Source organism: Ruditapes philippinarum, unplaced genomic scaffold, assembly GCF_026571515.1.
Source record: "Ruditapes philippinarum isolate M1 unplaced genomic scaffold, ASM2657151v2 ctg265_1_1_1_1, whole genome shotgun sequence".
Lineage (NCBI taxonomy): Eukaryota > Metazoa > Mollusca > Bivalvia > Venerida > Veneridae > Ruditapes > Ruditapes philippinarum.
This window is the reverse complement of record NW_026855197.1, coordinates 589,664-641,412: the sequence shown is the minus strand read 5'-3', so window position 1 is coordinate 641,412 and position 51,749 is coordinate 589,664. Positions and strand designations below refer to the sequence as shown.

The window sequence follows — 51,749 nt, the reverse complement described above, 5'->3', positions numbered from 1 at the left end:
GATTCGTTTTAATTGATCTTTTTCTGTTGTTGATTTTTGTGTCATCCTGCTACAGATTAGCGGTGACATACAGGGGTCACTTCTCCGTCTGTCTGTCTGTCCGTCCGTTTGTCACCAAACGTGTCCGGACTACTTCTCAGAAACTTCTAGTGCAATTTATCCAAACATCACAGGAATAATCAGTACCAAGACTAGTTGTGCATATAACGTTAGCATTTTCCGGTTCAATGATTTGTGTCAGAGTTATGGACCTTTTTATGATTTTGATTTTTAAAAAAATCGGACTACTTTTCATGTATTACTAAGGCAATTTAAATGAAACTTTACAGGACTGATCGGTATCTCAAGTATTTGCGCATATTGCACGGGGATTCCTGGTTACTGATCAATACCTCAAAAACTGCTGGTGTAATTTCATTCAAACTTTACAGGAATGATAAGAACCAAGTCTAGTTGTGCATATTGTCGGTATTTTCCGGTTCAATGATTTGTGTTAGAGTTATGAACCTTTTATGATTTTTATTTTATTTACAGACTACTTCTCATATACCACTAATGCAATTTAACCTCAAGCACTTGCACATATTGAACGGGGTTTTCTATTTAATGATCAAGACCCTTAAATAAAATAAAAATAAATGCGTTTTGGCCTGTAAATCCTGCTACACAATAGCTGCAACATGCAACTGGCTATCATCAGGGGACACGCGATCACTGATGTCTTCTAGATCACGAGCATTTAGTGCACAGTGTATTTTACTGTCACTTCCAAAGTTGATTGTCAAATTCTTCAAAATGATCTCATGAAACTTGAATCGTGGGTAAAACAGTCGGAAATGGATATCATGAAGTCAAAATAACTTAAGATGTTAGTATAGACATAATAACTAGAAAAACTTGTTTAATCAAAGTTTCTAGAAAATATCTAGATTATTTAATGAAAGTATGCTACTCAATTAAAATATTTCAACGTTTCAGCTCGTTCAATCAGATAAATTGAGGAAATGAGCCGTGCCATGACAAAACCAACATAATGGGTTTGCGTCATGACGCATCCGCACAGTCTGATCAGTATCCATGCTGTTCGCTTACAAACCCTATTACAAGTAGAGAAACTCATAGCGAACAGCATGGATCCTGATCAGACTGCTTGGAGGCTTAGGCTGGTCTGGATCCATGCTGGTCGCAAATCCACTATGTTTGTTTTGTCATGACGCGGCTCAAATGTTGTTTACGTGAGGAACGGCAAAATAATTCCATAAAGCTCACGGTTTTTGTCCACTTTAGAAAGATAACATTTATTGAAAACTATTTATTCACGTTATCGTGTACTGTACACAATAATAGTTTTTTTAAATAAACATCTGGTAGAATAGATACCTTTTTCTTATTGTTCAATATGTTGTAATTAATTATTTATGTATTCAATTTTATCGCTTATATATAGATATATATTACAATGTATGTGAAGAAGTGCGAAAACAAGGGTGTTTTAATATTTTTCCTCTCAAACATTTAAATTCTCATCCTTAACCGCTGACAGCGTACTACAGAGCGAGGCCAGTCTATACAAACTGACCAGGCTCTATACTATCCATACTATTGGTAGCTCTTTTTTGCGTTTATTTTTGCTATTGAAATCCAATTAAAATTCAAAGAAGGCCAAATTACTTTCAAATATTTAGCAGTTAAAGGGTTAGATATCCGGGCACTAGCCGTAAAACCAAACATGTGTCTGTGCTTTATCGGGACGCAGTTAGCGAGGCGGGATGTTTTAACAAGGCGGGGTGTATCAAATTGACGGAGGAGATAAGAAGACGAAATTTGCATTACTCGAGTTGATGTCCTATAAAGAGACAAAATAAACACACACTGTGTTAACAGTTGTAGCATTTATGAAGCAAAAATACGTGTTGTTTTTTAGTGTGATACATTATTCAGGAAGTAAATATATACTTTTTTATTGTCTGCGGGGTTTAAAGATCAAGTGATCAGCAATAAATTAAATGATATAAACATTTGTAGCGAGTTAAAAAAAGTTCCGTTGGTTGGTCACGTGATGGCTACGACATCGGTTCCGAGGGACGGGGATAAACAAGAAGAGGCAGGGTTGAACCATTGGGGAGACATTACTGTGGTCGTGGTCTATTTCATTCTCGTACTGGCTGTAGGGTTCTGGGTAAGTAATATTCGCTATACGTTTGTCTTAAATTCGTATTTTGTTTTATATATGCCTTTTATCGCTTAAGTGCATGCAAAACTTTAAAACAGTTACAATTAAGACATATCATCATATACAATATAAACATCGAAGGTACTTTATCTTATAAAATGTGTTTGCATATTAATGCAAATGATACAATAAACACTCGAAGCAGTGGTTTATACAGTTACTTTTATTGTCTGTAATGTATACATTTATACGTTCCAATTACTTCTTAATTAATTTTATCTTTAAACTCGAAATAACCCATTTGTTCAAAGTTCACGTGATAACGCCATATCTGGTTAATACTTCATCGCCATGGTAACCATCCATTTTCTTGTATTGTATGTTCATGTTACATTGTTTTATCAAATTTTTATCTGGCCCTGAACGTTCCTATTGTTTCATTGCAGTCGTTATGTCGGCCAAACAGAGGCAGTGTACGAAGTTACTTTTTGGCGGGAAGAAGCATGGCATGGTGGCCCGTATGTATCTCTTATCCGCAATAATTACTTTGTTTTAATTTGTTTGGGTCGTCAGACCAAACAAATAATGGTAGCGAAATTTCAGAGTCTGATGCTGTTAATTGCAAATGCCGAAAGTAGCCCGCTTTTTTGAAGCGGTTACTTCCCTTTATATGTACACTAACGCCGAAAAATTCAGGGGAGATCACTGCGTAAAGATGGTCAAATGACAGGTGCATTAATTTTTAAGCAAAATAGTTCCCGAATGGTCGAAGATTTCTAATATTGTTTTATTCTTTATAGATATACATGCTTATAGTAAGCTCCCTGATTATTTTCATCTGTGTTAAACAACAGTTAGCGTCGAAATAATCAGGATTACAAACCCTAATTTAGAATAATATGGTTTTCTTCAAACCGTGAACATATAACTTCACCGTGGCCGAGGGGTTAGCGCGCTCGCTTAGGAAGCGAGAGGTCTGGAGTTCAAATCCCTGTTAAGGCATTTCATTTTGTTTTTCCACATTGTTTAAGTCAAATAAACATTGAATTGAATATCAGTGTTGCAATTAGTCTTATAGCCGATTTACTACAATTAAAACGCTTGAAAGCATTGGTGGCACTATACAAAAACAAGTTGGTTTATAATCTCACAACCTTCACCTTTCTGACATTCTGAGACCCAAACAAATTCAGCGCCTTCTGTGCTTTGATCTAAGAATGTAACTATATATTATAATTTGCTTAGATATCAATTACGGTGGCACGAAAGTGACATGTGTGTGTGTTTTTATTTATATCGTACGCACGAGATACTATGTCGTGGCCACGAGTTACAAAGTCGTGACCACGAGATAGTTAAGTCGTGGCCACGAGATAGTTAAGTCGTGGGAACGAGATACTTTGTCGTGGCCACGAGTTGCTAGGTCGTGGCCACAAGATAATTAAGTCGTGGGCACGAGATAGTTAAGTCATGGGCATGAGATACTATGTCGTGGTCACGAGATACTATGTCGTGACCACGAGATACTATGTCGTGACCACGAGATAATATGCCGTGGCCACGAGTTACTAAGTCGTTGGCACGAGGACGTTAAGTCGTGGGAGCGAGATACTTTGTCATGGGAACGAGATACTATGTCGTGGCCACAAGTTACTAAGTCGTGCGCACGAGATAGTTAAGTCGTGGGCATGAGATACTATGTCGCGGCCACGAGTTACTAAGTCGTGGGAACGAGATACATAACCAATCAGATTACATTATAATGAATATGTGCATTTTTACATATAACTACATGTAAATCTGTCAGTCGTTCACTGATTTACATGTACCGATTTAATATCTTTAAATTGACAGAACATTGAAATGATTTCAATATGAAAAACTGCTGCACTTTTATCTTACACAAACATCTTGTCGGAGGAAAAGTGCAGACTTCGCAGGAAATGTCGCGTGAAATTGATCACCACCGCTGATTGCATATCTACAAGGTTTTTGTTAGTGTGACTAACGTGCGGTATAAACTGAAATTAACTTTTCCTATATATTACTGAGAACTTAGAATAAATAATGGGTATGGTTGGCCTTCGCACTTGTCACTGACAAACTGTGGACCTCTGCATTGCATACATGTAGACCCCAGGTACTGCGAATACCTTGACACATGACCAAGTGACGGCAGCAGGCATAAAGAATACAGCATCTGTTCTACGGACGGAATGCGGCCATGAAAACGTTGGCACGTGCCCTACAGACCGGACTGCCGACCGTGTACTAACTACGTCACTGTGATAAAGACATCGATACTGCGGACATAAACACCGCGACACTGCGGTCATACCGTCATCAGCACATTTCCCATTGAAAGACTGTTAATATAGAGCCCATAGCTTTTGTCCGTGCGTGCGTGCATGCGTGTGTGTGCGCGCGCGCGCGCGTGTGTGTGTTTATTCTCGGCGCCGGAATAACCGAGATTATAGCATCCTTACCAGTCCACTATTGTAGTCGCATCGGGGGGGGGGGGGGGGGCGTCTTTTTCATGCCGAATCTTTCTAGATCCTGTTCTTCGTTCGATGATGGTAAAGGAGACGACAATAAAATAATGCCAAGGCATCAGCTTTCCGACAAAGGATAACTACGGAAGCTTGTATGTACCCCCGCTATGAAGACATGAAGTCGTCTCCCTCGACTTGTAGAACACAACAAGTCGTCAAAATTACGACGACAAGTTTATATATACCATGTCATTTTGACAAAATATATGTAATGATGTCGAGATACGGCATCCCGACTTTCTTACATAAATATATGTGTCGACTACAAGTAACATATATGTCGACATCCATGTTATTTCTAGTCGACAAATATATTAACGCATGAAAGTCGGGATACCGTATCTCGATATAATGACATATATGTTGTCAAAATGACATGGTATATATAAACTTGTCGTCGTAATTTTGACAACGTGTTGTGTTCTATAAGTCGAGGGAGACGACTTCATGTCTTCATAGCGGGGGTACATACAAGCTTCCGTAGATAACAAAAACGACCCGTTTACACCACCCTCCAGAGTCACGACAGGTCAACCAATTATCTCTGGTACTTGAGATGACTTGACCTTGACCTGCCGTGTGCTTTCTCAGCGACGTGCACGCCTCTGGAGGGATGACTTTTGTCCGACTGTCGGACTGAGGTCATATAGACATTGGCTCTTATAAAGTCTTGTCACACTGGCGGACTGTGAACATAAAGAAATGGCACGCGACCCATTGTAGTTCGTAGATATGGACATCGAAGCGTGTCCCATTGGCTAACTACGGATATATAGAACTCCGCACGTATCCCTCGGACGGACTACGGACATAAAGACCTAGGTATGTATCTTACTTACAGACTACATGCACTACTAGCATATCTACATCGACGCGTTTTATACAGACGGACTGCTGACATAGATATCGGCCTTTTGACCGAGATACAGGCACGTGTTCCAGTGACAGATAATTGATATATATATATATATACCTCGGCACGTGTACAACTGATGACCGCGGACATAATTATGAACTCTAGTAAAGTTTACCACTGACGAACTGCAGATATAAAGACTTTTGGCACAAATTCCTTTGGCAAATTGAAAACATATAGATCTCTGCACGTGGCCCTTTGACTGACTTCGGGTATATAGATTCACTTACGGACTGCGGATACACATACCTTGGCATGTGTCCCGCTGACAGACTGCGGACATATAGACGGACGTTCTCACAGGACAGTAATTATGTGGCTACTCTATTGTTCTCTCTATTGTTCCTTTTAGCCACACAAAAGAAAATAGCCACATAAAAGCATTACGGAATGAATGACATCAAAGAGAAATACTTCGCGACGTGTCCCACAGACGGACTGCAGAAAGAAATCGATACGTGTTCAATTGATAGACTTGCGGTTATATATAGAACTAAAAGGCTGCAGATATATAGACATCGAGTTCGAACATATGTAGGTCAAGGTTACTCAGGGAAATCGAATTTTCATTCCGCCATATATCACATAGACCAGTCACAGCTGTCAACTGTCTACGAGTCCAATAAAATCAGTATTGTAGTCAACAATTAAAAATGACTTTTTTATTTCACACCACTATTTTTAATTCGAGTACAATATATTTTTTACACTGAACAGTAAACAAAGCTTGATTGAGTACAATACAGTGATTTGATATGGATGCTTTAGACTCTGAAAACGAGGTTACATAAATAAGATTGTATCCTATAATTATTTATATTGAGAGTTCACATGGAAGTTCGTTGTTGACAATTTATTCCAAAACTAAACTGCGCCGGACGAAAAACTTGAAAAACAATTTTGATGGAAAATATGCACCTACAAATATTTGACACACCTCCTGATATAAACAACAATAATCTCTTTGCGCCATTAAAAATTCTTTTGCATTCACAAAAATTCTTTTGCACCCACAAGAAGCCGTGTTGATTGTTTTACAGCCGTACAAATGCTTGTTTATCATGAGAATATTCTTTATAACCTGTCCCTTGATATGATTTTGTTTATCAAATTGTGACATGAAAATGTAAGACAAGAAAAAGTATACTGCGTACAAATTCTACAAGAATTGTGTGTAAAAATAGCTTGTTATGCTTAAAGACACTTCACTTAGGTTTTTGGACATGACGGGACTGGAAATATTTCTCCGAGATTTGTGTACCATTTAATGTGGCTCTAAACCAATAGCTTGTGCGCCAATTTTCTAATCATTCCCACATTCCGTTTTTCTAGAATAACCATTATATTGTGCAAAATGACAAAGTAATAAAAAGAAAAAGAAAAGCTTCAGTCAATCGCGCTAAGAATTGCACTATAAATGTCGATATTCAATTTAATTCAGAGTATATCTTTTATTATCCTTTACAGATTTTTTCATTTTTCGGGGTTACTTTATCTAAGAAAAAAGTTCAAATTTTATATTTTAGGCTTTCTGACCTCAGTGGAGCTCCTTTAAAATGGGAGTTAAAAGTACAAAACTTACATTATTCAACATCAAATGAAATATAGTCTAATTTAAAATTGTATATCTATTTTACTTGTCATGCTCTAGTAAACACTATCAAAACAACTCGTTACCATTTTCTATATAAAAACGTTAATTTTTTGTTATACAAATGTAGATTCACTAATACATTACAAGAACTATGGTAATTTTCCGCATGGCCATCATCATGTTTACGAACGTTATAGAGACTAAATAGTTAAAATACATTGTTAGAAAATTAGTATAAAAAAGAACCATATGTTAGTAGTTGTAATCATGCGGCAACATATATCACGTACGCGACACAACCTCACAACCTTGTGATTGTAGGTTTGAGTCCCAGCTACTTAAATCGCGAACATTAGCTTATAGAACATTAGCTTGTAATATGACGAACATTAAGTTACATGACGTACATTAGGTTATATGACGAACAATAGCTTATATTAATACGAAAATTAACTTGTAAAATGAACAATAGCTTATATGGCTAACATTTGCTTATGATATGACGAACATCAGTTTATATGTAAAACATAAGCTTATATGCCGCACAGTAGCTTAAATGACGAGCATCAACTTATATGGCGAACATTAGCTTATATGCCGAACATCAATTTATATGACAAACATTAGCTTATATGCCGAAGATTAGCTTAAATGACGAACATCAACTTATATGACAAACATTACCTTATATGACGAACATTAGTTTATATGCCGAACGTAACCTTATATGACGAACAACAACTTATATGACGAATATTAGCTTATATGACGAACTCATGTGCTCGTTCGTGACTAAAATAATGCACGGAGAGCACCTGAGGTATTCCTCCACCAGTAAAGCTGAAAGTTCGCCATATGGCCTATACTGTGTCAGTGTGACGTAAAACCCAATTAAACAAACAAACAAAACATGACAACATTAGCTTATATGACGAACGTTAGCTGGTATAACAAACATAAGCTTATATGACACCAGTACTTTGTTACAAGGAGTGTACGTGAGAATGATAGCTTTTTAGTTAGTGTTATTTATAATATAGCTTAAGAAATATGTTCCACGAACTTTAAACCTCTGTTTGTGAACGTTTGTTTGTGAACGTATATTTTCAGGTTGGCGCATCTCTGTTTTCAAGTAATATTGGAAGTGAACATTTCGTTGGATTGGCTGGAACGGGCGCTGCGAGCGGTATAGCAATCGTGCTGTATGAATGGATGGTCAGTAAACACTTTCATTATAAAATTATTACATGTACGTTGTCTTATTTTGATCTTAATCATTGACCTTAAAGTCATATTATGCCTAAAAAAATTTTTTATTTCTTTAGAAATGGCAAACATGAATTTTATAATGCTTAAGTTATGGTTTTAAACAGAGAAAAGTTAAATGCTTGTTGCCCGAAAAAAGTAGCAATAAAATTAATGTGAAATAATTTGTTATATAAGTAGCAAAAGTAAACAGTACATGTTTAGTATTTTGTCTTCCACACAATGTACTAATTTATTACAATCGTATTTATTGCCAAAAAGCAAAAAATGAATATTATAAGATGGTTCCGATAATTTGCAATTGAGTATTTTTTTCAACGTTGATACTATAATTCACAAGAAAATTAAAAAGCTTTTATGAAATAAGAATAAAAGCATATCTGAGGCACAATGGGCTTTAACATTTTACTTTATTAATAAACAGAAATAAAATACACAAACTTATGGATTTTTAAACTTCAAGAATTATTTTTTTTCTGCGATAAAATCTAATTTTAGAATGTACTAAACGACGCAAGCATAAATGTCACATATTTTCTTAGACCTACTGAACTTTAAGAACATCTACATATATATTTGTTCAAGATGCAGTTATTATTCAATAGTTGTTGAAGCAGTATGCTTATTGTCTAGGCACTTTGTATAGTTCAAATGGTAGATAGAGAATGTTGCAAGAGGAAATGAACATTGTCATCAATTTTATACATTTAAGATACAATTGTTTAATATCAAAAGTTTACCATATTTAAGAATTTAAATAAATGAGCCGCGTCACGACAAAACCAACATAGTGGGTTTGCGACCAGCATGGATCCAGACCAGCCTGCGCATCCGCGCAGTCTGATCAGGATCCATGATGTTCGCTTTCAGTTTCTCTACTTGTTATAGGGTTTGTAAGCGAACAGCATGGATCCTGATCAGACTGCGCGGATGCGCAGGCTGGTCTGGATCCATGCTGGTCGCAAACGCACTATGTTGGTTTTGTCGTGACGTGGCTCAAATGTGAATGACAATAATTCCCATATCGTGACATGTACACATATCCCGAGAAAAACCACGAAAGTTACGTCACTGAATTTAATCTACATATTTTGTTCTAAGTATAATTATGATCATTAATATTTCATTTAAAACTGAACTGCACACAAACACAGATCTGTCTGAAAATGTGGTGAAGAAATAACCACATCTATATATATAATATTATATACTAGAGTATATTCTATTATCATGGGAGAATTGATGTGACACATTAGCACGTGACACTCATGACGAAACCTTGCAAATAGTTTCTATATGCTAATTCCAACTTTCTTTAATGGATCTCAGCCACTCCCCGTACAGCAGCAACCGTATATAGTGGAGAAATAAGTTAGCTTCACTCATAATTGATGTTTAAACTAGATCAGTGCAGATATAAGTTTTTTATTTTCTTTTAAAAAAAATTCATCTTGTGTAATTTTTTAAGTTTGTGATGGAAATACTGTTACTGATTTACTATTTTATGCATGGAATTTATGCTGTAACTTATGATACTTCAAATGGACTCCCCGACGATAATTCTGAAAACTTTAATAGTGTAGCTATTGACACGGGATATGGTTCACGTGTACGCACTGGTCATAGTCTCGCTCAAGGAACAATACTCCAACGGGTAGTATACGGAGCCGACGGACCCGGCCGCCGCCGCCGCCGTCGTCGTCAAAGTGGTAATTCTCTGACAGAATTGACCGACATTAAAGAGTTTTCTAAATCCGACAATCACAAGCCGTTAAAGAATGTTCTAAAAATAGACGAAAAACAATCGGGTGTGAATGAACCAAAGTTACAAGAAGTTCTTTGTTGCGCGACAGTATCTAAGAAAACTAACATTTCGAACGGATCGAATCTTGATCAAAAACAAACTCTGAACTTATTAAGAAAAATTGTTAACGCCTACAAAACCAAACCTTATCCTCCTGAAAATATTAAGTTGTATATGATGGAATTAGCGCCAACGAACGGAGGTGATTCGGGGCAATATAAAGATCTAAATCAGGAAATTGTACACCGAAAAACGAACGTTTCTCCCTTGTCAAAACGCATTTCAGACAGTGGATATGGTACCAGAGTAAATCTGTATTCTAACATAGCAAACCACACCACATCATTACATAATGCTGAAGAAATCTACGGGATTCACGGACCGGGAAAACGGTGAAATAAAAAGGACAAACGTATTATTAGAAATAACAGCCGTCATATCATAATACGTTACGTTATTACTTTAAAACGTCATAGATTACGTATATATAGGCAAGTTGTGATATTATTAGTCTTCTTCGTGATTCAATGCCGCACTATCATTGTAGCGGCAAATATTGGTTGTACTATTTTGTGTATAGAGATTTCACATGTTTTATTTATCAGTCATGTATATAATATATGCTTATAAACAATTTGTTGTTATAAAAAAAATCTGAAAATGTTGAACATTCTGATGAATAAATGTTTTTCTTGTTATCGTTGTTTCTTTTATCTGTTGTTTGCGATATTCGCTCTACTCTAATATACAATGCAATTATGTAAAAGCTAAATCGCAAAATGCTATTATTTTAACTTCTTTAAAACTTATTCCTTTTTGGTATTCTATCACAGCCCCCCCCCCCCTTAAAAACCCACAAAAAACCCACACAACAACAACAACAACAACAACAAAAAGCAAAAAAAAAAATAAAAAAAATAAGTTAGTATTTTATATGGAAGTCATTTACGTTATTTACGTTATTCTCCTTAAATGACAAATTGTTTCATTCTGAGCGCTATACTTGTTCCGGTTGATGATTATCTAAAATGCTTTAAATATTTTATGGAATTATTATTTAACATATGCTTGCCCTTTTAAAGAAAAAGAATATATATTTCAGGATGATAAGCTCTCCAATACATGTGTATTGTTTTTTCATGTAATAAAACTTCTCTCAAAGTTTACTGGTGAAGGAAAATCCTAGGCTCCTATCCGTGTTTTGTTTCTATACCAGTGCAATCCGTGTATGGGAAGAAGTGCATGTTTTACCATTGAAGAAGATACCGGTTTAATAGCACCGACTTCCTTCTCCCTAGCCTGAGCACTAGTACCTCCGTCATATAAATCCATGGCTAGATTATAAAGTTTGAGCCGCGTCACGACAAAACCAACATTGTGGGTTTGCGACCAGCATGGATCCTGATCAGACTGCGCGGACGGAAACCAATTATGTTGGTTTTGTCATGGCAGTAGGAACGTTAATGAAAGAGGGATAAGAGTGACCCGTTACAATTTCTGAAAAAGTACTCATTGACCAAATAGCGGAACCATCTTTTTCATCTTTACGACACATGTGTGCCCCTCCTATCGAAGAAAAAAAAAGATCTTGTATCAAACTATTTATCATAGGCAACAAGAGAATGAATTTTGTTGTATTAAATAGACTATCATTTAGTATTGTATGTTTACAGTCGATGCCGTTGGTTTTGTTACTTGCTTGGCTTTTCCTACCAGTGTACATATCAGCTGGTGTAAGTATTATCAATTTAACATATTACGTTCCTGATTTTTTTTTACTGAATAAGTGTTCCTTTGCGAGGATCATTCCTGTATCTTTGACGAAAGATGGGATAAAATAATTTTGTCTGAAATTGAATATAAAAAAGCACCACAAGACATGCACTTACATAGTTCGAATGCTAAGTTACGATAATTCATAAAAGAAAGAAACCCAATAAGTGATATAATAGTCCAAAAGATCCTCCTAAATTGAATGCCAGGGGAGATAACTAGTGTAATATTTTAAGACTTAATTATTATGTGCTTTTTTCGCCATAAAAATGCAATGCACCGGAGTATTATTCTTTTTTTCCGAATATTATCGATATCTTAATACAAGTCTCGTTTTATTGCAACAAATATATTTTTACCCAAACGTTATTTGCCATTTCCATTCTATTATAAAATATATAAGAGAACGTCAAGGGAGGTAATTGATGAGAATATGTCCTATTTTGTTGTTAAAGCAATAAACTTATTAAATAATGATGTAAATCTAATTATTTAACAGGTTTTTACATTACCGGAATATCTTCAGAAGAGGTTTGGTGGACAAAGGTTAAGAATCTATCTAAGTGTGTTGGCAATCATTCTTTATGTCATTACTAAACTCGCGGTAAGTTTTGTAATTTGTATATACATTTATACAATAGAAAAAAATGGTTTATTACTTTTCTTTCAATGTCGCTGTAAATGTTTTGCCATATTTTATCAGTGCATTTTAGAGTTTAGGCGGACACTGAGGTAGAACCATGGCATTTTATAAGTCAGTTGATAGCTGCTTTTTGTAATAATTATAAGTGATTCCTCGGGTTCGAGCACAATAGTGGCGTGCAACAAGAGATGTCAGGCAGCAGCCAGACAGTGACTTAACCTTGGGTCTATTTGAATATTTCACGATCAACAATTTATATCGTTAAATAGTTAGACTGTATATTTAATATCGATTTAAGACTAAAATTTAAATACCCGATTTAGACTAAATTTAAATACCCGATTTTAGACTAAATTTAAATACCCGATTTTAGACTAAATTTAAATACCCGATTTTAGACTAGATTTAAATACCCGATTTTAGTCTAAATTTAAATACCCGATTTTAGTCTAAATTTAAATACCCGATTTTAGACTAAATTTAAATACCCGATTTTAGTTTAAATTTAAATACCCGATTTTAGACTAAATTTGAATACCTGCTCTACCAACAACAATATAGTCTACGGGAAAAAAGTAATTACTGGATGAATACCATATACATTGAAGATATTTTACTAGTTTTATTTTTGGAATAATAGAAATATAAATACATGTACATAATATGACATCTCTTCATAAACATAGGGAAAACGTGTTTATTTACACATGATATACTACTACAAAGGAAGTCGAATAATTTCCCCTAAAATATCTTTTTGAACAATAATCGCGTAAAATTACAACATACAGAAAAGATAAAGAAAATAGCGAGAATATTCCGGCTTTCGTTATAAACTGCTGTCTTCAACTGAAATCCAGGGAGATTTTTTTTTAAATTTTGCAATATTATTCATTGATACTTTGTAGTCTTCACTCGAAGAACAATTTCCTAAAGAGAAAGTAAAAAAGTAATGTGCAAGAACAACAACATCAACAACAACAACAAAAATCTACACTGGCTTACTTTCCGACCCAGTCTACATTCCCCCGCCCCTTCCCTCAGTAGGAAGATGTCAGGTTATACTACCATGCCCATTGGTGAAATTAATTGAAATGTGCATTTAAAACAAATATAACGATTTTTGCCATGTAGATCAAGAAGAAACGGCAATATATGGAGGCGATTAGTCGCCTTCCAAAAATATATAAATATTCTTTCAGGTGACCATATTTGCTGGGGCTTTATTCATCCAGTTATCTCTTGGATGGGACATGTATGTTTCTATAGTGGCTTTGCTTGTTGTCACGGGCTTGTACACAGTTCTAGGTAGGTAAATTTCTATTACGTATCAATCTGTATGAGACGTCACTTTGATGGTCATGTCCTGTCAAGAGTGTACATTCACTAAGTACTCTGCTCAGACAGAAACTACCAACATCTCCAACATAGAAACATTAGAAACAGCACAGAAGAATTGCCACGAGAAAAACACGTGTTTCAAGTCCAGGATTGGAACTTTTTATTTAAAATGCGCAGATCTTTTCCTGCTGACCTTGATTTACATCTAGTCTATTTCAACATGCCATTTAGTGAAGACGAAGATGTTCTATTATAATCCTAATACCACAAGATTTTGATGTTTGACTCTACTGAGCTCTTAAAAGCTTTTATTTTTGTTTATAGAAATCTCATTTATTTAGCAAGATAACAAATGATAAGGGCGAGACAAATCATGGGCTTAATAGCTCAAACATGTTATTTAAGTACATGTAAATCTAAATATATTTTAGAAAGATCGAGATGACATTCTGCCCATTACACCAATACGGTTTTAGTTAATTAGCCTGTGGCTTCATATAACAGAAGAATCCATGAAAATAATTATGTTTTATAAATAAGATGAGCCGCGCCACGACAAAACCAACATAATGGGTTTGCGACCAGCATGGATCCAGACCAGCCTGCGCATTAGCGCAGTCTGATCAGGATCCATGCTGTTCGCTATCAGTTTCTCTACTTGTAATAGAGTTGGTAAGCGAACAGCATGGATCCTGATCAGACTGCGCGGATGCGCAGGCTGGTCTGGATCCATGCTGGTCGCAAACCCATTATGTTGGTTTTGTCGTGACGCGGCTCATTTATTGTTATTATTGTAGGTGGGTTAGCGGCTGTTATATACACAGACACGCTACAGACTGCAATTATGACCATAGGGGCCTTTTCTCTTGTTGGAATAAGTAAGTAGATATAAATACTTTATTATGTATTAAGCAACAATAACAAACATTAATATCAAATTTTAAAGAAGCACGTCTCCAGATTCCTATTTATTTTCACAAAATTTTTGAAAATGTATTAATAAAGTATTAATAAAATAAAATATTTTGAAGGGAACAAAGAAAATAATTTCCAAATTGCAAACGGCACTGGCAATAACTACCATGTTATAACTATAAAGAGGTCAAAATATGCAAAAATAGCCCTAGTAACGCAGTAGATGAAAAAATACCGCAAAATCTGTCATAAATCGCGCATCACATATTATTATTATTTTAAACATTTTTACTTTTCGTAAAGTCTGAGAACATTTTACTCAAGTTTGATTTTCTTAAAATATTTTGCCTCATCTGGAGGCATGCAGCTTTGACACTAGGCAAAAAAAACACCGTCATTCTAGTTCTTGCTTCTATTGGTTATACCCCCTCCCCCTGTTTGTGGAAGCAGGAGTGGTGCCACATTGTCACGTCGGTATTCATGTCTGAATGTCTTATAAATAGGCCGCAACACATCATCAGTCTAACTTTGATTCAAACGTCAAAGAAAATATAAAGTGTTCTTAAATGACAATTAATGTATGTTCTTAGAGTTTTCTGTCTGTGATCTTAAGGTATGAATGAAGTAGGAGGGTACAACAGACTCGAAGTGTTGTACATGGAGGCAACTCCCTCAATACGCGAAGAGAACAGCACGTGCGGTGCCCCGCCCAGTGATGCGTTCCATCTACTACGTGATCCGGTAACGTCAGATCAACCTTGGCCCGGATTGTTTCTACAGGCTTCACTCGGATGCCTTTGGTACTGGTGCTGTGATCAAGTAAGCAGTCAGTGTTTTATTTTTCATGTTCAGTAGGTGGACAGCGCCTTTAACATCATGTGACATGATATGTCTAGAGGTCATCATATTATATAAAAACCATCCTTAATAGTATGGGGCCAACATTTTAGGACTTCATGTCGGAAGCACTGGAGAAATGATGTAATTTTTTTGACTTAACTTTCGTTCCGAAATTTTTTTGACATTTCACATTTGCAAAAAGAAGATACATTAGAGAATCATTAAAGGCATGAACTTGTTTCATCTTTTGTTTTCTAAGAGAAATGACAAAAAAGAACGCTTTATTTAACATGACGGCCATGATATATCTGATGGTTTCCTGAAAGTATTGAAAGCTTTATCAAGACTATGTTATAAATAACAGATAATTACCATAGACAAACGCAATTTTGTCATCATGAACGATGTAAGACAGACACAAATAACAACTTATTGTTTTTTTTTGTTTTAGGTAATAGTTCAACGAACACTGGCGGCCAAAAACCTTGCACATGCAAAAGGCGGATCAATTTTGGCTGGTTATTTAAAAATAGTTCCATTATTTATCATGATTTGGCCTGGAATGATCAGTAGAGCCTTGTTCCCAGGTGAGGTTATAAAATGTTTGTACAAACTCTTGATATTGAAAAGGAAGCCTCTTATGTTATGAAGAAATTATTTTATCATTATTTGCAATGCAGATTAACTTTAGTAACTTGTGATTCAGACATGTAAATAAAAAAACAAACTTTTTTTGTTCATTAAAATTTATGCTTTGAAAAAGACAGGTCGTAATAATGTTCAAATGTTTTTTAAAAGACATCAGTAATTCTGCTTTAAATTTCCCTCGTTAGATTAAAGGAACGTTCGAAACTTAGACTTGCAACGAAATTTTGGTTACCCTTTCTGTCAAGGTCGCTCTAGGGCTGTATCACACATAACGCAGTTTTATCCATAAAGTTAATGATTAAAGGAAACCAAATGAGCATTTATAATTTAAAAGCATTGATAGCGAGTTTCATCTTATTATGAGAACTACTTTTATATGATTTTTCGTTGATGCTAAAAGGTAAATATGTTTTTATCATATCTCTCATTTGGTACAGAATAAACTAGAATCATTCTATATATGATACCTTCAGGTGACACGAAACCTCACATTTATCTTTATACATAACAATATCGCTAAGATATACTCTACAATGTCACCTGGTTCATATATGCTTTGTACTTTATACTAAGTGCATTGTTTTTTCTATATTTGCAGACGACGTAGGATGTGTTGATCCAAAGGAATGTGAGAGAGCTTGTGGAAACCCCGTCGGATGTTCAAATATTGCCTATCCAAAACTTGTCCTGTCCCTCATGCCAACAGGTGAATTATTTTATTTTTTAGACATACATGTTATCTTCATCTGTCATATTAAAAGAAAGCAATTCAAGCAAGCAGTAAATTAAATGCTACTGTACTTATCTCCCTTGATGTATAATAGACGTTTTTGGAATGATGAAAGATCATGAGTGACATAATGTTCAGTTCTGACATGAAAGAAATGGTTCAATTATGGCGAGAGCAGGTTAAGATGACCTTGTTTACGTACTTTACGATAATGTTGTCCCTTTCAGAAACATATTGTTAACATTTTTTCAGGAGTAAAATAGGTTATTAATCACTGGCATAAAAGAATTATTACAAAAATTACTTACCCTGTTATTCACGTTTGCAAAAAGTTCAATCTAAAAAGAAAACATCTTTATTTCTGATTTTGTTAAAGCTTTTTTAACAAAAGAATGTAACAATATTAGTTCAAACAATATTAGTTCAGGTGTTTATCTTATTTTATAAATAGAAGTTTAATAGAGGGTTTCTGTATTTGATACTATTGAAAATTTAAGTGGCGGCAAAATTTTATTTATGACACTTTTTATGTTGAATAATAAAATTATTAAGTTTTGCTGAATAGAAATAACAAGAAACGTTGACGTACTCACGCATTGATAACGTCATAAAAGATACTTTTCATTTTAACTTTTTCATTTTTATGATGAAGAGAAAAAGTTGTGTTAAGAACGGTAGTTACTAGTTATATAATTAAATATATTTAATACTAAAGTGTGCTAAAAGCATAGTGCCATTAACTTTAGTCCCTTCATCATTTAAAAGTCCGGATTAGGAAATGAGGGCGTATCTGTCCATTTACCGTCTGCTCATATTTGTTCGGTTACTGTGTTCGTAAGCTTCAAAACACCATAAATGCTACTATGTTCCACGTTAACACATAATTATTTTTTTTCACTATTTACATGTGTAATATTTTGACGGTATTACAGGTTTACGTGGTTTGTTAATGGCGGTGATGTTATCGGCCATTATGAGTTCACTTACGTCCATTCTCAACTCGTCAAGTACTCTCTTCACCATGGATCTGTGGAGGCGAATCCGGAAACACGCAACTGAAAGAGAACTTCTCATAGTCGGCCGGTAAGTTTAATCAACTTCAAGGACAACCAAAACTAAATAATCAGACGATAAACAAGTTTTAGCTCGTCCTCTCTTGGAAAGCCTTTAAACTACAAACTCCAAGAACTATCGTTGGACGGTAAATGATTAGTTTCTAAAGGACTGCCAAGGCGCTTATTTAGTCTGGTCTCGTCTCCTTTTTGGAGAACTGCTATATGTATAAACTCCTCTAAAGGTAAGTTCGAGTCCTGGACGAGACACAGCTCTTTATTGATTTCTTTGTCCATTTGGTCCATTACCATTCGTCCTCTACTGCTGATGTAGAGAATGGGGCAGACAGTCATATGTAGTCCACGGTCGTTTATCTTACTGAACCAAAAATGAAACATATGTACGATAATGACTATGAAAAACATGTAAACAGATACGTTTCCCGTTCAGTATTATAACTTACATTTTTTAATTTCTTTATTTTATGAATATTAACTATATATATATATATATATATATATATATATATATATATATATATATATATATATATATATATATATATATTTTTTTTTTTTTTTTTTTTTGATGCGTTTATTTAAGGTCGCCGCCGGAAAGCCCATATGGGCGACCGTACACTCAAGTCGGGTCATCCTAGAGCGTCCCGCCGAGATTTTTCGTCGATTTTTTTCCAGCTTTATTGGTGGAGGAAGACCCCAGGTGCCCCTCCGGGCATTATTTCAGGCACGAGCGGGCACCTGGGTAGAACCACCGGCGATCTCAATTCAACGACTTTAACCACTCGGCCACGGAGGCCCCATTAACTATATTATATATTACAGGGTATTTATAGCTGTTATGTGCGGACTAAGTATACTATGGATCCCACTGGTAAAGTCGTCACAGAGTGGTCAGTTGTTTGTCTATATACAGGCCGTACAGGGGTATCTTGGCACGCCCATTGGTGCTCTATTCCTGTTTTCAATCCTCTGGAAACGTATGAACGAACATGTGAGTTAATTATTGACCTTTGAACAAATTAAATCAACCTGTAAAACTTTGCAATATGATAATGCTGATTTGACAAACTTATCATTGTAACTTCACAATAAACCAAATGGTGCGCGTATAAATATTTAAATTGTGACATTTTATTTCAGGGAGCATTTTGGGGCATTCTGATTGGTCACGTATGCGGAATAATACGAATGGTGTTAGATTTTGTATATCCGGCGCCTGACTGCGGCGAAGCGGAAACACGTCCGCCTGTTGTGTACAATGTTCATTATACATACTTTTGTCAAATGAACTTGGTTATCACGTCATTATCAATTGTGATAATAAGTCTGTTGACCAAACCCCTTCCCAAGGAAAAGGTTAGTAAATCGGTAAAATTATCAAGAAATGTTTTTTCCCGTCACATTTATTAAGGAAATTTAAGCATATGTATATTTCTCATTGAAATCCCTTTGCCATCTGTGTTACGTGACATTGCATTTTTTATGCTGGGTAGATGTATAATTTAATGTGTTAAATATCTAATATATATTTTATACCTTCGAGTTTTATGTGGTGAACTTTCATCAATTTTAATACCGGCCACATGGAAATAGGCCATTGCCACGAGATCAGTAATGGCACAAAATTAGTGATGTTTACTATATTCCATTAATCAATTTGTTTTAAATAATATCTGAAATAATCTCTTAACAATTATAGCTGATTCTAAAATATCGAGAAAATCAAACTTGAAAAAAAAGTACTACGATTTTAAGAACATGAAAAAGATTCAAAATCCAAGTATTAACTGGCATGTTATGTGTATTTGATTTGCAGTATTTATCACCTTACTTTCGCAGTAAGGGCTATTTTGGCATATTTTCTGGCCATTTTTGGTAATTTACGTGATTAATAGTGTCGTTTGCAATGTGTAAACGACTTTCTTCGTCCACTTAACAATATTTTACTATTTTCAAAATCTTCATGAAAATTAGCATGAATCTGAATGCATGCTGCTTTGAATCATTCCAAGTTTCTTTCATCTTTTACTGTTTAACCAGTAAGTTTGTGTTAATTATATATTTGTAATAAATAAAACATAAATTTTACCTTTCTATAATGTTTTATTGTCTAATATAGCTCAACGTAATTTGAACAACTACTTTTCATTTGTAATGTTTATTCAGTATATATCAAAATATATTGTATATGTTTGTGAGTAAATAGTTTGTAGTTAATGTTATTATTTTTTTTTAAGTTTTTTTTGTTATATATTAACCGACGTTATTTAAAGTTTCTTGTATTTTGATCAGCTTTCAAACGTTCAAATTCAATTTTATAGGAATATATTTCTTTCATAAATAACACATGAAACATGTGACTTGTTGAAACCATGGAAATAAGACTTGGAAAATATGTTTTTATGATGACCATAATAAATAACCTCAGTCAAACTTAATGGACGATTTCAAGCGTGATTTTTGCAGATAAGTTAATGTATCAGGAGTGTACCTGATATTTAAAGACAATGTTACTTGAAGCTTGACCTATTTATTTATTGATAATGAGTGTTTTTAGCATATTTATATTTGACACTGGACATGATGAAAATTATGTGTATATTCATTCAAATATGAATTAATTAATTAGAAGTGTTTTAAATCTTAATGAATATGATAGTATGTTATTAAAATTAAGTAAAACCGTGGCTTGACGCACGGGTAATAAATGATTAAAATATGACACTTGGCGTAACTCAGACTGACATATATTTTGCATGAGTGTCTACCATAGATAATTCCATTATCGAACATTCCCGGACATGTCTTTAAATAGCTTAATTAGTGTTGACAAGTTACAGGGTAGTTCCATCAAATATAAGAAGTTTTTCACCTTTGAATTATAGCTCACCGGAATGACATGGTGGACACGTGCTCGAGCAGACGACATTGATGTAGAAGAAATAACGTTGAAACCGAGAATAAATGGTAATATATCCTGACTGTGCTGAACATGACAAAACTTCCAAGATTAGTGACTAAACATCAAACATTTCAAAATTTCTTGAAATGTGCAAACAAAGCAACCCCTTATATAACATGAAAATAAAATTCAATGTTGACTTCTAGTTTCATTAACTATAAGGTTGTTTTGTTTTACATATACATGTACATGTCTTTGTATTTGTCTATTCATTCGTATTTGTTCATAAATTTGAAATAAATAAAACATGAAAAATATATTACACACGGGGACATACTGGCCTTTTGTCAGCAAATGATACTGTTCTTTAAATGTTGAATTTAAGACGATTGTTAGGTCGAAACAAAGGTACATGTATTTTTATAATCAAACGATGATTTGTTTTAGAAGGGGACTAATTTTTTTTTGTTTACTTTTACCGTACTTTAAGGGGCAATGGAACAATCCGCAGCAGACGAGGAGGACACGGAAAGTGTCGGAACTTGCCGAAAATGGACGGACTTTGTGTGCGGAATTCCGAAAAAGGCCGAAGAGCATAGTCTTGAAGAAGAAGCTGCACAGAAAAAAGTGTTTCTAAAAGAGAACAGATTCTGGTCAAATATTTTAAATATAAATGCCGGAATTGGACTTGTTATTGTTGCGTTCCTCATCGGATTTTTCAGATAGGAAAATTACAAATGATGACTAAATGTATATAGTGCATGTGAAAACTATAAATAGATTTAAAGCTACAGACATATTTCCACATATACATGTAAGCTTTCCAACGGACCAATGCGTAAAGTGATTGAAACGTTTCTTCCTCAGACAGCATGGTTATAAAATTGGCAAACTTGTATATTACTAGTTATAAAGATTTTATTGGTTATATATGACCCTATATAAACGGTTGTTTCCAACATATAACCATAGCTGCTGCAGTTTGTAACGTCGATTTTCATTGAATATTATGAACATGTATATGTATCGTATTAAGCTTATATGCTTTTAGAAATCCAAACTGATGCAACATCTCCCTAAACTAAACACATACACTAGTAAGCTAGGTACAAAAAGATTATAATGTAGAATCTACTACTCGACCAACTAAGTATCAGTTTTCGGTTCTGGTTCTTTTTTCTTGCATTCAATGTGTTGTAAAGTTTTAAATTGTAAATGTGTATACTTGCTTGAAATAAACTGTTTACTATAGACTGCATTCGACCAAAATAACTTTGTGTGTAAAGAACCTAAAGAACATTAAAGTTACATTAAATAAATATGTAAAAATATTTTGCCGTCGGCCTAAAAATCAAACATTCTACAGTTTCATTAACCTGTTTAAAAGTTTTGTTGTAAATCTCATCAAATATTGTTCATAAATTAGGATTTTAACCGGGAAACCCCACGGTAACACTAAAGTTCGTATACGAATTTTAACATGCAAATGAAGACTATAATGAGCTCGTGTATGCGCTACGTCACAGTTTTATAGTTGCTATCCGGAACACAGCAAATGTGATATTTTCTTGTGCAAACACACTTTAACCGTTTAAGCTTCACGGTGCACTAAACCTGGGGTTCAGTAAAAGTAATCATCTCGTAAAAAGATTAAATTTGTATGAAAACATCCGTTACAATGCGGAAATATACCGTTAAATTAGGACTGCCACTTATAGTCATGTTTGTTGATTTAATATTGATGTACGGATGATCCGAAGGCGGAGTTTCTCATGCAAACAGAAATTGTACTTCCCATTTCGCCACAATGAGGTTACCTATTTTTATGCTAATAAAACTCATTTTGGTTGTCTGGACACCAAAATAAGACCTGGAGTCGATATAAAACCCAATTTATTAATGAAATGTCGCTATTTAGTTTTTTATGAAATTTATTAAATGTAACTTTAAAAGAAAATGTAACTGTTCATTTACCAGAAGTTTCAAGTCCTGTAAGAATATACCAGTAAAGGCACCAAGGTTTTGACATGTAGTGAGAAAAGCATTTTGGAAAGAAGTGATTATGTTGTTGTAGAATCTATAAATTCTTCAAATTATATAAACATTATATAAACATTTTTATCGATGATATAAGGACAATAAACTATATATAATATTGAAAAGATGTGTTACAATTATTTGTTTTGTAAAACGTTCAACTCTGCAAGTAACTTCATGGGGTAAAAAGTCAAAAAAAATTTTTAATTTAAATTATTTTTTTAAATTTTTCTTTTGTTTTTTTTCCCGGGAAATGCTTTCCCTTTTAGGGAGAACTGTTCCCCTCCAGGACTGTGTTACCATACTGATGCAGGTGAATAAAGTTTCTATTCTGGCCTGGCTAGACAAGGTGTTGTTGCACGTTGGTAACAAATCTGTATCTTTTATGAAAAACCAATTTAAAATTGCTTTGTAAATTTTATTGTAAGTTTTTGTTATAGAACTGAACTACATTGTTACGCGTATGAATATAGTTGATTTGGTTGTATGCCGGAGGAAACAACGACATATCGACATCTTCAAAAGGATCAGCTCAGAGTTGTCCTTCCTTATATCCTACTGTCGCAAGTAAATGAACCCTACTGAGGTCCATAACGCTAAATAATAAAATTTCAATTTCTTACATAGATCAGCTAAGGCTCACAAAGTAGAAAGAAAACAAAAGAAAAATGTTCAGAAATTAATTGAAATTTGTATTTTTGTGCTATTCTTAGTATGTTTGAAGGAAAATCATTGCAACGCTTTTCAATTTTGGGTCATTTTTTCACAATTGAAAATCATTTTGGTAAAACAAAGTGAGCAAATGATCTGAAAGTTTGCACACAAGCTATTGGTACAAAAACTCAGTTGAGTCCCTTTAAGTGACTTCATGTTGAAATTGGATATAATGTTAATAGCAAATTAGGGACAAAAGAAGAATAATTGCCTTGAAAATAATGCATGTCTCTTTGGAATAGAAATACTGCCATGTCATTCTTCTTTTTGATCTACGCTCTTGGAGATTTACAGTTTTCAGAACAACCTATGTCACTTTTATCAATTGGTAAACCTTTAATGTTGCCATGGAGACTAACCGTTTTATCCAGGTAATAATGAAATATCTGACGCTCAATAAATTCTAGTGTTGTTTTTTCACTGAAAAGGGGTTAATAATAAAAACCCGCTTTTAAAGGGGAAAAGAAAATTTTGTACTAAATTGGCGCGCGAATCGCTACGGGGGGTTATTTTTTTTTTTTTTTTTTAAAAAATTTAAATAAATGCATTCATTTTATATGGTGCTTTTAAAATTTGAGTTCCCTTTGACTGATTTTTTGGCAAAAATTTTTGTAAAAGTTTTTATTTTTTTATTATGTACTATTAAAAAAAAAACCTTAATCTTTTCATGTACTATTATATGGTTGCAAAAGTATCTTCAAAACCGATTTTTATTATAATTTTGTCATACACAATAAATTTGTTTATTTTACTTAGATGATAAATGATATGAAAAAGGTCTTTGAAAAAAAGTCTAGGTTTATTAAACTGTTAAATCACATTCACTTCAACATCATGCTTTGTAGACATGAATATTTCGTAACGTACCAAGCAATAATTGTAGCATTCGGAACATCTTGCCGATTATCAATAATCCGTTCCTATCCGAAATTTGGCGGACAGAGCCGAGAAGTTGCGGTTGTAGTCCCTGACGCCACCGATGTCGTGGGTTTGAATCCCGCGGGTATCTTATGGTGTTCCATCGGGGCCATCCTTTCTTCGTACCGTTTACGTCTGATATATTCCTAAAACCAAACGCCAAAGCGAAGACACGATACGCCGAAGCAACCAGACGATACGCAAAATCGAGGAGACGATGCGGAAAAAACGCATTGTTTGTCGCTTCGGCATATTGCCTTGTCACTTTGGAGTATCGTCCAGTCATACCATTGCGTGCGTATGCGTATCCTTTCGTTGCTTCGACGTATCATCTCGTCTTTTCGGGGGATAAGCTGAAGCTACGTATACGAGAAAATAAAACGATTATCTGAAGCAAGAAGGCTATGCCCAAAAGCTACGAGACCATGGACCAAAGCCGCGAGATAATTCGCGGAAAAAACAGGTGAAAAGATGATGCAATAAAGCGCATCGGCTCGGCGCACCGTCCATTGATAAAGCAGTGACTTTCCGAAACAATGCATTTTAAAGGGTGACAAATGAGAAATTTGATTGAGTGTGGTTTTGGAAATTTCCTTCGGCATATCTTGAAAGGTTATAAGTAATTTTCTGTGAGTAGTTAATGCCCCAGGCTCGAATAAATCGCTATGAATCTATACACCTGACCACGATTTTACTCATTCAAACATTTCTGAAGACCTCATTAGAAATAACTGAGTAGTAAAGACGTACATTTCATAAGACAAGAAAATCATCATGAACATACACGCATATTTAAATTCATCTCTAATATCTCTAGTGTTACAACGTAGACATTCGTCATTTATCGCAGGCACAATATCGCATATTTATTTTTATTTTCTTTGTAACAAGTCTTATTACTTCGATATTAACATTCTATTCATATTCGTGCATTTAGTGTTCATATTCCCATACTGTTCTTATTTTAAAGTATCTATAAGTCTACAATAAATTTATTGGCTTAAACTTTAGATGGGAGTTGTTCATCCAGTTGCTTCTTTTATGTTTTTTTTCCAAACATACAATCCAACAACCAAAATAAACAAACAAAAACTACTTATTATAAGAAATTTAAAAAGAACTAATTCTGAGTCCCCGGCATGTTATTCTTTTAGAGCATGCAAGACATATAGGACATGGTTATTTCACAACACTCGCGTTGAAATAGATAGGTAAATGTGAGTTTATATTAGTTTCTAGCGTTTTTAATTGTTTTGTTTCAGGTAAATATCTAATAATGAAGGCGTTGCTATTTTGTATTTGTATGTATCTGGTACTGGAGGCTTGTTTAGCAAAACCACCAGGAAAGAAAGAAGACGGGAAAAAAATGTCGGCAAAAGGTATGTTTAATTTATATGCAGCAACAACGGTGCACTTCATAGTCTATTGCAAACTGTACCAGTCATTTGTTACCCCATTGTTACTCACATCTAAATAAACTTAATTTAACATAAAAATGTAGTTACACGTATAATACATTTCTTGACATACATGTACATGATTGTGAAGTGTTGCATCGTTATTCCAAGTTATTTGCAAAATGCATTTTGGTCTTTTTCTCCAATCGCATCTCCTCGGCCATTTCCGTCAATTTTCAGACTTCGTTATGATCAATATAACCTCGCCGATTATCAATCTTTATCCGAAGTTTGACGGAAAAGGCCGAGAAGTAGCGAATGTTACTAGAAATAATCGTCTGTATTTTACGACAGGTCATAAGAACTACGAAGCGATGATGAAAGATATGACACAGTATGGCTTCCAGCCAGGTATGATCGGGTCACCATATTTCGATCCATCATTTTTTGGAGCTGAAGATCATCAAATTAAACCACAGAAGTCTGCAAACCGACGCAAGACCAAACGTTCCTCAAAATCCAAACATCAAACGAAACGGAATGCTCAGAAATCAAATTAGAATGTGTTAATGTGTTGTTTTTTTTCTGTCCCTCACTATTGGCTTCATCTGAATTTATATGTATACTTATAAATTCGTTTAAAATTGTTATAATTATGTTTAATTTTGATGATTGGAAGTTTTCCATGATGGACATAAATTATATAATGCTGCCCTTCTTCATTTATAAGTTATTCAAAAACTAGTGTGTTTATAATTGTTATTTCTTTTGTTTGGTGTGTTGTTATTATTGTTTTTTTTAAATACTCATACAAGGTTTGATCTATGAAATCATGAATATTGCATTTTAGTAAATGACGTGTAAAAAATCTAGATACCAATACATTATCAGAAGACTAACGTATGAGAAATCGCAGTTACGGCCCTTGATATTCTACTTGCGTAATGATGCGTCATAGTCATAGTCCTGGCAATGGCTGTGAAATGTAAATTTAGAAATATATGGCTAAAATAGTGAAAATAAATCTATACGAACACTTACATTTATGCTTTAATAAACACTGTCATGGTAAAAAGTTGAAACATACGACTAGTTGACCTAGTCAAACTGTTCTAGCGCGCGAACATGTCCTCATATAATGTTGAATATTGAACAGCTTATTGAAATTCCACCAGCTAAAGATAGATCTTATGGTGCGGACAAGCTGTTTAAGACCATTCTTTAAAGTAAGACCTTGACCTTTGACCTAGCCACACGGTTCTTGCGCACGACACGCCGTCTCATTAGTTAAGTTATTTGAAATTATGCCAACTTATGAGAGAGTTACGACCCGGGCATCCATAATCTGGACTAACGGATGGACGGATAGACGGACATAATGTATACACCGAACCGCCATTGTGACAACTATATCAAGCTCTCCGCAAGCGGGCTTGACAGAAAAAAAAAAAGAATAAACTCGCTAAAAACACATGTATATGTATTCACAGTAAATATTTCGTGTTAAAGTATTCTGTTTATATATACATGTATATTAAGTTGTGAAGTATTGTTACTAATGTTAAAAAACTAACATGGTTATTAGAAATTTTAAGTTTTGATCTTGAAGCGAAAGATTCTATCTGTTAGGTCGCCGGAATGTTTATTATTTTTTTATGTTTATTTTTGAAGTCACTATTCTTTTTTATTTTTTTATTTAAGTGTTGTTATTTATCTATAAAATTCACCTGATCTTCAATCTCATGTAAAACATGTATATCTGTTTTTTTCTGTAAATTGATAAATGAAATATAATATCATTCTTTGAAAGTATTCCTGTCTTTGTTAGTAATATTATATGAAAGGTTTATAAATTAGTTTTCCATTTATTCCGGTCGTTATGGCAATCAAGAGATAATTTCCCAAGTGAGTTGATAATGTCGATTTCTCAAGACAAGTGTGGTGTAAGTTTAATAACTAACTTTAATAATTATCAAAGTGATATCGTTTTATCATTTTTATGGGGTTTTTTTGTTTGATTGGGTTTTACGTCACATCGACACAGTATAGGTCATATCGCGACGTTCCAGCTTACTGGTGGAGGAAGACCTCAGGTGCGATTCCGTGCATTATTTCCATCACGAACAGTCACCTTAGTAGAACCAACGACGTTCCGTAAACTAGCTGGATAGCTTCCTAACATGAAAGAATCCAAAGTCCCTGTCGGGATTCGAACCCACAGCGGTGAGGGGCAAGTGGTTTGAAGTCAACGACCTTAACCACTCGGCCACGGACATGAAGCAACGTTGAGTGTGGCAGCAAGTGCACTTCCTGTCAGTAAGTCAGATTAACTTTTTCTACCCTTTCAAACACAGTATAGCTTATACAGCGAAGTGCTGAAGTGTTGCTCTTTAATAAGATGGTCCGCGTTACAGCTTTCGGTCATTATAAGTGATTTGGCAATAATTATGTGTGGGAGTCCTGGATCGACTTCAGGTTGATCGATTCTGATGTTTCGATTTCGTGACATAGGTCGCCCATGTCCGATGCCTGGCTAGGACTGATGGGGTTTCAGTCTTGAAATGGTCCAAAGAAGTTGTGTTTCAAATAAGAATAAATCTTAGTTTAGTAAATTTTCTTTGTTCTAAAATGCAGAAAAAAACTTAAATCAACCCATACAGATGTCCCAGACTCTATGACAATTTTAACCTAAACATAAATCAAAGTGCTGAAAGCACTGATGGGGGCGCAATATGTTGCATACAAAAATTCGAGATTTGTATAGCAATCTACTTTAGGTGTTCCAATCTGATGTCATTCTTCTTTCAAAGTTGAATAAGTGCCCATTTTGTACACAATATAATAGTATCGCCTCCAAACTCTTGTCAAAATTGAAAATCATGTACCAAGAACATACTAACAAACCCAGGCAAAATGCATAATTGATATCATATATATATCATGAATAAACATTTTAAATTATGACATTGGATTTTGTTGGGAAACTACAGTTGTTTAACCAATTTTCATGTAAAGTACTTCCTTATGTGAGTGTATAACACATAAATCAGTGTACTTACTATATTTATTCCAAGAAATGATTATGCAGATAGAAAATAAACAGAAAATTTAACTGTCTTTAAAATATTTCTAAAATAAAACCAGGACTGTAAGAACAAACTTGTTTTTTGTAGAAACCTTTCAAGCACAATAGATAATACATGTGAGAATGTAAATTGGAATGGATACATATAATCAAGTTGGCATTGAAAACAAGAGCCACTATCTAGCCTGGGCCATGCTCGGCTTTTTCTTATATTGGAAGTCAAACACATCAGTAGGAGAATATTGTAATATCTATTAGAGTACTCCTAGAAAACATAATATAAATGTATAAAGTAAATTTCAAATTTGAATAGTAAAGGTCATAGTTGAATGATAATTGTTCTTTTGTCCAAGAATGAATCAAATCATAGACAAAAACAAAGTTATGACAATGTGATCGAATTTCAATTGTTTAACCTTGGAGGTAATGGTCATTTAAATGTCAAAGTTAAATCAGAAAAATTCAACATGTTAGTTTTGTGTTTGTTTGTCCAAGCATGAATCAAATCTGTAAATAATAACAAAGTAATGACAATTCCAGCTAACTCCAGATACTTTATATCAAATAAAGGTCAAGGTCATATATGAACTTGAAGGGCTTTTGTCACAAAAACATGTCTCCCAAAACTGTGTATGGTTCTGATCACTCTTTTGAATTTTGGCAGTTTTACATGTGATAGATTTTTCTTTTTTTAACTCTTGGGCCATTTTGTGCAGAGAAACAGAACATGCCATTGTCGGATACCCACGATTGATAAACATGTCACATAACATGCAATCAATGATGAATGTTAATGGTTCGGCCGTGGGTATCTGACGATGAGAACATGCCAACAATGTGCACAACTAAGGATGGCACTGTACACTCCTGTTTAGTCCTGTTTGAAATCTAACCAGCTGTTTGAACATTACTTTTGTACTTTTATATAAGTTAAAGATAGAAAACATTATCAATTTTAATCCTATACTTATTATAGGTATTTATTGGATTCATTATTCAAAATTAAATGAAAGAGCATGGAACAAAATATTTTCAAGATCTAGTAAAATCTAAATGTTTTTAAAATCTAGTAGAATCAAAACTTTACAATAAATATACTATAAAGTACATTATAACAATACATGTATTTTGGATAATACACTCTCAGCTGAAATACTTTAAATGGGTATGGTATTATAAATGTTTGTAAATATTGTAAGTTATCTAATCAATAAGTCTATTCTTAATAAAAGAAACTTGCACCTTGATATTTTCTGTACAAACTAGAACTGCCATTGTCATGGCGTGAATACCCCCACATACCAATTTGTCAGAATCACACCAGTAGTCATTTACAGCTCAGACAACCTCCCAGCCAAATCTGAGGGAAGTAAGCCAGTGCATTGCTAAGTTATGTATTCTACATGTTTTAGTGGAAAAGATCAAAGTGAACTTTACCTTTGACCTACTGACCTCAAAACTGAAACTGCCATTGAATGACTTCAATAACACCCCCCCATTTCATGCAGCCTTGCCTGGAGGTGTTTTATGATGAATATATGAGACCATTTGAGCAGACAAGCTAATTGTAATAAAAGCCCCTGTGACCTTGACCTTTGCCCCAGTGACCTCAAAATCAATAGGGGTATTCTACTAATCTTGACTAACCTCCATGCCAAATATGAAGACTACGGGTCAAAGGATTCTTAGGTAATTGGGAGGACAAGCTTTAATTAGCCAAGGCCCCTGTGACCATGACCTTAGACCTGGTGACCTGAAAATAAATAGGGGTCATCTACTAATCATGACTAACCTCCATGCCAAAAATGAAGACTGTGGGTCGAAGGATTCTTAAGTTATTGGGCAGAAAAGCTTTCTTCAGTCAAGACCCTGTGACCTTGACCTTTGACTTGGTGTTCTCAAAATTAAAAGAGGTCATCTACTAATCATGACTTACCTCCATGCCAAATATGAAGACTGTGGGTCAAAGGAATCTTAAGTTATTGGACGGACAAGAAAAAACTGACAAACTCCCGACGGCCGGACAAGCTGATTCCAGTATACCCCCCTTACAACTTTGTTGTGCGGGGGTATAACAGATTTCAAACATTGATAAGTTAGCTCATCTTCTTGGTGATGAACTGGCGCCTCTATATACAAATGTGGTTCTGTTCATACATAGGTTATCTCATGTTCTTCGTGATAAACTCTCACCTTGAAGTTAATAGAGTTCTGTTCATACATATTTCAAAAATAGATAAGTGATCTTATTTTCCTGGTGAAAAACTGTTCGCTCATTAAAGTTCTATACATATTATGATATTTCAAATATTGGAAAGTTATCTCATGTTCTTGGTGAAAGACTGGTGACTAGTTTTCTCCTCAATGTCATTTCTTTTTCTAATTAGATTAAGTCAAGTTACTATATTCATGAGGCTTTCGACATCACATCATCCAACATTGCAAAGGGCAAGCAGTCTCCTGGTATTCCAATTTCTTTTAAGTTTTGAAAAACCCAAATATTTCAATTTCTCTAGTGTTTCCGACATGAAGACACATCTACAGGCATCTGTCCTTATCACTCCTGCTATTACTGTTCTGTCATACAAACGCCTCTGTTTCCTGAAATATTTGTTTAGAAAAAGTTAATTGCAAAATAAAAATGCCATTATTTTTGTTTTGATTTGTTCGGGTGAGGGGGGGGGGAGAGCAATTTAAAGCACAATTTCCAGCTTTACTGGTTGAGGAAGACCTTGGTGCACCTATGTGTATGATTTCAGGCACCTGGGTACCATCAATGTTCCATAAATAAGCTGGATAGCTTTCTCACATGAAATAATCCATAAACCCTTGCAGAGCTCGAACCTACAGCAGTGAAAGGCTTAATAGGTTCAAAGTCAACCAATCCACCACAGACACCCCAAGTATTTCATCTATTTGCTAAACAGCAATTTTTTCAAAATTATTTAAATTTATAAATGTGAGTGATTCTGATAACCTATAGATAGCTAAGTGTAGATAAGATAATCATATATGTCAGATATGTCGGAGTGCTTACTGTGAATATTCAATATTTTAATGTGAATTCTCCTGAGGTGAAAAGGAAAGAAAAGCTGAATTCCTAAATACATGTTACATGTCACAATTGTTCTTGCTATTATTTTTGTTCCTAATTTCTAGTATAAGATGATATTTAAATACATAGAGGATATTCAAGTTTTTTCTATAAATACATGATTTATTTTCATCGAGTGGTATGAAAATAAATATTTCATGAGTGGCGGTAGCCACGAGTGAATTATGGTAATTTTCATGCCACAAGATGAAAATAAATCATGTATTTATAGAAAAAACTTGAATTTTCTGTTTATTATGTACATTTTTCTCTTCTTTGCGATAAAATTTGAAAAAATTTCCCTTAAATTTTTTGTACTTGTACAATTTAAAAGAAAGTAGTGAAAATACGGAAAATATGTTTCACTGCAGTGAAAAATAAATTTTTACAGTGAAAATACGGAAAATGAAAATACGCATTTTATTTCATCAATATTTCTCAATATTTCATTTATAAGTATATAATAAACTGTAATTCCTTTTTATAAATTTGGATTTTATCCAGTGACAGAAGCTCACTGACTTAAAATAAACTGTCCTGTGTCAGCCTTTAAACAAGTCAAGAAAAAAAGCTATTAGAATATAATAATTAAGAAATATCATATACAACCACTTCTAAATAATCATGTACCACTTCCTTAAATGCCATGCTACTGAAAGAAACATTTTACCATTTATTCACTGCAAGGTTTGTCAGATTGACAGTCTCACATTTTAGCCTTTATCTCTCTTGATTTCATTCTCATTGACCCTAAAGCATCCTTAAAATCGATATCCTGCCGTTCACATTCACAAATCTGACATGTAGGCCGACCATCTGAAACAGAAAGTTGGAAAGATAAAATATAATTATTATTAGATATACATATAGTATCCCAATAATTATGTTAGTTGATATCAAATCAATAATTTAAGCAGTGTTCGAAATTAGCAGTAGTCCGAGGGCCTGACTACTAAATTTCTCCTCGGGCTACCAACTTTTCACAGTAACAAGCCGACCAGGCTACTGTATTTTCAGAGGCAATATAAACAACTGTTTTGAACAAATGAATCGTGCCAGTGAAATGTCTTTTGGGCTAGTGAATATTCCAATCTGGTAGTCCGACCAGACTAGTCGATTCAAATCCTAATTTCTTACACTGTTTAAGAAACAATTTGTTCAAAATTGTCCAAGCACAAAGATTTTTATAGTATACTATAGTAGTTATAGTGTATATACAGTATGTACTAAATGTCTTTACAATCTACTATACTGTCCTGAAATTTTAAGAAAACAACTATCTTTAAAATCCATTGTCTCAGAAGTTGCAAAACCAAGTAAATGAAATTGTTCTGGGTTTGTATTATTCTGCACAACTTCTCATCACAAAAGCTTCAAGGACATTAATGAGTGAATCAGGTCCTATCCTAAAAGATTGTTGCGTACAAGTTTGAAGACAATCCATTCAAAAATAACAAAGTCATAGCCACTAATAGCAACAAGAGCGATCAGTAATCACATGTGTCGCCTCATGATGGCCAATTTCATGTTGGGACAAATTTTGTGACAGACGGACAGACAGACGGACAGTGCACAACTAGACTAACCACTTTGTACTGATCATTCCTGTAAAATTTGGATAAAATTGCACCAGTAGTTTATGAGGAGTAGTCCGGACAAGCTTTTGCGTATCTGGCAACACACAGAAAAAAACACCTTTTTATCAAAGGGCCATAACTCGGCCAAAAATCATTCAACCGGAAAACCCGTGCAATATGCGCAAGGACTTGAGCTACAGATCAATCCTGTAAAGTTTCATTGAAATTGCATTAGTGGTATAAGAGAAGTAGTCCGGACAAACTTTAAAAATAACTAGAAATGTGTCCATAGGACACGGATGCCCCCACACGCCACTGTTCTGTCAATCTTATGACTGTAGGTCAAATATTCTTTGGACTACAAGTGCCACAAGTTGAAAACTAAAAATCAACAAAGGGCCATAAGTCTGTTAAATTTGGTCGCAGCAAAAATTCCTTCCTTTACTACCATCTACACATTAAGGTTGTTCATCCCTGGAAGTTTAAGCAAAATCTGCTGTCCGGTTTAAGAGGAGTTGCATTCACAAAATTTCTACATAGTATATAGTGAAAAAATCAACAAAGGGCCATAATTCTGTAAAATTTGGTCGCAGCGAAAATTCCTTCCTTTACTGCTATCTACACATAAAGGTTGTTCATCCTTGTAAGTTTAAGCAAAATCTGCCATCCGGTTTAAGAGGAGTTGCATTCACAAAATTTCTATATAGTATATAGTGAAAAAATCAACAAAGGGCCATAATTCTGTAAAATTTGGTCGCAGCGAAAATTCCTTCCTTTACTTCCATCTTCACCTTAAGGTTGTTCATCCCTGTAAGTTTAAGCAAAATCTGCCATGCGGTTTAAGAGGAGTTGCGTTCACAAAATTTCTACATAGTATATAGTGAAAAAATCAACAAAGGGCCATAATTCTGTTAAATTTGGTCGCAGCAAAAATTCCTTCCTTTACTACCATCTACACATTAAGGTTGTTCATCCCTGTAAGTTTAAGCAAAATCTGCCATGCGGTTTAAGAGGAGTTGCTTTCACAAAATTTCTACATAGTATATAGTGAAAAAATCAACAAAGGGCCATAATTCTGTTAAATTTGGTCGCAGCAAAAATTCCTTCCTTTACTACCATCTACACATTAAGGTTGTTCATCCCTGTAAGTTTAAGCAAAATCTGCCATCCGGTTTAAGAGGAGTTGCGTTCACAAAATTTCTACATAGTATCTAGTGAAAAAATCAACAAAGGGCCATAATTCTGTTAAATTTGGTCGCAGCGAAAATTCCTTCCTTTACTACCATCTACACATTAAGGTTGTTCATCCCTGTAAGTTTAAGCAAAATCTGCCATCCGGTTTAAGAGGAGTTGCGTTCACAAGATTTCGGGACGTACGGACAGACGGACGGACTGACTGACGGACGGACGGACAAGTGCAACGCTATATGCTCCCACATTGTGGGGGCATAAAAATTATTAAAGGGCCATAACTCAAACAAAAATCATTGAACCGGAAAATGCTGACAATATGCACAACTAGACTTGGTACTGATCATTCCTGTAAAGTTTGGATGAAATTGCACCAGTAGTTTATGAGGAGTAGTCCAGACAAGCTTTTGTGTATCTGGCAACACACAGAAAAAGAAACCTTTTTATCAAAGGGCCATAACTCGATCAAAAATCATTCAACCGGAAAACCCGTGCAATATGCCCAAGGACTTGAGCTACAGATCAATCCTGTAAAGTTTCATTGAAATTGCATTAGTGGTATAAGAGAAGTAGTCCGGACAAACTTTAAAATTAAAAATTATTAAAGGGCCATAACTCTGACAAAAATCATTGAACCGGAAAATCCTGACAATATGCACAACTACACTTGATACTGATCATTCCTGTAAAGTTTGGATGAAATTGCACCAGTAGTTTATGAGGAGTAGTCCGGACAAGTTTTGTGACGGACGGACGGACGGACAGACAGTCAGACGGACAGACAGACGACGTAGAAGTGATCCCTATATGTCGCCACTACTCCGTAGAGGCGACACAAAAATCAAGAAAATTTAAATATTTTACCTTGAATGTTTATATGGAGGTCAAGTTTAGTCTGGTCTATTTGAAGGGTTGTTGTGGCCAAGTATGAAGACAATACACCAAGATCTGAAAAGTTATGAAAAAGGTTAAAGTTTGTTGACAGCAACGGGAAAGCCGTCATGACCCTAAAATGCATACTGAAAGTTCTAGCCTATACACACTGTTGAGGATAGCCGTTCAGCATTTTTCAATAATAAATAAAATCAATGCAATGATAAAATCAGTAACTTGCAAGTCTTCTAACATTTTTACAAAGAATGAACATATATATTTTTTCCTAATAATTCTATGATGACGTTCAGCCTTTTATATTATAACAAGATATCGGAAAGATATATCAGAAATGAATTGGCCCGTGGACTTTAATGTCAATCATAGAGCTCTTATGCAAAATGTAATGGTAAGCAAACATCCAGCATGAAATTTTCAAGTAGCTAAAAGTGAAATAAAATTATTAAAAATACTTTGTCATAATTCAACTACTGTTGGAAATTGACCCACATGTTTGATTACAAATGTATTACATCTATATTGTCCATAGAAATAATAAATTAATTTTCAGTCTCTTTCTCTTTGCGCTTTCACACAGATTTAAATTATTCAACTCCATGATTTTCAGAAGGAAAACAAATCTTCTGATCATCAAACACTAAAAATTACTATACCAACTGTAAATTGCAGTCTGTGCGAAAGACTGTCGGTCCTCGGACCTCGCCAACTAAAAATCAGTAGGGCCGAGATAAATTTCGATACAGTCAGTTGTCATGTCCAAATAAAATTTCAGCCAGTTTGAAACAATTTTTGGCCTTCTAAAATATGCAAAGCTTCCAAGATTGATCTATTTTTTTAATTTTTTTGCTTGTATTCACAGACCAAGATAACCAAAATCACCGCAGGATACGACCAGTTTTTGCTAAGTAATGTAAGCCACCATCTTGTCTTTGATAATTTCCTTACCAAAACATATTTTTTCTCCAATCTTCAAAATTAAACCTTTGAAAGATGTATTGTTTTCTTGTGAATTATGCTAATGTTTTATTAATTATGTTTCTGTATACTTTTTTCATAGTATCTTATAGTTGAGTCTGACAATTCATATATGCTAAATATTTTTCTTTATAATTATGGCAATATCCCTCCCCCATCCCTACAAAAAACCTTTCAGAGTCCGTGCCGGTAAAAAATCATCAGGGCCGGAAATAAATCTAAGGATCCAAGTCCTTGCGGCAGGAATTTTTTTTTGACTTTCGCATTGACTGAAATTGTATATGATATTCAATAAAATCTTCTTTTAGAAAAACAAGTTTGCATATTATTGTTTTAGGCAACTCATTTTTAAAATGCTGTACAGCTAGCCTCAACAGTGAGTATATGCTAGTCGTATGCGACTCACATACAGCCAGCATTTTTGTCAAACAATACTGGTTCATACTGCTAGCCACTGCCATGATTAATTATTCCTTCCTCTACCAATTCATAAACTTCCATCAACAAAATTTTTGAATACTATTAGTATAATAATCATATAGATGTTAAACAATAAAAGTAATGATGACTTAATATGATGTATATAAAATTCCGCTGCTAAAGACAAATTGTTTTTATTTTTATATCAACAAAGGTAATGAGGTAAGTTTCATCAGTGTATGATGACTTTTAAATTTTTGTTTAAAGTAAAAATTGATAGTCATCAAATTGTTCTAAATATTACCATACTGTTATACAGAGTTCCAGATAATTTTTTGACACTGGGGGTAATTACTTACCCCCACTTTCCAGAATGTGGGGGTAAATTTAAATAGATCAAAAATCTACCGAGTAAAATTTTGTGTGAAAAAAATGTCAATTTGATTAGCCCTTGAAGCAACCATGCACTACATGTGTATTAATAAATCCTTGCAATTATCAAGAAAATAGAACAATTGTTTTATCAAGCACCTAAGCAATAAAGACGTAATTTGACTGGTTTACAGAGAAAAATAGTTGAAAGTATCTTGACGGGTATTAATTGGAAATAGATACACAGTCAACTGTTAATGGAAGCGGTCAATCAGCTGTTTCGAAAATGAAAGTACACACCAAAAACGCTTCAAATTTACATTCTTTGCGTAATTAATTTACAGAGTGCGTAAATGAACGCAACAAATTGGTAACGTTGTACGTTTTTAGTTGATTTTAAAGCGTAAAATACGCCGATACTCACATTATCTGGAATCTGTTATATTTAATAATATAATCAGTAATCTTATTATTATTGACCTGTGGTTTTGAATTTTAATACAACTACTTTTTTCATATAAATGTCTATAAATTTACAAATAAAAAATCTATAAAATTATGGACTGACCATAAATATGAAATCCTACATCTGATGAAGGCAAAACTGTGGAAATCAGATCTACATGTATGAAATAAGTATATCTGAACTTAAGTCATATTGTATTTAACAATTATAATTATTACCAGTCCTTTAAAATTTTGGGACCTCTAGGATAGGATTTTATTCATTACAGGGCTGGGGCAGTACCTCCAGTCGCTTGCAAAAATCATGATCACAAAATTGAAAACTATCATTTTTCACCAATTATAACATTTTACCTGTATACCATGACAAGTTTTGGGCCTATTTTGTTTAGCTTAGATAGCTAATACAGTAAATTGAGTTATAGAGATGTGTTCAAAAAGTAGTCAAAAATGTAATAATAATTTAAGAAAATATCTTTCCATGTTTCTGAATAAGTCCAGATATTAATTATGTGGTTTCAACAATAAAGAGTGATAAAACAAACCAATATGTTAATAAATTGAAAAGTGGACCGAGTTGAAAAAAGGCCGAGCTGACTCCACAGTATATAAACGATTTGAACCCCAACCGGATCTTGTGAGAAGATCTCAGCATCTAAACGTACAATTAGACGTAATGACACATTAAACTGTTAAAAATCGGCTTGAATTTAATATGTTACGGTATGTTAACATTTGAATCATATTAAGAAATAATTTATCTTTGCTAAAATATACATCCATAAACTTCTTCGTAAAATATATGCGCATAAAACGTTGTGCTCTTCGCCTCATATTTCGTGGTCAATGATGGCATTGAAATTCGTAGTCTTTACTGAACATGCATACCTTGGTGTGTAAAGAAACTGGTAGGACAGTCCTTTACTTAAAAAAAAATGAAAAAAAAAACAGAAAAGAGCAGATAATTATAAAAATAAGTATTGTTTTTTTTTTAAAAAAATAACAACGAACTTCTACAGTCATTGTCAATTTTAAGCAAAAGATCTTACATTAAATTTTAACTGAAATGGAAAAAAAAGTGGATCAGCCGCCGTACGTTCCGTACGCGCCGGAACCCGGGATCGAACCAGGGACCTTTAGATCTTCAGTCTAACGCTCTCCCAACTGAGCTATTCCGGCTGATGAATGTAACTGAATGAAAATAGTATAATAAACCCATATACATATTGATTATACATTATTCCTCTACATTAACATTGTTTTAAATACAAGATAAAATATACACGTATATTGATTAAATATAAGAAGTGGCTAAAACTTACTTAAACAGTACAGTTTACATTCATAGATCAAGACATTTTCTAAGGGGTTAATTTTTACTAGATCTATAAATCTAGCTGTGTAGGCTAGCTACTACAATCTAAATAGCAATACAGTATGTACTGTAGCTATAGAATTCTATGTTTAAATAACTGTTGTAATTATATAGTCTCTCTGTCCCTCTAATTCTTAAAAAGCAAAATATAAATTGTTAGTTACTTAAACACGTGGCGATAGTACTTACTGACTCATCTATAGATAACTCTGTAGTACATGTACACATGTTACAATAAGGCTATACAAGTTGTGTCCCTTACTTTACCTCTCTAGAGATTGATAGCAAGCTAAAAGCAAGCAAATAAATACATAGAAATAAATAAATAAACAAATAAATAAATAAATAAATAAAAGGCAAACACAAACTTAACATTAAACACAGACTTTGTACAAAAAGATTTATTTGAATATACCGTTAAGAAATAATGTAACTTGAAGTTTAACTGAATATATATCTCCAATATAAAATATCAATCGAACACAAACACATAATCTCATTTAGACTTCTTATATAGTTTGAAGAGTTTTAGTTACATTACTAGAATGGCCGAAAAAGTTATGAGTTACCAAGAGTTTAGATATTAATATAAGATATAGAAGGGAGTGCGATTGCACGGGAGTTGGAGAACCGGGTGCCTGGACAAACTATTAAAGTTAACCTTAAACTATATATATAAGTGTGGTCAACTTTGACAATCACATGTACACGCCTGACCTCAAAAACACAAGACTTCCTTTTATTTGTACGTTCACGTGTTCTTCAGGCGTTGTATTGTAACCCACCTGTTCGAACATATCTTTTCACTAATCATATTCTTCACATCCCTGTGAATAAAACGATCCTATTCTTCACGTGTGGGACATCTGAGGAAAGTACCGCGGAGTGGCCAAAATATGGCCTTTGTCAAATTTGTTGGGCTGACTATACGAGCAGTTTTCCGTTTCTTGTAAAATCGGATGCTTTAATATTATTCCCAACAAGTATCAAACAACAAGTTAAACTTTTATCAACTTTTATCAACACAATATCAATCAAAGTCTAAGTAAATAAAAGAAAATAGAATATTGACAAACATCTTTTAAAAATGTTACAAAAATAACATTAGTATAAAGAAACGTGACAGACTATAACTGGTGTATACACGCCACTTAAAACTTTAAAATTTTGCTTTGTATTTTTCAGAGCTGACAATGTTCGTTATTGTCTTAACAAATATGGTGAAGTGATTTATTAATTAATTCATGTTTGGCTGAATGAAATAAAAGAAAACATAATACATTTTTATTATAAATTCCAAAGTTTAAATCCCCTAAATCGCTATTTAATTTCCAAAATCTACTTTACAGTTGTTCTGGAGACTCGTTATCAACTCTTCGACTATCTCATTAAATGTTTCATGTACATGAAGGTTTACTAATTCTTTGCATTTACACCCGTGACCTGCTGAATTCAATCAGTTAATAAACTACTTATAATTGTTAAATATCCCAGTACGCCGAATTATGAGTCTACTCGCCCAGCCGTCACTAATTGGTTCTCTTTGACATTATCTGGTGAACCTGAATTTGTTTTCTTATGAATGTTGATGTTGTTTCTCATTTAAGCTTAAAATCGTTATCGTTTCGCAATAAAAAGTCGGAAAATACAATAAAGTTGGGGGAAAACAAACAAAAAATATTTTAATCTAGTTTTGCAGAGGTTAAAATTGAAAATGATCTCACGTTACATTTGTATTGGTTAATATTTTGTAACTGAATTTAAACTTTATGGTCGAACATGCCTTTAATGTTGCGATTCTATATTTAATAGTTCGGTTTGGTTAAGTCTATTTATATAGCATTGTGAATACATGTTAGTTTCACACTCTCTTGTTATCCATCGTCGTCGTCCCTGCCTACATCATAGGGCCACTCCCCTCGGCTTAAGTTAGGACATCGACAGCTGGTCCCTAGTTGTAGACAAAGTAGAAGTCCCGAGAACGGGTAGGGTAATTTAAGAGTTCTATCCGCCAAGCCGCACATCTTCTGCCGATGCGCTGTGCCTTCTCAGCAATGTGCACGCACCGAGGGTGGAAGAGAGACGATGTTAAGATAAATGCGCAGATGGTTTTGTGTGTATGTGTGTACCCGCACATGCGTACGTGCGTATGTGATATTGTAAGAGCCTTCTAATGAATGCATTTTCCAATAATAACAGCAACGAGTGAGGACATTCCAAAAAGCTGAAGAAAAAGTACTTCCTATTTTGAGATTAAATGGCTAAAAATCGTTTAAAATTTAGGTCTCAATCGACGGTCACTTTTTTCCGGGTGTGTTGTCAGTTTTTCATCGACCCCGCCCCCGATGGTCTCAGTTGCCGTTGGAATATCATGTTTTCACACCAGTGGGTGTAAAGTGGCATTGAATGTTGAAGTATATTGCAAAGTTTAGTTTTTATGTAATTATATATTTTTTCATTTTAATGAGTTGTCTATTTTAAAATCGATTTGATGGACACCGTACATTCATACAAGTATATTTGTTCTTGTGTGGTGGAAACATACTTTTATCGAACACGTGCATTTTTCGCATGTGCGGACATGTATAGCATATGTATAAGAATCAAAATGGTGCCCAAAAGGACTGTAGAAGGTACTCATTATATGTGACGTCTATTTATGACCATATGTAAAAAGTATGTACTGTGACATGTTAACATCCATGTCGACAAAAAATGCCTAAAGTAGCGTTACATTATGGGAAGATAGGCCGTGCAACTTTGTGTATGCTAGTATATTTTTGCAAACATCGAGAACTCTTGGAAATCATTGATATGCAAACTTTATGAATTTGAAATCTTTTCAATCAAGCATACAAGTATTACAAGTCAATTTAGCACTTAATCCAAGTGGTAAGTAATGACTATTTTAAAGTGCCTTCTTGACACTTTTTGAATAGCTCTGCTGGGGGTATAGTCGTTTACATAAACTTTAAAGTTTACAAGTGTTTTGTTTGACTTTTAGAAAAGCCTTTTAAAATGCCAGTATAAAATAAATATGTTGGTATATTTCCTTTTTAGCGGATTGAGCCTTCACAAAATCTTTGCTCAATTGTTAAAACACTTCTTATAATAGCACTATTATATTTTGTTACCGAACATTTCATTCTGTTGACACACAGTTGGCAGACATAACAGAAACATCATACATTACAACTCTTTCGAGAAACAACCATAAAATTATAGAAACAACATAAATTTTCCGTTTTTTTTTTAATTTTTATAAAAAATATCAGTATAGAAAACCTTTGACCCTTTTGAAAGTCAATGAAAATACGCTTTTAGCTGAACTAATCATGTATCAGTTCAAGTGCATTAGTCAAAAATGATCACATTTTCAAAGAAAATAATCATAAACCAAAAGCAAAAAGCAAAAATAAATAAATAAATAATAATAAAAAAATAATAGAAATGAATAATTGGGATATTCTTGAAAAACATTGCTTGGAAAAAAATGTTGGTAACATTTTATGAACAAATATATGATAAGTAATAATATTTTATCTGCTATGTAATTTAAAAAACAAACGTTATTTTGTTGATTTGAACTAACTAAATTTTAGTTTAGTTAAAACATAGTTTATTTCAAACAAAACTAACAACAAATGAAATCAATGAGAAAGGTTCAGAACCGAAAGTTGATGCTTATATAGTTCTTATCCTAGTATAATATGTATGTACATGAATATGATTGAAATTACAAGAAGAATCTAATTACTTAATAAGAAGAAATTTTGTGTTACATACAAAAAAAATAAGTTGGACATTTTAAAGTATGTTTCAATGTGCACTTGAAAGATGATAATGATGAAGAATTTCGAATTTCGGAGTTCATTCCAGTCCCGAATTACGGACGGCAAGAATAAATTTTCATAAAGCGTTGTTTGTAAAAAAGTGGTAGCTCGAGTATGGAGAGTTTCCCAGAGTACTTCCTTTTGAAATTCATGGAGATTAACAAGTTTTGTAGCACTAGAAATGATCCGAGCTGCTTCGTTGGACTACGCTACTGGATTTTGTCCAGTTCTGTTTTTTCACATTGGGTACAATTGTCATATAATACGTCTGCATACTCTAATAAAAACTAACTGAATGATTTTGGTTTTTGCTGGGGCTTAAAATGGCAATACAAATGTAAATCTAACGTTATTTCAACGATGAAATCTGATTATTGTTCAACGGTCATACAAGGTTGATGTGGCTGCTGGGATATCTAAACGAAATATGTTTTCATAAAACTCGGTTGACTCTCCTCTCGGTAAGGTTCCCATCCGACACACTTGGATATTATCAATGGCCTGTGATCCAAAAGGACAATCCGGTTCATTGAAAATATTGAGCAAAATGTCTTTGCGTTCAAAAGATCCAGATCTCCCAACTTTAAACAGCGTTAAATGGGGCTTGAAACTAGACCTAGATGATCCAACATCAAATCCGGCATTGATTACTCTAATTTCATCCACCAATGCAAGAAACTGTTGTGAATACTTCACTTTGGCATAAATGACCCTTTCGTTGAAGTGATCAAGACCTTGAAATATAAGCGGTTCCGTATTTCGCGCCAATTTTTCAAGCTTCGACTTCGCTTGATTCATTGCCTCAAAGCATGCTTTATAGTTAGACTTGTTGTCAAGTTTCAGAACAGAAAGCGTCAAGTGAAACCCATTGGCTGGAATTTTATAATCGGCGTAATTTGGATACCTCTTAATGACCTGTTTCTGGGCGTCTACAAGTTTCTCTATAGTGTTTGTGTCCGTTATTTGTAGAGCCACAAAGAAATTTGGACGTTTGTTAGTTTGTTTTTTCCCTTGCATGTCTATTGATCTTTCCCAGGCACTTGCCATTCTAAATAAAAAAGAAACAAATTATTATTATCTTAAAAAAAGAGTTGCATCTGTCATTTGCATTTTGCATTATTGTATTATAGTTTGGAGACCTATCTGTTGAAAATATGTCAAAGTTAAATCGTATGTACATATATACATGCAAAGTGCGTTAACTGGAGTGCAGGTAATAGTTACCCGCACTTCAGAGCATGCCCATTGATTGGCTCATTTTTTTCTGGGGTTTTCTTATTGTGACGGATGGAAATATCATATTCTGATGCTCGTTGAGAAGAAAAGAGAAAGAACACCAAAACCCTCGTGTTCGATGCTCTTTCTATTACTTAAATATCATCTTACATTCATCAATACAAGAAATAAAAATACAAGGAAGAAAACGGCAGCTAGATTGTAATCAATGGCTCTATTTTAACTAAGTGTATATTATATTAACTTTAGATATATTAACTATAAAGCATTTGGTTAAATTAACTACTGATCGGATGATTCGAATGAAACATTTAGGTTAAGTTAAGAATTTAAAGAATATACAATGACATGGACTCCGCCCATTGTAAGTGCAGGAAAGTGAAATATGTTAAAACTTTAAATTAATTTTAACTTTTCAATTCCTGTAATAAATAACCACAGAAAAGGATAGTTTCCAGTCGTATATATATAGAAAAGGTCTTAAATAACGCTACTGGGTATGCTACATGTAGTTATAAACTTTTATAAACAAGTTTTGAGGATCGGAACTTCAGTCTGATTGATATGATTCATGTTATTCCCATTAGTCTGCACTTTAAGAGAACCTCCGATCAGAGTTGTAGGTTATCAATGTCTCTGCTCAAATTTATCAGAATAAATGTCGCCTAAACAAACTGCAATATATGCGTTTGTTTGAACATTAATCGGTCGTACCATTTATTTATTTAATTATAATGTAATGGGTTGTGCAAGCTAATCAATTATTACATGTTACATTTTTATTGCAATATAGAAGAAAGACACGTAAGTCCGAGTAGCTTAGTGGTTAGAGTTATAAAGCTCTTAGGTTATAAAATGGTTCATTGAGTTCAAATCTGCAATTGTGCATTTTTTTCAGTTTTTTTTTTCAGAATATATTTTTATTGTGTCACGTTACTTTTTATTTCCTCTTTTATATATGCCTTTGATTTATTTAATGCTTTGCATAATTTAAAGTTAAACTTATAATGGTTAAGCAAAATTGAATGTATTTGATTTTTGAATGTCTGTCAATGAACAGTTATCAAATTCTGTTTGAAGCTCTGAATTGCATTCGCCACATTTTCAACAATTTTGGCTTATTTGTATCCATTGCTCATTTATCACTTAACAATGATCTCAAAGAGCATTGTGTGAATAAAATTTACGAGAGACTAAAATCCAAATCGATAAAAAATATCTAAAAACAAAAAAGAAAAGAAAAAAGCCTTTACTCACGAAGCAAACAGTCCACCTATACGCTAAATAACACTAGATGGTTAAAGATTTGGGCGAGAAATTATGGTGGCTGGATGCGGCCATTTCAAACCTTCAAACATTTTTATCGATATAATTATTATAAATTGTCGCGGACTGATGAATAGAAGTGGATCTAGCGTCACTTTGTTGACATAATGACGTAATCAATGTCAATTTTATGAATAGAAAACCTGACATGTCATATTTATGAATAGAAAACAGGACATGCCACATTTATGAATAGAAAACTTGACAATTTTAATGAAATAATCGATGTCGATTTTCTGAATAGAAAATGTGACATTTTTTTTAATGTTCAAATTTTTAATAAAAAGTACTACATTTATAGTGACGTAATATAAATGTCGATTTTCTGAATAGAAAACCCTACATTTTTTTATGTCCATTTTTCAATAGAAAATGATACATTTTAATTTGTTTACATAAGTGACGTTATAATGGTCAAAGTTATGAATAGAAAATTGCTACCATAAAGGATTAGGTTAACATAATAATGGTCAAAATAGACAATAGACAATTACGACCATAAAGGATTACGGGTCACATAAATATGGTCTAAAGTATACAATAGAATAATGATACCATAAAGGATTACTAGTAACTAATTCGGTCAAAATATACAAAAGGAAAATTATAATCAAATTATTGGTTTAAACTATAAATAGAAAATTAGGACAAAATATTATTAACAAGTCTAGACCAGCTGTGGTCAACTCATAATTATGATAAACTACTTTAGTATCTGGTATTTCTTCTTCTTGATATTGTATTTTACTATCTCATGTAACCGCCATCAGAAAAATGTAAAGTTTAATCAATTGTTTACATAATGACTTAAGAGTGTGTACTTGATAACAATAGAACAGGTAACACTCCAAAAATGTCAATCTTATACATGTAAATGCAAAATTTAACATGTCCCAAATGAGCAAATGAGCAAAAAAATGTAGGGTTTTCTATTCAGAAAATCGACATTTATATTACGTCACTATAAATGTAGTACTTTTTATTAAAAATTTGAACATTAAAAAAAATGTCACATTTTCTATTCAGAAAATCGACATCGATTATTTCATTAAAATTGTCAAGTTTTCTATTCATAAATGTGACATGTCCTGTTTTCTATTCATAAATATGACATGTCAGGTTTTCTATTCATAAAATTGACATTGATTACGTCATTATGTCAACAAAGTGACGCTAGATCCACTTCTATTCATCATCGGACAAACCCGCGAAATTTTCTCCCGAAAGCGTACAAAACGTGTATATGCTCGATATTTTATAGTATGTTTTCAGTTTATTTTGTGTTATTTTTTTGTACATCAATATGTTTGCAATATTTATCTGTTCAAACATTCATAATTTACATGTATACATTTGATATGCAAATATTTATTTTGAAAGATGTTAGACTTACCTTAAAAACTAGACCTGTTCCCAGTTAAAGATTAAAATGGTGATGTACATGTGTATTAAAAACTTCCTTAATTCTTATCTCAAACCGGAAGTATAAAATCGATATCGTTTCGCAACAAAAAGGTATAAACAAGTAGTCAGTTAAGTGGGAGGGGGGGGGGGGGGGTAGGGAGTGTAACAGTGCCTAAAAAGAACACGTTTGCACTAGTGTTCAATAACTGTAAGTTAACTATTGTTCCATATCTGGTGAGAGAACACGTAAATACGGGTGTTGTACTCACTTACATGGACACTACAAACAGCCGTAGTTGGCAGCTTCACAAAGTGTTTGGGCAAACAAAAAGATGTAATGCACGCGCTATATTTCCACTTTTATTCCGTATTCATATCTATAGTTGGGAGTACGTATAATGTATAATATGATTATAGCGGTTATCTGAATTTTTAAAAAATTATACTTGTAATGATAACATAAAAATAAACAACATACAAACAATTCATACATGCTTAAAAATTAACAAATTACAATAGAATTCATCCTCAACAATTACTGTGGGAATCCTGCTGATAGTAATGTTAACAAAGTTATTAATTGATATAATTACACATTATACAAATTTTACAGCAATTAAAGTCTTAACAATGATACTGTTTTATTTATTTCAAATACAATTGTAAATGTATTTGCCTTAACAATAATAAATGTAATTATTTTAGAACAAATGTGATTTAAACAATACTTTTCGCAAACGAAGGCAAATAAAACAAAAATAAACATACTGAACAATGGTTTCTGTGGCCGAAACTTAGTAAATTGAAACACACACACAGTTCGTACTTCACATTCCGAAATCTAAACTGCGCCTTTGAAAGGCTGCAAATCTTGCATTTGCATAAAATTATTATTTCTAGGGACAATTTTCACCAACCAAAATGCAGGAAGCGCCCTCTAAAAAAAATAAAAGTTAAATTTTATTTTCTAAATATGAGGATCGTTAATTACTAGGGAAAGCTAAGTATTGGCAGGGACCAGAGCGCACTAAACTAACACTGCGCTGGACAGTTGACATGAATTATTGAAATCATAACAATTATCAAAATATATTAAATGGGTCTCTGATAATTAAAACCAGCACCAACATTCAGAGTCTGGAACACCGGCCCCAATGATCTTTCTTTTTACATATTAAGTTCATTCTTATATACCGGTATTAAGGGAAGACGAAGAATATGATACTCGTTTTGTAAAAATCGAAACATTCACAAGTTCAAGTATTAATGTTAGTCTAGATTATGATACATATAGATACATCTTTAGGTATCGTAACGCCTTAGCAGCGAGGCAAACAAACTCGCTCATTCAACGTTAATTTAATTGCTGACTATTGGTATCAGTTAGAAGAAATGGTTTCCTGTTCTAATACACATTACATCGTAATCGGCCGTACTTTCTCGGGCCAATTTACCTTGACCTTACATGACCTTACAAGTCCGTCTCTACCTTTTTTTACTTCCAGAACAAGGCCTTATGCTCATTTGTCCCGAGATAATTGCTCGTCGCAGACGAGAACGAGGTCATTTACGGACACATTCCTTTGAATTTTATGACATTTTTGTCTTACCTGTAAGGTCGGCAGATATTCTCGAACCCATCTTTTCCAGAAGACGTTTGCTAGATACTGTGCCTGTCGCCATCAGCGTTTACAATAAACATCACGCTTATCAAATGAACCTGGTGAAAATGAAGCACTTGTCTCATAATTAAAAGTTTATTTGGGGATAAGGGTTCCGGATCCCTTTGATCACTACTTACCTGGGTAATCTGGCTATCGTTGAGAATCTTTTCTATCTCTCTAAATATTGTTTATAGAGCCAAATCGTTGAGAAGTTGTTCCCCAATGACAAATTTTATACCCCTTTTTTGAGCCGTACTAACCGTTCCGGATAACCGCCCATTTGACTTGCATACGAAGGATTAAAATGCCATTTCATTTCTTGCTGTTGGCATATTTTTGCGAGTCGACTTTGATTAAATTGCCAAATGCTATCACATAAAACTCCTGATACAAAATTTTTCCCATTGTCACTGAATATGTTTTCGGTACGGCCTCTACGACTGACCTTTGCAATGTATGGATGAAAGAGCCCTTTAATAAGCTATGAGCAATTTCAATGTGCACTGCTCTGGTGGTCAAGCACGTAATTAAACAGCCGTATGTTTTCAGATGCCGTCTTCCAGATTTCAATGTCATCGGGCCGAAATAAACGACACCGAGATAGGTTTACAAACGGTGCCTTATCTGGTGTGAGCATTTCTTCTGGAAGATCGCACATCTGTTGCAATTCCGGTCGTTGTAACTGTCGTTTGCACGTTATGCACTGACCTACAGACTTAACAGTTTGCAGACCGTGGCTTATCCAATACTTTTGCCGCAACATGGCCAAAAATTGTACTGGACCCATGTGCGCAATCTGTTCATGATGGTTTTGTATCAGGATCCTTGTCGCGTGATGGCTACTCGGCAAGATATTTTGATGCTTAGCAACTACGTGTAGGTCGGATATTGCTAGTCGTCAACCGACTCTCATTACATTAACCTTTAATATAAGACATAGCCTTTTCAGAGGGCTCGAACTCAGAACTGGCCTCTGAGCCTTTAATTTACATGTTTCATTATCAAACGCATCCGTTTGAACTAATCTAAAAATGGCTGTGCCATTTAAATTGGGCTTATCACTTACCTTACTGTAAAGATTTCGTCTTTGGGGTAAGTATTTCTCAATTAAGAAACACTTAAAACATAGTAGCCAACCGACTGTATTTTGTAGTATATGCCAGTCGGAGAACTTACTAAGTAACGTATTCATACCCGAATAATTCTTACCATGAGCGTTTAGTAACTAGCCTGAGGTTTGAGCTCTATGTCATCGTCATTTACGGTTGAGTTACTTACCTGCACTGGCCACTCTGCTTCGTTCCTAATAAGGAATTCATGGCCATTCAACCATATGTCAAGCTTTTCAGTATCTTGCGGATTAACTCCTCTTGACGCAATGTCGGCAGTGTTAATCTTTGAGGGTACATACCTCCAGTCATGTGGTGACGTCACCTCAGGAATTATTGATAGTCTTGAACCTTTCGTTTCATTTCTTATATACACTAACACAACAATAGAGTCCGTCCAAAAGTACTTTTCAGTAACCTCGATGATAAGCTCCACATGAAAATTCGCTGTCAAGGTCTAACTATTCCTTTGATTGAGCTCGATTTTGCTTACGGGATCAATTTCATGACATCTTCACTGTTAAGAATGCAACTTTGTCAGTCTGAAGCCCCCTGAAGAAAGAACTTCTTTCATTTCTGCTGCAAATCTTATTCCCGTACTCTAGTACTGACTTAAGAAGGTCATCAACGTAGAAATTACGCTCGACCGTACTTACCGCTTCTTGACTGAATTTATCAGTAGTTTCATTTGCGTGCGCTTTAAACAGAAAGCTACACAACTTGGCGACGAAGTTGCGCAAAACAAGTGAACGTTCATACGATACTCTTTTGGTTCCTCGTTCAAGTTACCTTGAGGCCACCAAAGGAATCTTAGAGAATTCCTATCATGCTCACACACTCTTACCTGGTAGAAAATGGCTTCTATGTCCGTAACCAATGTTACTGGGGCCTGCGGGAATCGCATTCGTACGCCAGTAATACTGTTAGTTAAGTCGGGACCTTGCAACAGATTGTCATTCAATGATGTGACTTGATACTTAGCAGCACAGTCAAAGACAACCCTTACCTTACCCGGCTTCTTTGGGTTAACTGGAAGATGAGGTAGATACCGAATATGGCCGGGATCTAATTCCGTTCTGGTATCTAATAAGGAAGCATAGCCCTTTTCAATACATTTTGTATACCCATTTACCGTTTCTTTATACATACCAAAAAGCATATTATCTCATTGAAGTTTTCGCTTCAAATGAGATTGTCTTACCGTAACCATCTTCACGTTATTAGGAAGACGTACGTCTGGGTTTCTCCACTGGAGTCCCAGTTTGTAACTGCCATTTTCCTTTACTACTGTACCTTTCGTTACGGAAAGTGCACAACTGTCTTCCTGTGACATCCTTATGCCACAGATCTTGACATCTGGGAAGTCGGTTGCCCATAACATATAGATTTGCAACTGTGTACTAGATGCAAACTGAAAAATTGATACTATCTTGATCATTTGATGATCCATTACACATAGGTCCAATAATATTCAGCCTAATATCGACCTGATT

General features: G+C 34.2%; 3 protein-coding genes, 1 long non-coding RNA gene and 1 other non-coding gene across 5 annotated transcripts; 2 read left to right on the top strand and 3 right to left on the bottom strand.

Moving 5' to 3' along the window:
* The first annotated feature begins 1,764 nt into the window (after positions 1-1,764).
* LOC132742436 (sodium/glucose cotransporter 4-like) lies at positions 1,765-22,618 on the top strand. The gene is made up of 15 exons (XM_060730867.1): positions 1,765-2,179; positions 2,620-2,691; positions 8,346-8,450; positions 11,979-12,038; positions 12,578-12,682; positions 13,924-14,029; positions 14,860-14,940; positions 15,591-15,796; positions 16,269-16,404; positions 17,064-17,171; positions 18,128-18,278; positions 19,091-19,259; positions 19,409-19,624; positions 21,154-21,235; positions 21,661-22,618. Exons 1-15 carry the CDS (start codon positions 2,060-2,062, stop codon positions 21,894-21,896), a joined length of 1,953 nt encoding a protein of 650 aa, XP_060586850.1. The 5' UTR covers positions 1,765-2,059; the 3' UTR covers positions 21,897-22,618.
* A 3,470-nt stretch (positions 22,619-26,088) lies between these two features.
* On the top strand, positions 26,089-28,076 carry LOC132742446 (uncharacterized). The gene is made up of 2 exons (XM_060730879.1): positions 26,089-26,218; positions 26,591-28,076. The coding sequence occupies exons 1-2, from the start codon at positions 26,116-26,118 to the stop codon at positions 26,794-26,796; spliced, it is 309 nt and encodes a 102-aa protein (XP_060586862.1). The 5' UTR covers positions 26,089-26,115; the 3' UTR covers positions 26,797-28,076.
* Positions 28,077-30,364: 2,288 nt separating this feature from the next.
* Positions 30,365-37,139, bottom strand: LOC132742449 (uncharacterized). The gene is made up of 3 exons (XR_009627430.1): positions 36,048-37,139; positions 33,086-33,231; positions 30,365-31,922 (listed from the first exon to the last, which is right to left on the bottom strand). It is a non-coding gene; the product is annotated as an uncharacterized LOC132742449 (long non-coding RNA).
* A 2,276-nt stretch (positions 37,140-39,415) lies between these two features.
* On the bottom strand, positions 39,416-39,488 carry Trnaf-gaa (transfer RNA phenylalanine (anticodon GAA)). Its single transcript has one exon. It is a non-coding gene; the product is annotated as a tRNA-Phe (tRNA).
* A 3,473-nt stretch (positions 39,489-42,961) lies between these two features.
* On the bottom strand, positions 42,962-47,593 carry LOC132742445 (uncharacterized). Its single transcript, XM_060730878.1, has 2 exons — positions 47,473-47,593; positions 42,962-44,565 (listed from the first exon to the last, which is right to left on the bottom strand). The coding sequence occupies exon 2, from the start codon at positions 44,562-44,564 to the stop codon at positions 43,896-43,898; it is 669 nt and encodes a 222-aa protein (XP_060586861.1). The 5' UTR covers position 44,565; positions 47,473-47,593; the 3' UTR covers positions 42,962-43,895.
* Positions 47,594-51,749: the final 4,156 nt, after the last annotated feature.

Excerpts from the sequence above, each read along its gene's own strand:
- LOC132742446 (XM_060730879.1), top strand. The coding sequence starts at position 26,116 with ATGAAGGCGTTGCTATTTTGTATTTGTATGTATCTGGTACTGGAGGCT. Across the intron at positions 26,219-26,590 it reads GAAAAAAATGTCGGCAAAAG|GTCATAAGAACTACGAAGCG; the intron begins GTATGTTTAATT and ends ATTTTACGACAG.
- LOC132742436 (XM_060730867.1), top strand. The coding sequence starts at position 2,060 with ATGGCTACGACATCGGTTCCGAGGGACGGGGATAAACAAGAAGAGGCA. Across the intron at positions 8,451-11,978 it reads TCGTGCTGTATGAATGGATG|TCGATGCCGTTGGTTTTGTT; the intron begins GTCAGTAAACAC and ends GTATGTTTACAG. Across the intron at positions 12,039-12,577 it reads CAGTGTACATATCAGCTGGT|GTTTTTACATTACCGGAATA; the intron begins GTAAGTATTATC and ends ATTATTTAACAG.
- LOC132742445 (XM_060730878.1), bottom strand. The coding sequence starts at position 44,564 with ATGGCAAGTGCCTGGGAAAGATCAATAGACATGCAAGGGAAAAAACAA.